The sequence below is a fragment of the Lottia gigantea genome, assembly GCF_000327385.1.
Source record: "Lottia gigantea unplaced genomic scaffold LOTGIsca_22, whole genome shotgun sequence".
Lineage (NCBI taxonomy): Eukaryota > Metazoa > Mollusca > Gastropoda > Lottiidae > Lottia > Lottia gigantea.
In genome coordinates this window covers 254,733-326,821 of record NW_008708555.1, presented here as the reverse complement: position 1 = coordinate 326,821, position 72,089 = coordinate 254,733, and the positions used below count along the sequence as shown (strand labels likewise).

Below are 72,089 nucleotides of genomic sequence, written 5' to 3'. Positions count from 1 at the left end.
TATTATTACATTTATACCATGAAAAAAAGCCGCCCCAAAATATCACCAAAAAGGTAATATTAAATTACTAACTTTTTGTGGTCTGAAGTAAGAAGTAATATAAAGTGTCTTTCTGGGGAAACCATGATAAAAAAAAAACGTAACAAGATTCTTAAAGAATTCAAAAATTTATTTCCTCATGGTAAATGACAGAATATCAAGTTTTCCATTCTCTTGATGACAGTGAAAAACTTTTATTATTATCTGTTATATTCACTGGTTTACAAAATATGAATAGATTGAAAATGGTGAAAATCGATGCTATCAATGTCCCTGATACACATAATACCTATTTACAAATTGGAGTAGTGAAAATCGATGCTATCAGTGTCCCTGATACACATAATACCTATTTACAAATTGGAGTAGTGAAAATCGATGCTATCAGTGTCCCTGATACACATAATACCTATTTACAAATTGGAGTAGTGAAAATCGATGCTATCAGTGTCCCTGATACACATAATACCTATTTACAAATTGGAGTAGTGAAAATCGATGCTATCAATGTCCCTGATACACATAATACCTATTTACAAATTGGAGTAGTGAAAATCGATGCTATCAATGTCCCTGATACACATAATACCTATTTACAAATTGGAGTAGTGAAAATCGATGCTATCAGTGTCCCTGATACACATAATACCTATTTACAAATTGGAGTAGTGAAAATCGATGCTATCAGTGTCCCTGATACACATAATACCTATTTACAATCTCTTTGTTTAAGAAAATCCTACCTTTTAGACTGAAAACAGATTTCATATTTAAAAAGCTAAATCTCATTCAGTGATTCATTCGACAGTAAATACAAACAATAGGTGAACACAGGTCATAAGACAATAGTCAAACATTTAACATGTTTTTAAATATTTTTCTTATGATTCAACTAAGGCCTTGGTCACATTTTTCTCCTTGGGAGAAGTAACGTAATTTTTTTGGGTAATTTAGTTAAAAATTGTAGTTTAACAAACACCAAAATAATATTCTTATAGCAAGCTACTGGTATACTGTGCAATATCATTTGTCAGTCGTAACATGGTATTGATCATTTTGAAAAATCAATGCCAAAAGTTTTTTCCAAGGACCAGCTGTTAGACAGGACCTTCATGGATAGTTGTTAGCTGATTCAGATGTATCTATAATATGCAAATCCTGTAGCACACAGGGCCTCTGTTTATTGTCCCATCCAAATAATCAATCAGACATTTTTCCATGTCAGCTCCTCCAACCTGCATCACTCACTGATAAAGGGGGGAAACAAGGTTGAAAAATCTGAAAGATATCATCTCATCCCATGCAAGGATGTTTCAAGTTTGTAAGCAAGTGTCGAACTCACTGCAGTTTCCAGAGTCAGTAAGTTTCAGACCAGTGTGAACAGTGCATTATACAGTAAATACCAAACAGTGAGCAATAAAGCTGAAGCCCAGCCAAATCAACAGGTTAAAACAATTATATCTACATGATATACATGGTTATAATATGACTCAAATTGTTTTCACTGTTTCTAGATTGTGATGACCTTTAAAATCTGGTTTATATAAACTGCTCACATAGTTAAAGGTATTGTACAGATTGTAAAATTGCACTATTCCAATTATTGACCTGACGTCCATGGTTCCTGCAATTCCATGAAAACTAAGTGTTTGATGATGTCACTAATCTCGAAAGGCCTTATGTGATAAAGCATATCTGTGATTAGTGAAGTCATCAAACACTTAAATTTGTGAAATTGCAGAAACCGCGGACATCTGATTGAAAATTTGGAAGATATAAGTTTACACGATACTAGAAAAACCTCTTCACAATCCCTTTAACAGAGGATTCATTTTAAAAAATTGGAAATGAAATATAAACTAAATAGCTGAAACTATAATAGTTTTGAAGTAAACTTATATTATCAGTTTATAGTTTCACTTTAGGGGAGACCACACAGCTGTTTATCCAAGCTTCTTTCTCTATAAGTTGACAACATTCAATGTAATATTCTATGAAATAAAATGGGAATTCATTTTTGATTACAAAAGAGGCTATTTCCTTTTCAGTGTTGATTACAAGCCAAAATTCAAGTTTGGAAAGATTTATGACAAAGGTAATCAATCATATACAAATACATTGTATATAAATATATTTCGTAGAAAGTGACGGCCTATTATGAAATATGAAAAATTGATTTCTAAAATAAATAGACTTATGTATCAGCTCAGTTAAATTCCAATAGGTAATTACCCTTAAAGATACGAATAATGAAAAGTGGCTAAGAACACAACTCACATCTCAGTTGCATGAGAGTACTGAGAGTAGCGTTAGAAAATTATGACTACTATCCGTATTTGCAACTAAGCTCAGGGTGATTGCTAAGGTATGAGTGCACCTTAAGTACTGTTTGTAAAATCAATTTGGGCATATTGAGTACTGCTTGAAAACTACCAGTGTGAAGGCTTTGATGGCTCAGTGAAATGGTGGAGATAAAACCTTCTGATTTTTCAATTTTTTTCGTTGTCAGTGATGTCGGTCAGAGGGGCTGACATTCACATGGGACATTACTCCTCTATGATACAGATTTAATCATGTATTTCTACATATAAATACCAACTGCTCCAATTTGTTTTGTGCTTAAAATCAAATATCAAAGAATCTTTAATTCATGGAGAAAAGGAAAAATACATCACACGATAACAACGTGCAAACAGTAGGTAAAAAGTCTATACAATTAGAGTAAATGTAGCATTGTTTCAGGACTAATCCCTTTTCATGGAGCAAGACTATTGCTACAGAGAATCTATCCAGGAGATACCAGTAGGTCAAGTTGACCTAAACTTTTCCCCTGTCAACTTGGTTTTCTCCTGTCAGTGATGGAGGTCAGAGGGAGTGGAAAAATGTTCGATTGGCAATAGATAAAAGCCTGGAGTCCTACAGGATGTACTATACATATTAAAGATCTCTCCATATCTCATCCAATTTGAACAAATCCAACTATTACAGCTACCAACAAGTAACAACCCAATCTATGATATCAACATCCACTTGAAGCAACGTTAACTTGTCATCTACCTACCAACAATCAGTTGGGAATGTATCACAGACTGCTGAATTCAACCTACTAATGGGACAACACGACTCATGTACTGATTAAAGCTTATTTCTGATCCCTGCACAGTAATATATTTTGAACGGTCATGACCAAAAAAAATTAAAAGTTTCAAAAACAAGCTGCTGAAGCTGTATCCAGTCACCAACTTCAACCCTAACAGATAAGAGCTGCATCTATTGCCCAATCAAGTACTGTAAGTCCTGACTATAATAAGAGTGACTTCAAAACGTGAAGTGAAGGTTACTATGTTCTTATCTTCTGTTATGATGTATCACATGTAGGCCAATGTAAACAGTAAATAGAAATAGGTATCAAAATTGCTTTATCATTCAAGATCTTCTGAGACTGAAGTTTGCATTTTGTTTATCTCTATCCCTAAGTAAATATATGCAAATCAGTGCACAACCATGGATACATTCAAATAAATCAACCAATCAACATGCAGGCCCATTCAAATCCTTGAAATTGTTTCTTAGAATTCCTTTAAAGCAACGAGGAGAAGCTAAATGAAAAAGCTCATTTATTACCAAATTGAAAGTTGGTTGTTGGGCATCTAGGTGCCATGGGATTTGACTTAATAATGGGGGTTGGGGGGCATCTAGGTGCCATGGGATTTGACTTAATAATGGGGGTTGGGGGGCATCTAGGTGCCATGGGATTTGACTTAATAATGGGGGGTTGGGGGGCATCTTGATACATATTTTAGGGCAAAAAAAAATTTCAAATTTGCTAGAATAGAAGTGGGAATGCAATTTGGGGCATAAATGCAATTGACCTTGCCCCCCTCCTCTCATAGGCCTACCCCCACTCTAGCAAAGACCCTGGCTTCAACTCCAACTTGGAGTCCAAGACTACCATTTTCTCAAAACAAAATTAAACCAAAGGTGATTTCAAATCAATGAAACACAATATAGACTTACTTTACTTACTTTCACAAGAAAATCCACGTAGAAATAAATCGAAATGGAAATTACATGACATTGATCATTCTAGCAGGAGTGCTTCTTTAAACATCAAACGTAAAATAAATCTATTTTTAGAACAAACAGCTATATATAGTAACACGCAAGCTGCTTGGAACAAACTAAAACACAATTTCTACTCACCGTAAGTGGAAAAACGGAAACTTTGTGTCACTGCAAGTCAGGAAATTATTTTGCACCAATTTAAGCCATTTTTGCAAAATATTTTGGACTGAATACGCTTGCAAGAGTGTTGTCCTTGTTCAGCTTTCAAAATTCTGGTTTTTCCAACTCCGCCTTACGGGTTATACAAGCGGCCGGAAGTTTTCTTATAGTCTCGTGCTGTCAAGACACAATCAAGTTTTACTTTCACTTTAGCTTTAGATCCGTACTACAAGTAGGTCTACAAGTCAAACAGGACCGGTTCGATCTTATAAAATTCACCGGTTTTAAATATCTTTGGTCATTTTAAACGATTCTTTTTAATTTTACCGGATTTAAACTCATCACGAACACGGCAGACCTATTGTGTTTGTGTCTATTGTCATGTTAGGCATACGCCTAAGTTTAGTCACAGGTGAACCAGTTTCTTTCTCAAATCTTTTCAGTTAGGACCACCCAACCATCAGAAACCCTTATAAGATATCCCCACCCTTTCTCACCGATTTCGCAATGTCGTTTTACTGCCTAGTTACATAATAGAGGCGTACAAATAGGATCTAAAGTGGGTTCATTGGCTCCAAAAATCAAATTTATTCATACCAAATAAATTTGACTTGATCATAACCTTTTTTCTGAATTGGGAAAGGGAGAGGGGCCTAGCCTTGGGCCCTAGATATCTTTGACCGAAAAACCAGTTGTCGAAGCTTTACCGACCACTGTTCTGTGCATTGAAGGAGCTACCTAAGCCTTTAAAATCTCCCAGTGTTCACGAGAAATAGAAAATAATTGTAGACATTTAACTGACATTTATATAATATATAATAAAATAATTCTCACGGAATTCAGGGGAAATCCCCGTAAAATTGTTCATACCCGGCAATGATATAGTAAAAATACCAATATAAAGTTAGCTATATGGACTCACTGTCCGAAAGGGGTAGATCTACCAAAAGACAAACCCAGTAGCAAAGTGGCATTAGGTGCTTCGGAAAGATAAGTACACCTGGTGTACACATATTTTAGTTGAGCTCAATTCAATACAGAATTTGGACCTGGGCTTTGAAGCTCAAAGCTAATACGTTGAAGAATGGTTTCAGGGACAATCTTGTCCACCAACAGAGTCATTGAAGCGTTCACAAAAGGGGGGAGAGATGTTCTCTAATGTTTCTGCAATGAAACTTGTTAAATTGATTGGATATAATTAAAAAGTGTTAAGAAACTTTGAGTAAAAAAAAAAACTTAGCCTATCTGTTCAAGACAGATTTGGTTATAAAATGGAAGACTATTTCCATTATCGTATACCAGTGGTCCGTGGGTGGAGCCAAAACATTCTGTATGGTGAGTGGTATGCCGTTGGTTTCCAGGTACTCTAGTAGTGGCTTACGAGCGGGTTTCAGTTCAGTGCATTGAATGAGGACATGCGACCTTGTGGCAACGTGGCCGCAGCGACATTTAATGGCGTTGAACTGATGGTCTCGTAGTACGTTGTTGGTCCGGAGTCTGGTTGCCACTTTGCAGATGGCTACACATGGATGGTTTGGTTTGGTTTGGTTTGGTATCTTCGGATCAATCTGGTATCTTGCGGTGTCGAGGTTCCGTAACATGTCAGACCATTTCTGGTTGATCCTAGAAGATACGATACTGCAGAACTCCGAGTAGGAGTATTCTACAGGCTCGATATCCTCCAGACTCAGACTTTCCTTGGCACAACGGCCTGCTTGATCATTGCCAGGAATGGAGACGTGCGATGGAACCCATACTAATTCAATCTTCTGGTTGTTGTTGGTTTGGTAGTTGTGGATCATTCTTCTTATTTCGGAAATAACTTCTGACCTGCAATTAGAAGGGGTGAGAAAAATAGATTGGAGGCTGCTTAGCAAGTCGGATAGAATCGCGGCATGCTCCGTGTGATTGACGGACAGCCATGTTACCGCGTCCCTGATGGCAAAAAGTTCTGCTGTGAACACTGAACAGTGCGGGGGGATCCTTTTACTGATGCGGATGCCTTTTGCTGGGATGCACAAACCGTAACCTGTTGCGGTACTACTCTTGGAACCATCGGTGTAGATCTTCAAATGGTCGGCGTACACGGAATCAATCAGATCAAGAGCGCGAGCTCTTGCTCCCACTGGGTTCTCGTGCTTGTTGGTACTCTGGATCAGCTGGGTGTTGACTGTCGGGTTGGTAACCTTCCAAAACGGAGTAGCCGATAGGCGTCGTTCAAGGATCGTTACTTGATCGAACTGATGCTCTCTCAATAGATCAGTGACCGCTTGCCCGTAAGAAATACTCCGATTCTTCTGGTTATTTCCGACACGAGTAAATCTTCTGATGCTGGAATACGTCGGACAGCTTTCGGACAAATACTGAAGTTTCCCCCAGAATTTGAGAGATAGCACCTCCCTCCGAAGAGAGAGGGGTTTCTCTCCCACCTCCTGAAGTAGCGCCTCATTCTTCGTACCTACAGCTGCCCTGGTGGCAATATGTATAGCTTTCATGTGTAGAACGTCGAGTTTCTTCAGTTGAGTATCACTTGCTTTACCATAGGCAATACAACCATAATCAATAACTGAACGAACCAGTGACCTGTACATCATCATTAGAGTTTCTCTGGCTGCTCCCCATGTGGTACCTGAAACATAACGCATAACATTTAAGATTTTTGTAGACCGGTTACAGATATAGTCAATGTGCGTACTCCAAGTCAGACACCTGTCAAAGTGTACTCCCAGGAACCTTACTGAATTCTCATGCTTAATCTTCACACCATTCAGTCTAAGGTCAATACTGTCGTGATCTTTCTTTCTGCTGCAGAACAAACCGACGGTTTTAGCTTCCGAAATAATGAAGCCCCAGTCGTTTGCCCATTTAGCAACTTGGTTCAGAGCAGTTTGCATACGCCATTTAACTTTATTGAGGTCATTGTGACCAGTCCATATCGAACTGTCATCTGCATATAGAGCCGTGCTAACCGAGAGCTCTATATGCTTTACATAATCCAGGGCCAGATCATTGATCATAATGCTGAAGAGGGTAGGGCTAATAACAGAGTCTTGTGGGGTGCCATTCTCCAACGAGTGCTTCTCGCTGAGAGAATTGGCGACGTTCACTTGTATCTGGCGATCCCTTAAGAAGTCTTGGATCCACCTGAACATGCGACCCCGAATGCCAAGTTTATTAAGTTTAAAAAGCAAACCATCAACCCAGACTAAGTCAAAGGCCTTGGACAGATCCAGGAATACTGCACTGAAGTAGTTCTTCTTTCCGAGTTGGGCGGCCATGTCGTGTTGAAGTCGAACGATTTGATCCATTGTTGACCGTTTCTCTCTGTAGCCGCTTTGGTTGGGATCGATAAGACCATTTAGTTCACAGTGGTATCTAAGTCTATTATTGACCATCGTCTCAAATGTTTTACATAGAGTCGAGGTCAGAGAAATAGGCCTGTATGAACTGCATAGACTTTTATCTTTCTGCGGTTTTGGTAGAGGAATGACCATTGCCGTTTTCCAACTTTCCGGAATTGTACCATTATACCATGATTTGTTGAATAATTCTAGTAGAACTGTAGACGCTTCCATTGGTAACTCCTTTAACATGCTATACTTGATATTATCTTCACCAGTAGCGCTGTCTTTCTTACTGTACAGTGCTTTCTTCAGCTCGTCGAGGGTGAAGGGAGCGTTAAGATCCCGTTCATCCTCTAAGGGCGAATGATGAATTGGAGTGTGGTTGGTGTAGAAGGTCTTCTTGTTCTTTAGAAATTCTTTGGTATGGTTGGTATCAGCACCGCCGTCAGCATAACACTTGGCTAACAAATTGGCTTTTCCTTCATTGCTGTATTCTGTGGAATCCCTGTAACAAAGAGTTGGAATGGAAGAATTAGATTTTTTACCAAGCATTGGGTCTATTTTACCCCAGACAGATCTTAGGTTGGTCTTCTCATTTAATGAGTTGCAGAACTCTTGCCAGTGCTTTGTTTGTGATTCACGCAACAGAGCAGCTGTAGAAGCCTTGACCGCTAAGTATTCTGCCTTGGTATAACGGTCCGATTTCCTCTGAAACCGTCGTAGACCCCGCTTGCGAGCATCCACGGCAGCCTGGAGTTCATCGGACCACCAGGACTTGGGTGACCTACGTGCAATGCCATCCTTAGTCCGGGGAATAGAGCCCATAGCAGCATCAGTAATAACCTGAGTCAACTTCCCAGAAAAACTAGAGACGTCCTCGTCCCTTGCCAGATCTAGCTTGGAACGAGTGAAATGACGCCTAAAGAAATCCCATTTAGCCTTCCCTAGTCTCCATTTGCCTTGACACATGACTTCCTCCTTCACAACATTGCGTGACAGCGTGATTTCAATGACAACATGGTCACTTCCAAGGGTCTCACTGGTTGCTTCCCACGTACAGTCTTTAGCTAACCGACTGCTTACTAATGTGAGATCGAGATGCGAACCAAGAGGAGCAATTGCACCAACATAAGTAATGCTACCATCAATTATGCTAACCAGGTCATTGGCCTCAATGAACTCAGCAACTTGTCTACCATTAGTGTCAGTTGTTGGCGAGCCCCACAATACGTGTTTGGCGTTAAAATCACCAAGCACAATATTGTCGGTCCCGGGCAACTGATCGTAAACATACTGATATTCACTGAATCGTTGAGGTTTGCCTTTGACTTCGGGTCGATAAATATTAACGATAGAAAAAACCTTTGACTTGTCGGTAAAGGATACCGCCTGTGCCTCCAGAGGAGCGATGGTTTTCAGAGGAACCTCACTATGGGATATACCATTTTTGATGTAGATGGCCAGACCCCCACCACTTCGATGGTTGAGAGCATTAGGTCTGTTTAATCTGATCAAAGTATAACCATTGATGATAGGGTCTTTATTCCTTGAACCGAGCTTGGACTCTTGGAGAAAAACGGCATCATACTGCTTCCTTTGTAGTAGCTGTACCAGTTGGGTCTTTCGTTCAGGTACGTTCAAACCATTGATGTTCAGCTGTATGAACCTGAAATTGAATGTAAAATAATTAATGACTTTATGGATCAGTATGGTTTTAGCATGGGGTTTGGGGTGCCGTAAAAACCTCTACGTCCATTTCCGTTACTGAGCCAGTGGGCAGTGGTCTAGCTAGCGAAGTGATTCTAGAGCGCTCAGTCACGGGTCTGGAGCCTGTACTTTTGCAAATGCTCCTTGACTGGCGAGGTTGGCCACTCGTGGATACCGCCTTAACTTTTCTTGGCGTTTCCACTGATTGACCCACTACGTCAGTCTTCGGAACATCCGTGCTGGATCTCTTCCTCTTTGGTTTGGTATCCTTATTTGGTGGTTGTAGATTCGTGACATTGTCGGCACATACTTTTGATACTGCGTCCATGGCGTCCTTTGGATTGATTTCACCAGCCTTGGATCTGGAACTAATTGCTACTGCAACCAACCTACAACAGAAATCAAAAAATTTAGACTCGTCCTTGAACTCCGGCGTGAATCCTTTCGGAGTTTTAGTCGGGGCAGGTTTGGGGCATTCGACCACGGGCTTGGGGGCAGCGGGCACCGTGTTGGCCGAGACGTGATGGCGAGCTTCTTGGGAGGATACCTTGTAGGTGTGTTGTATCCTTATTTCCGCTCTTCTCGACAGGAACGAAGGGCACAAAGAAATTGTCGGCCGCCCAAAGAAAAGATAAAAGAAAAGAATAAAAAGGAACGAACTCACAAATTAGTGGCAGGTGTCAAAAGTTAATTGAGTTATACTTAATTGATACTTGACAGTAATCCGCTAATCCAATTTCACCAATCCAGACTAGAGAGAGCTAATTAGTTGTTCACAGTACGAATGTCGCCCATAAACTCAGGCTTCCCTCTATTTATACGTCCAGTCCCGGGAGACTAGCGCCGCCATTGCACCTACATTTTAAAACAGTTCTGTTTCTTATATAACAAAAAGTAGTGCAGATAAGTTGGAATGTATAGTTGAAATATGATGAAATTTCCCATTTGTTTTTTTGATGCACTGCCCCTTTAATTGTTATTAGGAGTAAATTCAAATATTACCCTTGTTTTCTGTTTTATCTATTTATATATTTTATGTCGCTTTAAATTTGAATTCGAGAACTGGAAGAGTTCCCATTTGCGGGTGGTATAATATTTTGTTACCCAAGTGTGACATAAGCTAATTTTATTTAAAGAAAAAACATAATGTCACATACAAACGGATATTCGCGTGGGAACTCTATCTTTCGACCTATGCAGTGCCGATTAAGTATTTTTAGTGATATTGGAAGATCCACAGAAAATAGGAATGTAGAAAAATGATTCTATCAGTGTCCCAAATACACATGAAAAAATTTGAAAACCTTTTTACAATCCCTTTAAAAAAAAAAATAGTTTATACTTATATACATTTATATGCCACTTGTATATATTTCCTGGTTGGGAATGATATATTACCAAGAGAACCGACCCTTTTTAACTTAACGATCTGATGGTGTTTTGTCTTGATTTACAACATGTAGAGACCGGCTATATCTTGATCTTGTCGTTAATGGTTTTTAATTGTTTTGATCCTATTTCATGTGCTATATCCGAATATGTATAAGCACATTGTTTATATACTGGGTATATTTGTCGTTTTTTTAAGTTGTATAGAAATATATTATTAAATATATCTTGAATTTTATTTCGTATTTTATATTTTTTTGACGGTATACCAGTGGGGGTACAGTGGAAAAGGGGACACAGGGGAGAAGGGGGTGGGGATATTTGCCTCGTTTGAAAAAAATCATATCTTAAAAAAATCAAAAAAATGATCTGATACGTTTTATCCACTTAGTAAACATATGTCAGAATGCGCTGAATCAATTCATTTTTAAAAATTTTCAGACGGTCGGTGCGCTTCCTCTGAATTGTCGAATTTTGACTCTGAACAGCCAGTCACTCTGATATCCCCTCCCCCAATATCTGGTGACTGGCGCCGCCACTGCGTTATACCGTGTTTTTCCAAATTGGTCTATAGTAAAATTTCTGAACGATAGAGTAATATCCTTTTGGAAGATCGGATAAGCATACAGGATATAGATTTATCTCGACTCGTCGGTTTCTGGTACATTCTAGTAGGATAGGTTATATTAAGAGGTCGATTTGAAGTATTTGTTTACTGCATTATGTATGTTAAAAGGCCAGATGCGCATTTTTTTTTTTGGGGGGGGGGGGGGGGATTTGGGTTCGGAATACAGTCGAGTTTATACGATTGCCGATAATCCGTATATGTAAATAGCCTTCAGAAGTATTAGAAATGTACAAATATCGTATTATTCCTTCAAAGATATCTCAAACTTTTCTTTTCCTATTTCTATAGATGTCTTTTCTGTATATGGCAGTGTCTAAAACGCGGATACACCTACACATGGATTTGAAAGGTCAAATGTTGACAGTGAGCTGTGAACACTATTATTGATTAGCTTAGCTAAAAAATTCTCGTTTTTCAGACTAAAGTATAATTAGTCAAGAAAAAAAAAAAAATGCGCATCTGTCCCTTTAAGGAAAATTTTCCTGCTCCGTTTAAATATGCGCTTTTAAAACGGCATTATAAGAAATTTTAACTATTTCATTCAAAGTGCAACTTTCCTGTTTTGTTATGGTGATGTAACCACTTGACCAATCAAGATGAAATGTATTGAAAATACGGGTATCAAATTGAAGTACACTGTCAAAATCTCAAGTTGAGAGCCAAGGGGACATTTTATGTTCTCTTATCACCAGTGGGGCTATTTGCCCTCCTAGAAAAATACGTTCTAGACTGGAAATATGTGTCAGAATCACTAAATTAATTCTATTTTCACCAATTTTTTCCTCTCAGACACCCCTTGCACTTCCTCGGATTTGAATTTGAATCTGACCTCGACAGTTTTCTTTCGTGGTACAAGAAAAGTGCTTAATGATGTCAAGGTATTAGAGTTCAGACTAGCTAGACATTGTGGAGAAGTGGTAAGGGATGAGTACCTAATGAAAATATACAATATTTAGGTTAATGTTTATTTAATATGTTATTAGGAAGGAGAGAAAAAAACAATACATAATAAGATGGAGGTGGTATGAATCACTTTTCAAAACATAACATAATTACTGAATATTCTTACAAAATTTCTTTTTCTAACATCAATTTATAAAAAATTTGTGGAAATTTCTACCGTTAAGTATCTTATACATTATATTATCTTCATATAGAAACATTGATTTCACAACACTTTAAAAGACTTGCATGCAGAATACAGTGCCCTTGTTTAAAATTAACTTGTAACATTCCAATAACTTTGTAATCTTTGTAATGTTCATGAAAAGAAACTGACTACCTCGCATGGCTATTATTTCAGAGCTTCACAAAATTATTTCAACTTTCTTCACAAATGATTGTTGGAAATTTTCATTTAAGAGTTTCACAAACAAGCCTAGGTACAAAGCCACAGTGTAATTTGCTGTGATTTAGTTTGTTACTATTGAATGAACCCAAACATAACCTCATCATTGAATAAGTCACTTGCTAAAGTAACAGTAACATGCTTAGGTGCATTTTGTACCTTGCATTGTAAGCTGTAGCCAATCACTACATTCCTTACATTTCATTTCTTACAATTATAGAATATTACAAGTATTTTGATTGGTGGACACTTTCTGCACAATGATTTACAAAAGGAATAAATTGAAGATACAAAATAGCTGACTATAATAGTCCTTAGTTACCATTGATTACATCATTTAGATATCATTGTCACAATTTGAAATAAAAGAAGATGATATATAAACAAACCTCAGCCAGTGCTAAAAACACTCTTAAAACTAAAGCTGAGCTTGGTTCAAATAATCTGCATATTTCCATGCATTGCAAATTGCAACAATGTTCTAAATCTGTAACCAATAGAAACAGAAGAGATTATTGCATTGATAATTACCACAAGACGCCTTTCTATTTTCTTGACTTAATAGCAGCCAATCAGGACAGTGAAAACTTTAACCAGTTTGCAGTTCTTCCTTTTTGATTGGATTACTCACAAAAGGGCAACCAATCAGAAAACAAGAAATCTGAATTGGTCTCGAGTGTGTGAGATTTTTTGTGTGAAAAAATTCAGGTCAACAATTTCATTTAAAATGCCCAATAATCAACCCTAAGAAAATCCTACATAATTCAAGTGAATTCCAGTATTGGCCAAAAATCAGGGCCTATTTTTCCTTATCACGATATCCATTTTGATTTTTGAAAGTTTTGAAGTAAATCTGTAAAGTGGAATACTATTGGACATTTAAAGTTAAAAATATCCAATCAAATTGTCCGATATAAATGTACAAATATCTAAAGAAACCAACCAATCAGATCAGTTGTCTGTTGAAAAAGGAACCATTTAATACTTGTGTTACATTTACAGGTAGTCTAGTCTAATATTATTTGAAAAAATTGTGGAAAAATCTAGAAATGGATTTTTTTGAATTGATGAAACAACAAATATTGTCCAAAATCTTTAATGAAAATTCCTGAGAAAAGGAGAAAGTATAAAGTTGCATCAGAAAACAAATGAGAAAACAATTTCCTTGAAATAATTCCAGCTTCTTTGATGCAATACATCAGTTGTTACTATTATTATCAAAATTTCCAAAGTCAAATTCAATCAAAAATAAACGACAATATTTGTTGCCCTATCAATTCTGTCAAAGTACAAAGGTGTGAAAAACAAACAAATATTTTGACCCAATGGCTGATCTGATACCTAGAGAGATCAACACGGGTGCATAGCTGCGTAGATTATTATTAACCAATCAGTATCAAGTCTACCATCCAATCAGATTCCATTAAATGGCGGCCATTAATCTTCATCCTCCTCGTCAGATTCTGGAATTATAAAATCATGGAAATTTTTAATCTGATGAAGTTAATTTAACTCTTATACCAAACTTCAGAATAGACAGGAGGTGTCAAAGTATTCTTGTTAAAGGAAGACAAAGAAAGTACAGCAAGATAAATGAATCAAGTATAATGTTCTACCTTTATGCTTCTAATTGGGCAAATGAAAAAAGACAGTTTGCAGGGCAAGGTTGTTTGCCATTTTACTAGGGCTTATTATTTTACTATTTGAATATATCATAACCGAAATGATAGTGCTGCATCTTATACCTTGACAATAAGTTATGTCTGTAAATTAGCCTTATCTCTCATCTGAGCCTTTGTAGTATCTTCTCTGACCAACACAAAGGAAAATAAGCAAAAATATCACAAGCAGAAACATTCTTCTGAGCTCAACCAGAGACAAAAAGACAGAAATGTTTTAGCATGTGACAATACATATGGTAGTGATAAAAATGGAAACAGACACTCTCCCTATAAATATTGTCCCTACCTTCTTCTGCATTCTCCAACCATTCAATAAACTTCTTCATTTGATCCAGGAATACACTCTTTCCCTTGTTAGAATGATGTGTTTTATACCAACGTACAATGTTCTCCTCATTTAATACATCAGCTGTTATGATTACAAAAATATACTGTAAAAATCTAAACAATATCTTATATTCAAAAACTTCCATGAAGTTAATAAATCAATATTAGTTTGGGCAAAGTCTTTAGGGTTAGTCCATGTCCTTTCATCCTAAAGTGCAGTGATTCATATTAATAATAAAATATAATTAAAAGGAACAATCTTATAAATCTTTTTTTTAAATATTTGTGGAATCGTACCCAAATTCGAATGTATCCAAGACCTAACAGATATAATCCTCATCACAAGATTTCATAAAAATCTATGACCTCTATCTCAATCAAGAGCCAATATATTGACAGCAATATATGAAAATAAATAATAGTTATAAACTTACTCTTGTACAGTAGTACTATAATCTTCATAAAAACCTTCATGAAATGGATATTTTCATAGCAATACTCCTGAATACGTAGAATCAATAACTGTTCAGCTTTATCAGACTGAGTCATGGTTTTCAACAACAAAACATAATTACGAAGATGTTTCAAGGCCTGTTCTGCCACGAGATCTTCTTTCTTATTCCATTCAATACCAGACATCAGAGTATTCCAGATCTATTATACATAGACAGGTACAATTAATAAAGATAGCTTTACAGAAAAAGAAATTAGAAAGAAATTAATTAACAATCACAGGCTTTATTCTGGAAAACTTAACTTTAGATAATCTAAAGGGATTATAAAGAGATTTTTTAAACTCTATAATCCGAAGGTATTATCTCGACGTGTGCCAGGATTGAACCCTTGACCTTCAGCGAAAATAAACTGAGCCAGTTAACATCACCAATGTTCGTGGTAATAAAATATCTGAGTAGTCTATAACTCACCAAGACAATAATGTCACTGTCCTGAAATCCATTCTTTTCCATTTCTTCTTTAACATACAACACCATCTATAATAGAGTGCAACATATAGTACCATCTATAATAGAGTGTAACATATAGTACCATCTATAATAGAGTGTAACATATAGTACCATCTATAATAGAGTGTAACATCTATAATAGAGTGTAACATATAGTACCATCTATAATAGAGTGTAACATATAGTACCATCTATAATAGAGTGTAACATATAGTACCATCTATAATAGAGTGTAACATATAGTACCATCTATAATAGAGTGTAACATATAGTACCATCTATAATAGAGTGTAACATATAGTACCATCTATAATAGAGTGTAACATATAGTACCATCTATAATAGAGTGTAACATATAGTACCATCTATAATAGAGTGTAACATATAGTACCATCTATAATAGAGTGTAACATATAGTACCATCTATAATAGAGTGTAACATATAGTACCATCTATAATAGAGTGTAACATATAGTACCATCTATAATAGAGTGTAACATATAGTACCATCTATAATAGAGTGTAACATATAGTACCATCTATAATAGAGTGTAACATATAGTACCATCTATAAAAGAGTGTAACATATAGTACCATCTATAAAAGAGTGTAACATATAGTACCATCTATAATAGAGTGTAACATATAGTACCATCTATAATAGATCATAACATATAGTACCATCTATAATAGATCATAACATAAGGCGATAAAATTTATCAATAATGCACTTTGACTAAAACCATAGCCAGATTTTCAATGACAGCAAATCTTTTGCTGCTGGTTCACACATTTGCGATAAAAAAATCAATTAATACGGTAACATTTCATGGATGGGTGTTGATTAATTTTTTTTTTTTTTTACCACATCAACAACTCTCACTTTTTTCTAAAAGATTTGCTTAGAGGTTTTCTGAACTCTTATTGATGTATATAGACTATATTACATATTACATCAATATTTGTGGTTCTTGTCTGATTATTCCCTTTCATAAATTAAGATATGTAAATCACAGTAAAAATCCTCAAATTAAATGAAATATTTCAAATCACCAACCTCTGCTGCAGATTCTTCATCTTTTAACATATTAGCTAATTCTTTTTTAACTTCCTGTTTCACTTCAGTATCCAACTGTTTATTCTATAAAAAGAAACACACTATAAAATATAGACATTTTAATTATGAGAGAATTGAAGGCTCAGATATGATGGGGGAGGAAAAATGAAATCTGTCGTCTGCCCCTTAGCTTTGAAAGACATTTATTTTGTCCAATCTTACCTGAAATTCTGCAATAGCTCCTAATCCCTGCTCACGGAAATAAGCCGTGAATTTTTCTTGACTTCTTTTGTTTATTGGAAACAATTCCTGTAAAATAAAAACAAATGAAGATGTTTAGAATTCAGTACCAACAACCACATCATTTCAACAAATAGCCATCTTGGTTCATTAAAATCAAGTCACAAGTGTCCTCTTTTGCTAATTATTAGATAAATTTACAACCTCCAAGTTCAGAAATATTCTCATCCCTCTATCAAAACTATTTCTAGATGTTTAAATGTGATTTGAAACTTAGTAGAGATATCACATCCATTCGAAGAGATTCAAATTGGCTGTGAACTACGTTCGTGGTTATTTCAATGTAAGAACCATACATAGTTTCATGTCCATGCATGGATCATAATCTATGATCTCAAAGGCAAGTGTCCACTGGCCTCCTTTCTGTCAGGACACTAGAAATGGAAGATTCACGCATAAAAAGTGAAAAGATAAAGTGAAAGTAAACTGACCATTAATCGTGTATCAATTTGACATCTTCTCAATGTACTGGTCAGATGAGCAATGTCCTTTTCGGCTATCCATGTCTTAAACATCAGGGTGGTAAATTCCAATGATAACCCTGAAATCCAGAAAATCAATAAATCATCATATTATGAAATACTTACTACTTTATGATTGATATACTTCCTAAGGTGAATAGCGCAGTCGTTGCTACCAATAATTCGCCAATATGTTGTTAGGATTTTGTTATGGATCGTTAGTACTTGGAATTAAAATACAATAAAACCAAAATGGACAATATCTATGTAGACATGAAAAAATATGCATTTAAATGATTATAGAAGGAAATCAATGACACATTTTATGGTATTTTCGATATAAGTCAACACATACCTTCTTTAGCCAAATGTTCCTCATACAGTCCGTCCAATATTTTAGCTGAACAGAGTGAGTTGGCCAGGATAAGGCCAGTAGTGATGGCCAGCTTTCGCCTCTCATCTTCCTTAAAACTCTTTAAAAATACCAATAACTGAAACAATAAATAAACATTATAGACTAGATAGACACTCGACAACAGATTCTGAGCTGACAAACACTATACTGACAAATAAAAATTAAATTGGGTGGAAGGGAAAGGATGCTCAGCTTATGAAACTGATAAAACACCAAATTCACAGCATTGGTATACTTTGAAAAAGATGCTGAGCTAATAATTTCAAAATACCCAAAAAACTGAAATGAAAAACGCAGTACTAGGTGGACTCTTGACAAACTTATGCTTGATGTAGGCATCTTCATGGCCTTGTTTAGTTAAGATGTAAAACTATATATAATAGGGGTTGTAATGGAGTCACTTACTTTTCTGAGATCTTCTTCAAATGCCCTCTCCAAAAATTTATATCTTCTTAGAAGTTTATACAAAACCTAGAGAGGATCAGAAGAAATTATAAAGAACATGGAAAACCATAGTAAATATATAATAAGATCACAATTAGGATTTCTAGTCTTTCTAGACCCATACCCATTGCAATCACCAGTTACATATGGTTGCAAATAAGAACAGCAGTCACAAGTTTCGAACACAACTCTCATGACCACTTTCATTATTCTCAACCATATGCAACTAGTGATCGCTATGGTGAGAGAGAGGTCATAATCCAGTCTTGAATGTCAAGAATTACAGACACCAGACTGAATATCTGATTAATTTCACTAGGAGATATAAGGTTCTAGATACACATACAAATACTACAAAATCGCAACTGTGCAAATAGAAGCTATAATTGTTCCTGATACACATACATTAGTTAAAAAAATTGAGATTTATTAAATTATAAAACATGTATAATGAACACTTGGCCACGTATTCTCAAAATGATCTTAGCGCAAGGATGTCCTAGAATCAATATTAGAAGATAAGAACATAGGGCATCCTAGCGTTAAGATCATTCCGAAAATACGTGGCCAGGATTTTTACAAATATCAAACTTGAGGCAAAGATTAAACACCAAATGTTGATAACTGACAAGTCCTCTCCTTATCTAGCATTTAATCAAATCCTACCTCATAAAATTCTCTTAGTTTGTCAACTGTTTCTTCAGCTTTAAAAACACAAACATCAGTTTGGTATGTTTTTTTATCTCCATCCGTTTCTTGAATTAATGATCCCCCTGGAGCTATAAATAAACAAAAATATCAAATTTACATGTCTACACAACAATTACCCTTGTGATTTTATTTTTCTAAATGGGGCTTTTTACATTAACCTCTGGTTTTTCAAGTTGTTGTCCTCAATTTGGCTTTATTACAAACACTAAGAGGATTTGTAGAACTTTCACTGTGGATCGGTCGATTTATCTAATCTAATAATTGCTGAAAGTCAAAGATTACTACTCACCCAAGTGTCCACCAGCAAAGAGGACATTAAAAAGAACATCCGCATAACGTCTATAGTCCAATCGTGCTCCTGCCGAGTCCAGGAATTTGGACACCTGAAAATAAAAAAAATTGTAAAGTTCCTGGTAATTTTTTATCTGCATCAAGACAAATCATGGGTCAAGTTACGTAGAAACTCAAACTAAAGATAAAAACGACAGAACTGATATACTTGGTTATTGTTATTTCAAATTAATAATTTCTATATGGTACTATTTTTATGTACCTGAAGTTTTTCTGGAACAATTGGCATATAGCTGAAAACTTCTCATTGAATATTTATGAAAAAAGAGAAAAAGAAAATTAAATTTTGAGCTCAGTGTGGTCAGAGACTGGAATTATGTATCGCAATCTTACTTGTTCTAAATCCGAGCCAGATTCTGTGAGTCCTTCAATAAGTGAATCTCGAAAACCAATAGGATCGTATTTTTCTTTCTCATCTGCAAAAAATATAAGAATTTGATAAAAAAAAAATTCTCATTGAAATGTAAAAAAGGCTCAAAATAACTGCAAGATAATGTTTTGTTTCCATTGAACACAAAACTATAGGTTTTATTTGACACCATTTAATTTAATCCGTCTGTGAGCTGTGAATAATTTTCATAAGTAACTTTAACACATCAAGGTTAAAGACATATTTTAACATGACACATAATGGATTTATAATTTAATCTACAGCTAAAAAATTGAAAAATGTAATTCAGACATCACAGTAAACGTGGAAACTGTATGCAGTCGGTCAAACCCTATAAAAACTCAAACATGTAAAAAATATAAATGAACTTTACCCCTCTTCCTGGTCTTGAGTCGCTGGCCAGATAGCGATGGTTTTTCTGCCTTCTGACTCATACAAATTTCTGAAATAAAAATCAAGTTTAAGATTAAGTCTATCTTACCTAAGTTTTTTAAATGCGCCCTCATAGGCATAAATTCAAAGTATTTGAGCTACGAATACATTATGTAATACTCAAAGTTTTAAAAAAAATAAAAAATATTTCCAACAGCTGCGAGAGCGTGTATGTTACCTTGTTTGGCAAGCCATCTTTGTTCTTATATATTGTAAGCGATAATGATGTCTATAAACGATTTTGTGGAATTGCAAAAACCATAGACATCTGAGTGAAAATTAGAAAATTAGTGTCTCCAATACTCTTGAGAAATTAAGAACACTTCTTAACAATTTTTCGGCAAACAAGAAGTAAATAAAATATTAAAGGTCTATGTGGAAAAGGAAAGAAGTTTTTAAAGTACAATATTTAATGTAATTGCCCAATGCATCACCATGATGAATGGCCTCTCATTCGATTGAAGCAATGTTGGTGAATCATGCTTTCTTGAAAAAACAAACCACACAAACACGTGATAATAAAAGTATTCAGTCTTAGTTTTCTAACTCAAACTTAAGTCAAAAAGTTTCAGAAACTCAACAGGGATATATAACACTAAAAATTTGGACATTTACCGTGTTTTTACTTGGGATTTGTCGTCGCAAAATCCTTCACAGAAATAAAATGCTTTCCTTTCTTTTCAACAGGAAATTGATTTATCTCGTATTTTCTCGCAGGTGTTCGTGAAGGGACGAGACTTCAACCAACATGGCGCTGTCCATGTTACGCTTCACGAGAGTCAAACTTGTGACTCAAGTTACACAAGTAAGAAATTAAGAGCGCATCTTAATGTCAGAATATTTGCTTTTGAAAATTTCATAATTAAGCATACAGAGTTTGACTTATTAACCATGATTTGGACTTTTGCAGTAATATCATCTCAAGTGTTTTACCAAGATTTAATAAAGTTGACGTTGGCTAATCATAGACACCTTTATTTTTGTAACTTGGATTACATTTCCCCTAACCAAATGTCCCAAAGTCAAAATGGCCCTAAAAGTCAATATATCCCTAAACATTTGTCTAAATAGTCCCGATGTTTCAGTCGCATTGCCTCACAGAATGCCATCATATTTGTATTTCATTTTCTAGAAAGGCGAGTTACCATGGGTTTTACCATTATTAAAAAATGTTCCCAAAATCAACGAGAACCAACAAGCTGGTTATCCGACGGGAAAACATTACAATCCCTTATATAGAAGGGAGAGAAGAGAAAAAATGTTTACAGTAAGTGAAATGACTCGCAATTTTTCTGTTGTGAGCAGTTTTACTACTTGATAACTTTGACAGTGCATTCAAACTAACCCCACTTACATCTAGGTCCATTAAAACTGCCTCTGAAAGCCCACTAACTGGTACACTTGAAACTACAACACAGCGTTTCTTTCGGTCATGGTTACTCTCCTGAAATACCTGTAGGACAGATGTCAATCTCTCCTTTCCAGTGAAATGTTTGACAAATTGGCCATGAGACTCATGGATTTCTCAACCCAGTTTCCCCTGTTGTAGGGCATATGGGGCTGACATGGAAAAAGCGTCCAGTTGTTTGGATGGGACAGGCTGTGAATGTTGAATATCCCTCGACAGCCAGAAATCGAAAAAGAGCAGGCTAATGCCGCTACCCTGGCATTGCCCATCTTCATTTCCCCTTAAGGTGCACGAAAGTAGGATGTAAAACTCATTCATTTAATTTTGATAAAAAATTAGGAGATCAATGATTCGGGTATGCCATCAGAGAAAGAAATGAAAAATATGCCGTATGATGAGCTGAGAAAGATCCAGAAAAAATTTGGAATCAAAAAGGTCAATCCGTATGATAAAAACATTAGTATGACATGCACTCGTAAGTTACTGGTTCTTTCTTTTCTTTAATGTAATGTGGATATATAATGCTCAGCTGTTGCCCCTATCTACAATCTGTCTGTCCACATTAGACCTTAATCGCGCGTCTGCCATATGGAATCCAGAACGAGGCTCATAACGTACGCTTAAGTAACATTGTGTTACTGCAGTAAAATGGCCACCTTGACATATTTAAAGCCTCTTTCTCCAATCCCACTAGCACGAAACTATTTATATTTTAAATCATTAAAAGAGTTGATTAAGCTATTTAATGATGCATTCAGATGAACTTTACCTTCATGCATTTGTGAGAAAGGGCAATCTTAAACCCATTATTTGATGTCACATAGGCTATTTCTTCATATAACATCGCAAAGAGAATTACAAATGCATGTAGATTCTGAAAAGACTGCAATAGTACAATACTTACAAATGATACAAAATATATATAACACATAATGTAATTGTATCAGAGAGTTAATGGAATGGGTTATGTATGAGGAAAGTTTAAATTTAATAGAAAATCGGTTGATAACCATGTAATTTGATATTTTTTAGTTGAGGTGGTGGAAAAATATAAACCACCGGAAGGAGATGGAAAATCCTCTCTCTTATCTGCTCAGGTAGGTCGAAATATAAATATAAAAAGTAAGAAAATAACTACAAGATTGTAGCCATGTTGGTCAGATGTTTGTCCCCAATTGCTACCTTGACCAGCTGCAAAATCTTATTTTCAAGATGTGGCATTGATTTGCAGATTTTGATTTTGGCTAATCATATGAAATAGTGGATCCCAAAAGGTGTCATTTTGAGTCCTTTACTGCGATGCAATACCGTTTATATTAAACCCTGCCCCACCTCACACTTTATGTCATGTGTTTTTTACAGAGAGCTAAAGATGAGTTAAATGATGTCAAAGGAAAAAGTCAATCTTTGTTAGCTGTTAGAAAAATCAAGAAATATGAAGAATTTGATTCTAAATCTTTTGCTTCATTTGCCCAGGAAATTTACATTCAAGCTTACAGTCTGTTACAAGAGTATGTATAATATACTTCATTATTTAAGAATTTAGCGGTGAATCCATATGTGTCAATGGTCAATACAGCATATTATCCCAAACATCTGCCTCTATTCCAGCCTCATTATTGTGAAAGTTGTTGGCTGGAGTAGGGTCAGAAAAAATAGGTCCTTGTTTATGGGTATTTTCTGCACTTCCGAAAGTGCTGGTTCTCTTAGGTTAATCTATTTACCTTGAATTCACCAAACCTGGATGATACTTGGGCATCATCTCTACTTTCGTTTTGTTAGTATCACATGACCACGTGACCTTTGATCCTTGGATGCATAGTTTAGTTATAAAAAAAACTCTAATATTACTACAGGTATGACATAAATGGTGTAGGGATAATGATGATATTGAATCGATTGAATTAAAAAAATATATCCATCATTCCGAATATGTACGAATATTTTTTGGAAGTGCAGAAAGCTGACAACTGTCAAAATATCTATCAGAGTCTGGAATAGAGGCAGATGTTTAGGATAAAAGAACATTCTGAAGAGATGTATTGCCAAAACTATTCACAAAGTAAAAGTTGAAAACAAGACGTTAACGTCATTTTTCCACCCTACATGTTAACAAAATACGGCTCTTAAAATTATAAAGTTAACCTTCTTATAACAAAGTAGAGAAATTAATATTTTATTTGTCAAACTTTATTTTATAACAATGTAAACATTTGTCTATTCCAGTGTAAAACATAACAAAAAACGGCTGCTAGAACTTGTGACAGAAAAGGCATATCCAGTAAGTAATTTTAACACTCGTACATGGCTGGCTGAAATTAAGTGCCGATAAGAATCTTTAAATCTACATCTGATTTGACGAATAATACCAGCAACACCCTGCTTTGTGCAAAATTGAAAAAGGACAGCTAATTTATTCTTACTCTTTTGTTTAAAAATTTGTAGTAAAAAGGAGTTGTTTTTTCTTTAAAACAGTATTGTTTAAGAGTTTTTACATAAAAATTGTTTGAAATTAGGATCTGCAAACAACCATGTGTTTAATTATTTTACTTTATTTGTTTTTTTTATCAGTATATAAGTTAGAAGTTTTATGTATTAATTGTTCTAAAGCTAGTATCTGAAAGTGTCTCTCTGTAATTTATGTGGCTTCTGTTTATTTATTTCTAGGAAATTACCACAGGTTTACTATATAAAACGTTACATTGGGAGTTTATGGAAACAGTACAACCACCGAAAGTAGTTTTAGTTCGTGTCATGGAAATTCCACAGTTTGGTGAATTCGCCCAAATTACTGTCAGATTCCATACTAAACAGGTAGATCTTATTATCTCCCTTTATTTACGTGTATCTAGTATAGTAATAAAGATAAGCCTCTCTATCACCTGCACGATTTCTGCCAAATTTGGCTCGCATGAATGTTTAAAACATAGGCTGCTAACAATGCATAACCTATGCATTGTGTATAGTCAGTTGCATATGTGATTTCAATTCGTGAACAGGCCCCAAATGCTCTGATATGCAGGCTTTGCCACGACCAATTGTGTGGCATTGTGGGGACGAATATTGTGCATATCAGGAGTGGCTATAGTGAGGCACATTGTTGGCATTTATGATAACTTAAACAGAAACAGTGTACTCTATATTGAGGTAGTGTAGGTGAGGTGGCTAAGAATGTAACATTGACCTGTGACCTTTCTTTCATTTTGAAAGTGTCAAGTTAGTAAGATGTTTTGTGGTATTTTTAGTGAACTTAATTTCCATTTCGCTAGTACATGTAATTAATAACTTTATTTTGCGTTTTTAATTCAGAAACTAGCGTTATATGATAGATTTGGTACACTTTTATTTAAAATGTTATTTTGTGTTTTATTACAGAAACTAGCGTTATATGATAGATTTGGTACACTTTTATTTAAAATGTTATTTTGTGTTTTATTACAGAAACTAGCGTTATATGATAGATTTGGTACACTTTTATTTAAAATGTTATTTTGTGTTTTATTACAGAAACTAGCGTTATATGATAGATTTGGTACACTTTTATTTAAAATGTTATTTTGTGTTTTATTACAGAAACTAGCGTTATATGATAGATTTGGTAGATTAATGTTCGGAAGTGATGAATTGACTAAAGATGTATTAGAATATATCGTGTTTGAGAAACATATTGTGAATTTATATGGACTGTGGAGAATTCATGGAAAGATTCCTCTAGAAATGGAAGACAGTAACTTCCCTATTGTGAACACGGGGAAGAAACCTGCTGAGGATGTGTTAGAAGAGGAATCAGAGCTTGAAGAATCAACAACTTGAAATTAGTCTGAATATTATAGCTCGCTGTTTTGGTTATTGTTTGAGGTGAAAACTTGAATTTTGAACCCAATTTCTGATAAATGTGGAGCCTCTGACAAAACTGTGAAAGAATCAAAGTAAAATATGTGTGTGAAAAATGAATGTTATATCTTATAGATGACTATTCATGTGCTGATATGTGAATTTTTTAAGAGTACCCTAAACTATTGTGAACAGTGGCGGCGCCCTTAAAGAGAAAGGGGACAGACTGACTTAATGGGGGGACAACCGCCAATGATGAGATACGAACTGTGGCAGCAAGCAGCAGTCTCCAACTGAGAATTTGAAGAATTGAATTGACTAGGTGCCCTCTTACACATATTTTGGGGTCATGTTACATGTATTGTATATGATATATATAAAGAAGTAATTATAATAGAAGAAATAAAAGATACAAACTACAAACTGTCTTATTACTTTTGTTGGTAAACTGAGTTTTAACAATGATTTTCATAAGAATACATATCAACTTCAAAATAGTGGTTTGTGCGGGGGCAGACGGGAGTATTTCATCGGCAAATCGCGGCAAATTTTAAAATCGCTCATATGGCTGCTCATGTCGACGAGTATTAGAAATTGAATGCACCTTTTGTTCGGGTCAAATCCCAGCGCTGGAAAGGGTAGGAATTTGATTGGCTAGCTGTGTTATCAAGCTGACGAATGTTCAAGAAGGCCGTCGTTAGACACTAAATGAAGTAGCTATATGAACAAAAAAACTAATTAAAAATTGGAACAAAAGTGTGGTCTAGACTGCAGAATTCTCATATAAAACCGAATACCCTTATAAACAGGATTGCCCTTTAAAACATTACTTTTACAATGACATAAAAACAAAACAATCTCTAATAATGTCAACAAAAATATTACATCTGTGTGAAATACAATTCTTCTTTTTTTTAAGCTGCCAGATAGCTAAATCCTTCTACTTTCGTAGGCGAACCAGCAATTTGAATTAAAACCATAGCCTATTTAGAAAGGTCAATGCAATTATAGACTAGAGGTTAGTTTATAGTCGACCATTATCTTATTATTTACAGGCCATATTTTCGTAAGCAATTGACCAGTGGGACAACTCAGTCGGAAACTAGTTGGACTTTCACCAGGTTGGGACGTAGTGTCCGGGGTTACTAATCAGCATCAAGGTAAGGGACATTTCTGATGCCACTATCAGTGTATTTGGGAGCAGATCCATTTTGATTAATAAATCCACCCCTCATCCAGGCAAATATATGCGTGTGAAAGGTATGGTTTTAAATATTTACTTGATTGCAGAACGGGCGAATGAAAACGGGTAACATTACACAATTAAATAACTAATTGGAGGATCTGGACTGAAAACAAAAACACAAGGGCAATAACCCGAAACTGAAATCTTTGACAGTCGGCTTTTCTATGTAATTGTATTTAATTGTGGAAGAACTGTACGGCATATTTGTATTTTGAACAGTGACACTGATAGATATAATCGATAGCTTAAACAATTATTTCGGCTTCACTACATGCCTGTATTATTCACGGGGACCCATCTTTAAACAGTTCATAGTTTCACTTCTGTATAGGCTTACTGTAGTACGAATATTCTATTATTATTATTATTACTGTTCATTGAGGCAGATCGTATATATATATATACTCCTACTCTTACTGGCTATATACTTCGTTTACTACTTGTATATCAACTCATAGGCTATCTACTGTTATTATACTGTTATGATCACCAAACTTTTATTATCGTTATGCACCCTTTCTGGTAAGTTATAATTTTGTTTTGATGGTGTTCAGGGGCTATTTTTTGTAAGGGAGGGTGGGGATTGTATGTCGACTTTTAGTGTTAATTTTTGGAACACTTGGTTTAACACTTTATATATAGGCCAATAGATGTAATATCAAAGAATATCCAATCCACTATTATTAGATTGTTACTATCGCCAAACATTTCTTATCGTTATGGACCCTTTCTGGTGACTTTTAATTTTTCGAATGGTGGCCAGGGGCTATTTTTGGGTATTAGTTGGGTATAGGAGGGTGGGGATTTTGTATCCTTATATCTACAAGGCTACACTTTTAACACTAACTTTTGTAGCGTTATATTTATTTTAATATACTAATAACATGTTTGGTGTAAATGTTCCCATATTTGTATGAAATGTAATCAAAACTATGTGTCTTTTTGTATCAAATAGTTAGGTGAGGTGCCTTCACATCATAGTGATTTTAAATTGTATATGGTTGAGAATTATAAAACTGATCATGAGTTCCGAACGCAACTCACAACTCAGTTGGTGATTGCTATAGTGTGAGAGCCACTTTAACTTAAATATTGAAATAAGACTCCTGTTTCATGTTATACTTAATGTACAGAATATAATATATTATCACAGTTTTTGTTTATGGTAATTTCTGTTTAATCTTTCTTAAAACTTATATAAATATATAAATATACTGATAAACTGGTTTTGATAAGACTTAAAAATCTACCCAGGCAGAAAATATTATATAAAGAGTAGAAAGAGTATAAAGATTTATGAACATATGTTACATGTTTCCCACAATTGAAATTAATATTACATGTATATATTCATACTATTTGTATATTAAATAGTATATATTATATATCACTTATATATGATTCGATATTTTATAGCAGTACTGTGTTATAAATAAGTTATAAATATTTATAGGCCAATTTAACTCTTAGAAAATTAAACGAGTTTTATGTCTTACTTTTCTACATTTGATTGAGTCAATAAAAACGGAAACGTCTTGCAGTGTGCAGTGAGGGGAATTTTGCCAGTACGGTGGCATTGGTCTACACTTATTCGATTTCCATGTGTCAAGGGATCTTTAACGTGAGCAGTAAAAAGGGTTTCCGACACCGTTCTTATAAAACAAAATTATTGCTTCATTATACGAGATATCATTTCTAACATTTTAGTTGCGAAATGCTGAAGTGAAAATACTAAACTCAAGTACTCATTGTCTAGATCTCAAGGGGAAAATTTCAACCAGGAAGGGTAGAAATTGAAGATCTGAGGCACCGGTCTAGATCCTTACCGACATTTTATGTAATGATTCGCATAGGACCCACTATACACCAATTCCGAAGGGCCGGAGATACTGACTTAATCAACAAGCAAAATGTCTAAATGACTGCGTGGTTGTCAAGAAAAGAAGAAATCATGCATCATGCGTGAATGTCAACTTCTAATAAGTTCTGTTGAAAACCGAAATTATATTCCGGGTAATTTTCCGTATCCATACCCCTGAATATAAGGTTTTACCAGTGGTACCAATTCGATAATCTCATACCAGACTATGAACAGATAGTCATATTATATGACTACCGTATATATTTTAATATTTAGGTTTCAGGTATCCACTCTATGATAATTTCTTTAGAAAATCCCCTCTTTGCTCAATGAATTGTTAATCAATGACAATAAGACTTGAGTTGACATTTCGTTGTGGGATTTTAATATTACTTATTAGTTTAGATTATGTGATTTGATATTTACATAATATGATTAATATTTCAGAGAAAAATATCTCAGCGTTTTTAATATCTAATTGCTCGAGTTGTATATTATATGTAGGAGTTAATTAACTATCTTCATAATACAATAATTACCTAATTAATTTAATGAGATAAACAATGCTTAGTTGAGTCCACAACAATAATAAAACTAATGTTCATTTGTGTTTTCCATGCGATGTAGAAGCTAAAAATCAGTGGACCTAAAGTGAGGGCATGCACCAAGTAAGCAGGGGCGTATCTAGAAAAGGTCAAAAGTGAAGGGTGTCTGAGGTTTGCCAGAGCCACACGCTACTGCAAATAACTCATACATTTTGTGTGTAAAAATGCAATGATGAAAAATCTGCATGTTTCTGAGAAAGGTATTACAAAAAGAAAGTGGTGAAACAGGTATTACTACCTCTTTTGACATTAATAAAACCAAATTAGCGGTTTCATTTCGGTAAAAGAATATTGAATTATTTCCCTTTAAAAGTCTGTAATATAATTACGACTTCCCTTTAAATGCTGTAAAATAATTAAGGGAATATAGACCTTTAACATTTTTCATATAATTACGGGATGATGTCCCTTAACAACTTGTGTGTTGCACTGATCACGTTTTTGAAGGAATGTTTTTACCATCCTCTAATAAGTCTATACAGTGTTTATTAATTAACTAGCACGAGTTCGTGTATCTAACACACTGAATAATCTCTCAGTGGTTGCAACTCATTAATTCTAAAAGGATTAAATTCTTCCAAGATGTGTTGGCCTATTGCGTGTCTGAACCTAGGACAATGTGATTAAAATGCAGGATGGCTTGTTCTGTTGTTTTATTGTTTTGTTCTAAGGGTGAATTTGACATCCACGATCTTACAACTTTTTATCCGCAGTAACTACAAGTTAAAGCAGTAAGATTTAGTTGAATTGTACGCGAAATGAGCTTAGGATTTAGATTCTGAAGTGATACGGGTTGAAGAAATTAAGCTTAATCAGCTATAGTATCAATTTCGAGGACCTTTCAATCCTATATTTGGACATGTTTCAAAACCATCATTACCATCTGACGCGTGCTTACTGTTTTTATTGATGCTGAATTGTATGCAAACTAGACGTCGTATTTAATTATGAAAAGTGACAGAGGCTTCTGTCTATCAGCTGGTAAAACATAGTTTTAGGTAGCCGTATTCCTTTAACATCTGACACTAACAATTCTTTTGAAAACCACATACCATCTGGTGAGTGCAGATTGTTTTTATTGATGTTGAATCGTACACGATAGAGGTTTCTTAAATTGAGATCAATTGACTCTACATTGAAATTGAGCTCTATCAGCTGGTAAAGTAAATATTTAGATGTCTATACAGATAGCTGAAATTGAGCTCTATCAGCTGGTAAAGTAAATATTTAGATGACTGTACAGATAGCTGAAATTGAGCTCTATCAGCTGGTAAAATAAATATTTAGATGACTGTACAGATAGCTGAAAGTGAGCTCTATCAGCTGGTAAAGTAAATATTTAGATGACTGTACAGATAGCTGAAATTGAGCTCTATCAGCTGGTAAAGTAAATATTTAGATGACTGTACAGATAGCTGAAATTGAGCTCTATCAGCTGGTAAAGTAAATATTTAGATGACTGTACAGATAGCTGAAATTGAGCTCTATCAGCTGGTAAAGTAAATATTTAGATGACTGTACAGATAGCTGAAATTGAGCTCTATCAGCTGGTAAAGTAAATATTTAGATGACTGTACAGATAGCTGGAGTTGAGCTCTATCAGCTGGTAAAGTAAATAGATGACTGTACAAATAGCTGAAATTGAGCTGGTACAGCGAATATAATTATAGACAACCTTACCCTTTGTAATAATATAAGACATGAAAATTTGTTTGTTAACCATGTAACATCTGTTGGATGTAAATCAGTAAATATAAAGTAATATTTGAATAGAATCATAAACTCTGTCAATACAATAAAATAGGCTAAACTACTGATCTTAATCTCTGTCGCACACCTGACACCACTTTGGCGTGAAATTGGGATATCAACTTTCATTAATATGATACGTAACATGGTTGGGCTTGTTAAAGCATCCTGTTAAATACGGTTGGAATAAATCTGTTAAGACTAGATATCAGAAACCACTTTAATGATAAAACTGGAATCTCAGCTTCCAAGGTAGGCATTATCATTATGAAGTTTAAAGGGACAGGTTGGTCATTTTTGACCAATCATACTTAAGTTTCAGAAACTGGAATTTTTAGCCGAACTAATCAGTAAAAGTGTTAACAGTTCACCGTCGAAATTTTAGCCTTCAAATCCATGTGTGTCCAGAATTATCTGCGTTTGAATGTAAAAATGACGACTCGCCAATTTAAGATACTTTGTGATATATAGCAAAAACATATATAGAGGTAGTGAGTAAAATTCCTAGTTTGAAGTATTTTTAAAGGAATTAAGTGATTTTCGTACATTTCTAGTACTTCTGAATACTATTTTCATATATTCAAGACTAAAATCAACCACCGAATATGACATACCTGTCCTCGTATCAGTGACACACTGTGACAACAAGCAACCTATTCGTTTGTGGCTCACTTGATTTTTGTTTGTTAATGTCTTCAGTTACTCCTCAGTCCCCCTTCCTCCTCGCACACACTGGAAACCCATTGGGTGGAACTTTAGACTGTCGCCAAGTCACGAAAGCCACGATTTCTGTATGGTCGTTCACGCAACAGGACATCGACAGGCCCGGAGCTAGGGTCCCATGGGGACCAAAGTTTTTAAGAGGGGCTCAACTATAGCGACTAAACAAGTTATTTAGGTCGTCTAAATTTTTTTGGGACGTGGACATCAATCATCGACAACTCTCAATGAAAATCTGTTGACGATAACGATAGCCTCCCATTCTGTGATCGTACAAAATATGTTTGATATAAAACAAAATTCGAAATGTCACGAGATGAAAATCAAAATTCATACAACAATTGAGATAATCCAGTAACATCTGCATCTAACTCGATTTCAGAATGGATTGAGCTCACGTTTTGGAACAAAAGAAAAGAAACGTCGTAGAAAAAAATGTCATTCTAACAAACACGTGCCCAGGAATTTAACCACAACTGTAGTGAACACATGTACTTAACCTCTGGATCAAACAACAGTTACTAATCTATTTGAAATTAAAATCGTGTGAAATTTTAGATGAAAACTTAAACCTACTGACTCATTGAACGTGCTCCATACAAAACACATAGTTTATTCCACATAAACAAAAACAGATTTAATTTCTAAACTTTTAAAATGTACAGAAATCAATTATCACGATTCTGAATGGAATATTAAAAAAATGAGTTATCATGCTTTATTCTGTCCCGCACCTTAAACGAAAATGAATATCAACTCGTTTGGTTTCGACCATGACAATCTGATCAATTTTCCTGTAACCAATTTCCTTTGTGACCAATTTACCACGTAACCAAGTTTTCCTGTAACTATTTTTAATGTAACCAATTTCCTTTGTGACCAATTTACCACGCAACCAATTTTCCTGTTACCATTCTTACTGTAATCAATTTTCTGTAACTATTTTTACTGTAACCAATTTCCTTTGTGACCAATTCACCTACCTTGTGACCAATTTTCCTGTGACCAATTTACCTTATATATATATATTATATATTATATTATGTGCCGCATGGAGGTATTATTGTGACCAATTTAACCTGTTACCATATTGCTGTGACCAAAGTACTGCTACCAATTTGCCTCAAATTATATTTGCGTCACATTAAGATGGGAGTATGCCACAACTTAAAAAAAAAAAAAATTTTGTTTAATAATTCTTTATCCTATTGTTCTGTTTATCTTTTAATAAGTGTTAAGGGAGTTATCCTTGTTTGTGAATTTCATTTGTAGATTTAATGGAAACGGTCTGATTTTCACCATATTTTTTGAATTTGTTTCATCATAATATTCAGTATTCAATATTAGACTATATTAAAGAAGGGACAATAATTATCATTCTATCGATCCATTTTTAGAGTATCGAGTTGTTTTTCTTACTAGAGTGATTAAGATCTTTAAAAACACCATAATTAGGTTCTAAACAAAATCAAATCAACCTTAATCCTAACAAGATATAGAACTTCTACTAGACTTTTAGATTCTATTTTGATATTTTTATTCGTGGTTTTAGAAAAGTATTATTTTCATCAACATGACTGTCGGATCATCCTCACTAGGCTTTATTTAGGTCTATTCTATGGTCTTCTTTTGCTAATCTTATCAACAATGATGATGGTTGATGATGGATATTGCTTGATGAAGATTACATGATGACGATGATGACGGATTGGTGATAATTGTTATTGCTAAAAGATGAATATAATGTCGACAGAATTCTGAAGATGATGATGATGATAGATTCTTGATTATTTGTGATGTTGATAATTGTTTGGTGTTGATAATGATGCTGGTTGTTTGAAGCTGCTGCTGATGTTTATGATGATGATGGTGGTGATGATGATGATGAAGATGTTTATGCTGCTTCTGTTTTCTTGATGGTTATGATGATGATGGTGGTGGTGGTTCTTGGTGATGATGGTTGCTTGATGAAGTTGATGATGATGGTTGCTTGATGACGATGAAGTTGATGATGATGGTTGCTTGATGATGATGATGAAGTTGAGGATTATGGTTGATTGATGATGATGATGGTTGATTGGTGATGATGATGATGATGATGATGATGATGGTTGCTTGATGACAATGAAGTTGATGATGATGGTTGCTTGATGATGATGATGATGAAGTTGAGGATTATGGTTGATTGATGATGATGATGATGATGATGAAGTTGAGGATTATGGTTGCTTGATGACGATGATTATGATGATGATGATGATGAAGTTGAGGATTATGGTTGCTTGATGACGATGATTATGATGATGATGATGATGATGGTTGCTTGATGATGATTATCATCATTTTTATTATTATTATTATTATTATTATTATTATTATTGTTATTATTATTATTATTATTATTATTATTGTTATTGTTATTATTATTAATATGATTGCTTGATTGAAAAAAAGTCCAACTCAACGACGGTGAAGACACAAGACATGACATATGTTATTCAGATATGTAATGCATGATTCTGTAAATAGAACTGTGGGCAAACAACTGAATAATACGAGCTATATCAATAGACCCAAATGCAGATCAGAGACATCGTGAAGTCGCATAGATAATGGCACATTGAACTAAATTAATGCACTTCACAAAAATCGATCACGCCTAGCTACTTCCTACATGCATTATCGGATATTTAGAATTATTACAATCCATTCTTTTTAAATTCATCCTTCACGATATTTTTTTCAAGGGAGATAATTATATATTCTATATCGAATTAATCAAATTAAATATTTTTAATCCCTCGTGTCATTATTCTATCCGGCACGATTGCTTTATAAGGCGAGAAAAAACAACTATCAAGTCATTTCATATCGGACTCGGTACGAGAAACGTTGAGGTATAGTTTTATTAATTATTTTTATTGGCCTGTAAAATGTTTTTAATTTTTAAACGCTTAATCTTTGAATAACAGAACTTTAGATAAAAACACTATAAACACTATAAAACCATGATATTGTTTTGTGCTTGATAAAGATTCCTGTGTGTGCTTTAAAACATTGCTGAAATTAAGATCAATATTATTGAACTTAGTATAGCGCTCATTACTGTTCTAACGTAAGCATTCAATGGCGAATTACAAAAATTATTATAATTAGGAATAATCATTTGTATATAACTATAATAGTGATTTTATTTATCTAATGTAATGTAAATTTTTTCTATTTAAAATTTGATATGCTTTTTGGCATGAAAATATTGTTTAACAATGTTGTGCAATTTGCATCTATCTAAATTGTTATCAATTCGATTTTGATATTATTCGATGTATTAATGGATCTTTGAAAGAATATAAATGAAACGACAGTTCAATCAGTTTCTGAGCATACTTGGTTCTCGTTCTGTTGTCAGTTGTTGGATTTCGAATTTATATTTGGACTGTAGTAGAACCCTAGGTGATTAGTCTAGCTCAGGTTTTGTCTCTTGTCGGATTTTTTCGTTTGCTTACGATTTCGGATTGATGCTTTATATAGTTTAAAATATCGAATTTCTTCCTTCTGGAGATATATAAAGAAACTGGTTTATAGGAATTGTAGAAAGGTTTTCTAGCATCGATTTGTACCATTTCAATTTTCAGTCATTCAGACGTCTGTAATTCCAATAATACGTTTTATGAGCTCACTATCGCCATTGCTGTTTATGGTATCTAAGGATCTTTGCGTCATGAAAAGCTAGGCTTAGTGGTAGTGGAATTGCAAGAACCACAGATGTCTGAGTGAAATTTTGAATGGTGCAAATCGATGCTATTCTTTTTACGGATAGACATAAACAGATCTTTTTAAAAATTGAGGTTGGCATGCCATAGTTCCAGAGACTAAGATATTGTGAACTATGTGACGGTTGCAATTCAGAAAGGGGTTCAATATTGGTATTCTTACTGCTATGGCTTTAAATTGTAGTTGTGGTAGGCATGATAGTGTCAGTTCTTGTGGTTAGACTAAACTAAACTTATTAGTTGGCTGCAAATTAATGGGTTCTTTAATATGAATTATGCCCCTTGAACCGTTTTCTGATAGTTTTGGCTGCTCCGCCTTAAAACAAAACGACTTCTGAATATGAGCTCCCAGCCACAGGCACCAGATTCTGGTAAAAAAAAATATCATGACTCTTATGCTATATGATTTATTTTTTTTACCAGAATCTGGTGCCTGTGGTCCAGTCGTAGATCCCACTTACACCCGAATTGTGCTCGTGATTAGAGACGAAGGGGTCAAATGAATTGAATCAAAATAAGATTGTTATTTTATCTCCATTGCAATCTAACAAGTTTTCTACCACAGTCCCGTTCTGATGATGTTATGTTTAGCAAATCGAAGCGTGTCATGTAGAACCTGTTTCTCTGGGATTTGGGTCAGCAGATCAACTTTTCAATGAAGATGAACAGAATCTGTGATCCCACTCTAATTTCACCGACTGCGGGCAACTGGGGCCAGCTGGGATAATCTGATCAATGGCATACGATCAACTAAATATAGCTTTTTCAAAAAGCTTTCATGAACTTAATTTATCTTTCAGACTAAGGTATCATCTGTGACGTAATGAAGCTGGTATCGTGTCTAGTAATTTCTTGGTTGCTGGTTGTGACGTCATCCAGGTATTTAGATGAAAGAAGCCGACACACAAAACGAGAAAATGACGCCATTTTGAAGGAAATCGAGGGACTTTTGGTGGAAATACTAAAAGAAGGTATAGATTACAAATTCATTTTTGTCTTTATAATGAGGTTGAATCCTTAGTTCAGGTCAAAAGGTTAATTTGACGAACTTTCAAGAGAGTTGTCGTTAAATCTTAACTGAAGTGGCTATATTAAAGATGAAACCTAATAAAAAAACGAAATGAAAGATTGGTCCAATTTGAATTAGACTGAAGGAGTAGTTGTATTGATCTGTTGTGTTAACTTTCTAATTGTTTCATTTCAGAACTTGGTAATGTGGAAGCAGTGACGTCATGGGTAGAAACAGCAAATAAATTAACTCTGGACCTGGAGAGTAAACTGGCCGTCTCGGAGTGGAATCTAGCTACTAATATCACCACAGAAAACGAGGAGAAGGTACGTTCTGTTTTATTCTCAAACGACCTTTACTTGAGATTATGCTTGTTATATTTTTCATCTGCAAAGCAACTGGCACCAGCATTTTCTTGGTAATAAGCAAATGAAAAACTCTTTTTGTAGTACTATGGTCAGCTCTGAAACACCAAACATACTCAGTAGTACTGTGTTGTCAGTGTTATCTGAACCGGAAGTATGATCCAATAGTTCATAAATCAGGTTTTCACATCTGAACCTAAAGTTTGACACAAAAGATTAGCTTTTGATGTAGTGGCGGTGCCAATGGGGTCACAAGGAGAGGGGGGGGGGGGTGCATCTGTCCGACATTGTCCCTCCATTATTCAGTCTACTCCATATTTGTAACCCCAGTTCAAGTAGGCTGTCACAGCTACTGTATTATATAAACTTTCATTTCTTAATCGGAATTTTTAAAGATTGTTCCCAGTACAACCAGATTGCCCACGAGGCATTGTGATTATTTAATTAATAATACAATTAGAGTTTTAATTAAATCTGAAATCGGTTTATCCATCGTGTTTTTCTTCCTAATTCTTTAAAATTCATCAAATTTAATCAAGCCTACATATTTATGTTCCAACGGTTTTAATAATAATTATCTCTGGATTTAGATTTCTTGATTCAAAATCCGATTTTTAACTTCAAATTTGATTAATCCCGATTTTCTACAAAGCTTTTTTGATAATTATTAATTATCTATTGAATTTTAAGATTTATGGATTTTGTTTCTCAAAAGTTGTTGAACTACGAGACGTTAGAAAATTTCAGTCAGATTCGGTCATTAGTCCCCTGATGTCGGAAGGTCATATTGTTAAGACAACCTTAAAGATATCTACACCATTCTATGAATCAGAAGGTAGAGGGGCCGAGGAGTTGCAACACTATGTCAGAATGGAAGGGGATTGGGGGCACCCGCATTTAAGACGTCAATGACAACACATTTGGAATATGGGGGTGGGGGTGGGGGGAGTATACAAGGACTGGCCGCCTCATTTTTTTGGGAGCGTGGCATGGTCTCTGCTGACCCCCCATAGAAACAGATCAAAACAAAAACATTCTCTGGCAATTCTTTTAAAATGATCTGAATTTACTCAAAATTTTATATGAGTTTTCTTGCAACAAACATTTTTGCATCCGCTCATCAAGCTCCCCTGGGAATCGAAGCATCACTCAAAGGTCATCTATTTAAACTTATCCTGTAATTCGACCTTGCTATATAATTTCAAGTTTAGGGATTATTTCGTTATATATTTGACCGGTCTAGTAGGATTAGGGCATTTGTAGTAAAACTACTAACGTCATAACATGGTTTTAGTATTTTATTTTAATTTAGATTACTATATATGGTTTTAATTCTCTTTTAAATGGCATTTTAAATCATGAATCGAAAAAACACCAATAAAAGAGAATAACTGATAAGCGGATTTAAAGATATTGTAATAGTATAAGGGGATTTGAATATAGGAGATGGACAATACCGTTTATACTTTGTTTAAATGTCAAGGAAAGTCTTTTAAGAAGTTAAAGAATGCTTATATTTTATATCGCCTACATCGCCTATAAAAAGACTGTTTATTTATTATTCGGTGTTTTTATTCAAAAGTATATTAATCTTGCGGTTTGTCAACATATTATTGTGAACATAGAATTCAAAATTAGTTTGTTTGTAAATACTCTGAAAGCTGCGTGGAAATTCTGAAAATGATGTTGAGTTGACAAACACAAATAAAAATATATTTTTATCTTATATAAAGCTCCGTTAATGATGTCGAGTTGAAATTGCAAAGGCCTTATTAACATTATTAACTATTTGAGTTCTCTAAGAGGGATGATAAACCCAAAATCCGAACATATTCTACCTCATTGGGTGATTGTAGTCGAAAGCAGATTAAAGTTTGGGTTGTTCAAAGCTATTCTTGAACCAGCCTATAACAAAATAACATCAATATCTATGTCCACGGCTTCCGACTTTCAAACACTCTGTATTTCTCTTGTGATTTGACTTTGATGGTATTCCCTCAGCCCTCGCCTACAAAACCATGATGAAAGTTATTAATATTCCAAACTTAATTAATGAATTGTTTTCTGGACCATACAAAAGGAATTCTATGACGTCATAGGTGCTCCAAGGTACCACCAGGGGAATACTCTCACTCCAGGCTTGGAAACAAGGACAATGTAGGAGACAAGATGAAAGACCCAATAAAAAAGTGATATCCGAACTATTGTACTTGATCCTTTTTTATCTTGCAGATGTAGTCGATGCAGCACTCAATCTAATTAAAATTTGATTACAATTTCGTATTTTAATATATTTTCAGATACACACTTGTCATCTAATTTTACTTAGATCATGAGGTGATAAACCCAATCGCAAAGTGCTATCCGATCTATTGTACATATGATACAATCTTATCTTACAGGAAACAGAGGCATCGGTAGAGTCGTCGAAGCTGGGAAGAAGATTGAAAACTGAAGCGGATAATTTAAACCTGAAACATGTCAATGAAGATGTCAGACGACAAGTTGGTGTATTCCGGAAGTCGTCTGTTTCAAAAAGACCAGATATAGCCAGGTTAGCATATATTTTGCAACTTTCGGCAGTTTTGCATGTCGGACTTTCACAGTAGATCCTTCACGTCCTTAAGTCACGGATAAATTTACAGAGTCACTGTCACAGAGTAATTCTTTTCTGTTTTTTCCCCGAAATAAACGGCCTCTGTGAAAATTACTCTAGCGCCCTGCAACATATTCAGCTTAATGGAAACTGTCGAAGATTGTCGAATGCCCCCGAATTTGAATTTCTAAAGGGAAGTAACTCAATCACTAATCTAATTGGCTCTCTTACTGACGTCTCGTTTCTCCCCCAAATTTTTAAATGGAATAACTCAATCGCTCAATTTGATTGGCCCTTAATTTGACCTTTTTGTTTTATTTTAGGAACCTTGCACATACAACCAATAAAATGACGTCAATTTACAATAAAGGAAGAGTGTGCACTGTCTCTGGACGACCTTGTCTACCTCTCGAACCGGATCTGACGGATCTGATGAGCAACAGTCGTGATCCAAAACAGTTGTTAGAGGCGTGGGTAGGATGGCGTGACGTCACTAGACCAATCAAGCCGTTATATACTAATTTTGTTAATTTGAAGAATATAGGTGCTGTTGAAAATGGTAAGTCTATCACGAGAGAATGTCGTTAATAATATGTTAACGTTATCGTTATTTCAGCTGTCCACGACATTTCAGAATTTAAATTATACCCACAGTTGTAATTTAACAATGACGTCTATTATCGCTTCCATAATGAACATTTGCTGTTTCTTAACGTTTTTTATCGAAAATTAAAACAGTTAGAACTGCAGAACATATTACAATGCAATTCACTACCAACACCAGAGTCCAGTTAAACAAACAATTTGTCGATCAATTTGTGTAATAGGCATGGTATTTCTCAATGTAGAATTCCACATTTACCATAAATTCGTATAGTCAGAGTTTTTGAGGTACTGGTCTAGGAATATAATATACGACCCATTCGGCAAAATTCGGCAGTTTCCGTAAAGATGAACTGGCATAACTTTCATTGTATTCCGTTTGCATACGAACATTCAATGCACTAACGAAACTGGTACGCTTTTGCACAGTATTTTTATATCCATTTATCAATTTTAGGTTATTCGGACTACGGAGCGTATTGGAGGGATGAGTTGTTCGGGGATACTCCAGATCTGGAAGAAATGGCGGCTAAATTGTGGGTAGAAGTAGAGCCTCTTTATACACATCTCCATGCCTACGTCAGATCGAAACTACGAGATTTCTATGGCGACAATGTTGATATTGAAGAGGATGGTGGGATACCAGCTCATATACTTGGTAAGTCTTTATTCGGAGCATCTTCAGGGAATTTGAGGAAGGGCAAGGAACAAAGAACAGCACGTTTGACTATGCGTTTTCAATATTTCACTCTTGGCTTAGCTTGCTGATATCACTCGTGTTGTATTTTGTGCAATATTGAAAACCATAGATACATGAGTGAGATTCGACCATTACATACGGACGCATAGCCCCATTTTGGTTAGCCGAGGACGTCTTTGTAAAATTATTGCCCAAAGATTGAAATAGAACGAACTGATAAAGCAAAAGCCATTGGTAGCCTAAATGATTTTTCTGAAAACCTTGATTTTTTAATTGTAGGAAATATGTGGGGCCAGAACTGGGCCGGTATTTATGAAATAGTTAAACCTTATAATACCGTAGACACCAACAGGCAGGTGGAGGACAGACTGAAAGAGGAATACGATGTAAATGGCATGTTCCGTCTTGCAGAAGAATTCTACAGTTCCATTGGTCTATATAATATGACTGACAAGTTCTGGAATAATTCCATGCTCTCTAAGCCTGCAGATAGAGAAGTCCAGTGCCATGCTTCAGCCTTTGATCTTTACCAACCAGGTGACTTTAGGTAAGAACTTTCACTGTCTGTGAAATCATAACTAAATCAGTTTGGAAGCGCTCTATCTTATTTAGCATTTGAAAATTCACCATTTCACTATCTTCCAGGATGTTGAGGTGTCTTGTTTAAAAACTGTGGTATGTGCCTTTGGTAAGGCAAACCATGGCCCTTTAGCGACTACGTTTATCAATTCTTTCTCCTTTTTTGGCAAGTTTCAAAGACCAAAAAAAAAAAAATTGGCGTCGTTAGACTTTGAAACAAACGTTTATAACATGTCTGTTCTTCTCTTTGCAGAATTAAAATGTGTTCAGAAGTAAACTTGGACTACTTTCAAACAATTCATCATGAAATGGGTCACGTGGAGTACTACATGGCGTATGAATCTCAACCATTAGTGTACAGAAACGGAGCAAATAGTGCGTTTCATGAGGCGGTAGGAGACACTATAGCGTTGTCAGTACGTAGCCGGAAACATTTAGAGACCATTGGATTGTTGGATGAAGACACCCTTGATGACGATGGTAAATATACTTTACAGTTTGCACTATCTATGGCTTTCGTTGGAACTCGTCTCAGTACGAGTTACACAGTGACCAGTGATAGAAAGCTCAATTATGAATTAAAGAATTTAGTCATAGAAAATTGTTATTTTGATAGTGTTCGGGTTCCTCTGCTTTGTTAAGCAGTACCAGTCCTGGAGAAGGACCAAAGGATGTGAAATAAGGTAGAGAAAATACACGACACACTCGATACTTATTAACCATGCTTCGTCCACGGGATGTACCAATCGTACCTACCACGGCCATTCTCACAACGCCTGACAATAACCTCATATGCAGATGGAAGAAAATCTTCTTTAATTGTTAGGCGGAAGTTACATCCGCGTTACAAAGTGTAGTTCTTCAGAGTTAAATAAATAAAATAAATTTATTGTCACATGACCTAAATTTTGAAAGTAGTGATTTATCCTCCAGTTGCATATGAAGTTATTGTCAGGCGTAGATAGAATATCCACCGTAGATACGATTGGGGATGTAACTCCCAAAGATACGAAACGTCTAAGCATTAAGATAATTCACTCTAAAGTATTTGTTATTTTGTGTGTTTCAGAAAGCGATATCAACACTCTATTGCTCCATGCCTTAAATAAAATCTCCTTTCTACCGTTTGGTTATTTAGTGGACAAATGGCGCTATGATGTGTTTAGAGGGGAGATAACTCACCACGATTACAATGAAAAATGGTGGGATTTAAGGTAAGACTTGTATTCTTCATAAAACAAGAACTATTAAACTGAATTTACGTCTACAAGAGAGTTTTGTTTCGAGGTTGCCGTAGGTCATTGTATCATGTTACTGTGCAGAATCCTACTCCTCTTTAGCGTGGGCTGATATTTTGTCCAATGGATCATTTTCTTCTTTCAGGCTTCGTCTGTTTATCCATAAATGGATATTCCTTGTTTCTATTTATAGATATGATTATATTTACTAATCTCCCTTGTTTCTATTTATAGATATGAATACCAAGGTATAAGTCCACCAGTTGAAAGAAAGGCGTATGGATTTGATCCTGGAGCAAAGTTCCATATTCCTTCCAATTCACCATATATCAGGTTAGGACCAATTTTCAAATCTTGGGATAGTGATAAATCCTAAGTTTTAGTCGGATTGCAAGAATTTTGTATTTCATAAACAATATATGCTACCGGTGCTTAAGGTGTATGAAGAACCACAGACGTTGGACTGAAAATTGGAATGGTACAAATCCATGCTATCAGTACACTTGAAACCTATAGAACACATCTTCACAATCCCTTTAAGGTGATATCATCCGTCATGTCTGGAGGGGGTAGAAGAAGGTAAATCTCTATTTCCACAAAATAGCCCAGAACCATGCCTCATTGCTAATATCTCATGTTTTTTTTCTCTTATTTCAGTTATTTCTTCAGTTTTATTCTTCAATTCCAATTTTACCAGAGAATGTGTGAATTATCTGGTCACCAGGGGGCGCTTCATACCTGTGATTTTTATGGGTCAGAAGAGGCCGGTTCAAAATTTAGGTAAGTTGTTTGTCTTTACTCAAATCCGTTAAACTATGAGAAAATTTTCCGTGTTTCCAAGGCAGTGTACTAAACCTATCATCTGGGATTCTTCTAGTATATGATGACGACCAGTTTTAATCAGATACCTTGGACCATCGCTGTCTAGTATTAATGCCCTTTCACTTGGAAATGATATCACAACCGTCTCGATAGATAAAAGTACTAATGTTGAAATGGACGAGGTATGGTGTAGGATGTGCGATTGTCGATACAGTACAAAATAGTAGAATTGATACTTCTGCCTCTTAATCCCGTCCAGCAGTGAACGATATAATATGGAAATTCCTTTTTTTTTTCAGAGAGATGTTGGCATTAGGCTCTAGTATACCATGGCCGGAAGCTTTAGAAAGATTTACAGGCAGTAGAGAAGTGTCCGCTAAACCCTTACTGGAATATTTTCAACCTTTGATGAACTGGTTAGAGGAAGTTAACGAGGAAAATGAGTCGATTGTTGGTTGGAAATAATCAACATCCCGAAATGTTACTATGCGATCTCGATATGTACCTTGTCCTATGAACTATTAACTGGGATAATGAGCTTTTACATGACAATATGACTATATGACCTCCATATTAAGCTGATACTACTGACTAGAAGATATCAACGAAGGAAAAGGGTCGATCGTTGGTTGGAAATAATCCCCATCCCGATATAATATTATGCGATTGCGATCTCGATAATTTATGCTGCTGAATTCTTGTATGTATAATAATTTTTTGCAGGTATGATCTTCGTTGTTTAATAGGCGATACAATTCCACACTGATAAATATTTAACTGAAACGATACTCAATATTTACAGTGCGATTCAATTTGATTCAATCTCTATACACAACTTTGTTGTTTTGTGATGAAAAGTTGTGAAGTTGAAGCGATTCTCGATGTGTATACTATATGGCGATAGCATACGATCTTCTTATATAGTTGCAATAACGACGTATCATTGGTACGATAACGATGTATCGCTGGTACGATAACGACGTATAGCTGGTACGATAACGACGTATAGCTGGTACAATAACAACGTATCGCTGATACTTGAAAATTACGTGACGATGTAATTATACTTAATATTGATATTACGATATGCTGCGATAGACAGCTTGTACGATTTACGATTTGTATATATGGCTCTATCCCTATTTTCAACTATCGTTACGTCAACTTGAAACAACACGAATTAAATGTTAAATAACTTTTGCACACAGATTTATTTATTTCTCTTTTTTATGTAACAAAACTAGGCATTGTTTTATGTAGAAGGTTCTGTATTTAGAATTTCATTGAAATATTGTTTTGTTAATTTTTAATCAATTTTAAGAATATTGTATATAAACTTCACTTGTTAAATCTCCACTGTTTCTATTATTATTTATTATTTATAGAACTATTATACAATAAATTATTATTAAATATTAAGTTCATATCTTTCTTTATATTGGTTTAGAGTGTACATCGCTTCCCTTTTGAGAACATCGTTCACCACACAATTATGCAAATCCAATATCAGTCCTAGAAACAGTCGGACGCCACTGACAAAAACCGGAATATATAACAGCAGTAAACGATATCTGTGTCTTCAATCTTCAACACTTGCAATACACATCATGTGTTCACACCTTGAAAGAAGTAGCACTATTATCATAGAGAATATTGACTGTTAGCTGAATAATTTAGGTAATTGCCATTGGAATCAAAATATTCTAGATCCTGACACATGTTCCGGTAACGTAGTTCTTCCACCAATATGACAGCTATGTCACGAAAGTCGAGATGACAAATTAGTGTCCCAATCAAAACATGTTAAGCCTAGTTATAGTCATGTTATTGTCTCCCAAAACAAAAACCAATTTACCACATTCCGATAATAAGCCAACATGACAAACCAACGTCACAACTTCAGGGTTCAGGTAGGATGCGTGACACTTGATGGATGGAACACAGTCGAGATCGATTGAAAAAGTTTCCGTCTTCACACGGAACAGTTATTTAAATGCGTTAAAATAAGCCCTGTCAAGGCTGAGAGGATGGGAAAAGTTTGTGGGGTAGGGGTTAAAATTGTAAGATATTGGGGATGCACCCCACATCGCCCCTGGGAACAGCCCCTCTCTTTTTAATTTGAAAGACATCTGCTTCTTCCACTTAGTTCTGAAAAGGAAATTTGAAGGAATTAAACTAGATCAGTACTGCTCAAAAATGTTTTGCACCGAATTGAATGGACGGTTATTGTCATGCAAGGTACTGAAATCACATGCGCTCATCAGCGTTTAATTTTGGCTGATGGTACTGTCATTTTACGGACACGATTGCAAATGTACATTGGACGCAATGGGAGGTATGTTATTGCGCTAATCAGCGTTTCATTTGCGCCATCGTTTTTAATACTATAACTATACACAGGCCTATATCCAGACTTGATTGTTAGGAGGGACAAGAAGTATATCCGGTGTATGCTGTTTAGTTGCAGTAATGGAATTGGTAGGTTATCAGAATTGTTTCTGGTGGATATTCCACCCCTCCCTTGACCACCTGTTTCTATGGGACTGGCTTACAAACGAATACGAAAAAGTATAAATTCCTACCTTCTGTTTTGAAACCAAGTTTTAATCTGTGTTTCTGATAATTCTAAACTTTTTGACAATTCAATTCTTTTACTCACGCTCAGATACCGATCAGCCTACAAGAAGTTATTTTATGTGGTTTCATTATGAACAAATACAACACTCGTCAACACGTTGCTCAGAAGGCGGAGTGCTGATGTTCTAGCACCCCGCACAACGTTTCTTTTTTCCGGCAAATATATATAGAGCATCTGAAATAAAACTGGGCTTACAGCTACATACAATGGGTTACGCGTTAACTCAGTGGGACGGCGCTTGCTTGCTAACCCTAATGCTTCGATCCCAGAGATGACAGAGATTGGGTATATGGTGTTTTCAGAATACAGAACAACTCTGAATGATTTGAAAGACGTAAGGATGAGATAGGGTATAATAACTGTACTGAAACAAAATGAATGGCGGTTGTGAGAGACAATCAGTGGTATCAACTCAAATGATAACTTTCCATCTTACCTTGAATTCTGCCTCGAGATTTTCTAACTGTTTACTGGAATAGGCTTGACGTGGTTTCCGATCTATATTTACTCGTCGCTGACGGCGGCTAGTTGTATTTCTCTGTGCTGAAAGGATTGTTTGATACAAATTTCAAAAGAATATGATAAGATATGAGACTCTCGGGTAACATCTGATGTTCCGGAGAGCCTCGATGGCAACATCCATCACAGTTATTATCATAGCACACACTTATCATGTATTTTGAATAAAATCATTCTCTACAAATACAAATTTAACTGAACAAAGTCGGAAGTGGTGAGTTTCAATTAAAAAAGAACTGACCACTTCGCCTGTGACACACAAACACATTGAAAACAGACTATAAAAGGCCCATTGCATAATAGATGTGGTTTTTTTTTAGGCAGTTATTTCTCAGAACACCCCCTAATTCTTTTGGACTGTCGTCTCTTGTATTGAAATTAGAAATGGTACAACAATTACCTTCTAGCACTAACTGTCTGTGATACATGGACTGGTAAATCCAGCCTGGACTCTCTGATGTCCAGTGTGGTAGTGTGTAGCACAATCTAGGTACAGGACGGATGACCATTGGAGATCTGATAACATCACAGATAGGTTGAGGCGAGCTGATTTTCTCAACCTATAAGCAAAAGCATATAAATGCAATAAACACTCAGGACTGACTTGGATTATTTTTTTCGTTGCGATTCGTTTTTTTTATTCAATTGTTTCAACTGTTAACGATTAAAATTGTAGAATATTTAAGAACACGAAACAAAACTAAAAAGTAATGAGAGAGAACCAGCGCCGCAGATGTCTCTTCCAAGACAAGATTTGTCAACATTACGGACTTGCACGATGTATTTCTCAGCATCAGAAGATTTTGGCAGCCCCAAGACACCTGCATTACTTCCTCTTTAATAATTAAAACCTATTTTCAGCCATGACAACTTGAGAGCCTCGCAGAATTTCAAGAAAATGATCTTTCACTGGTACGAAATGACTGACTCATTTCCTCACCCCTAACACATAATTTATTTGTTGTGAATGCCATATTCTGCGCAATTGTTCCCTATGTATCGAGGATTTTCTTGATTTTTCAGTTAGTTGGTTCAAAAATTTGTCCTTCAGGTTAAAAGAGAATAAAATTTCACACATTTTAATCTCTTTCTTGATTATTGGAATACAATCGCTTTCCATGCCTTGAGCAAGAAATTAAAATAATGCGTCCGTGAATTCATTTACTTAAACACCTACCTGTGTAGTTGGTACTTCAGCACTTGTTGAAGATGATCCTTGCACGTGATCAGATTCATCACGTTTTAAAATATCCTCAATTGATAGAAAATTTGTTTTAGAATTTCCCGAATGTTCCTGCGATTCTGCAGACTCCGCAGACGAAGCAATTTGCGCTAAACTGGACGACATTGTCACGTTGTTCCAAAAATGGCCTTCAGCGCACCTGCAAATTCTTTACGGTTTTGAGATAAAAAATCAAAAACGTTCATATTTATACTGTGATTATGTTTTTATTCAATTAAAGTAAATCGTTTAAGAGCCATTTTTACAAAATGGCCACATTAAACATCTTTTTCTATTATTTTAATCAATTTATGTCGCTTTTAAGTGATTTGAAGAGTTGTTATGGCTTTGAGAGTAATTTGAAGGGTTGGAGAGTATAGACACCAGACGACGTGATTCCCAGTATTTCCCGCCAGTAGAAAAGCGCGGGAATCGATGCGCTAAAAGGTATAGTTTGATAGTAACGTTAGATCTCGGCTACTTAGGGGCCCGTAGCCAAACTTGATTGGGGCAAGTTATCCTATCTATACCATGTGAACACTCTGAATATAATATAAGTGATTTAAATAATATTAAAAACTCAAACCACAGGATAATGCAAGTATGTAATCTAGAGATTTCTCAATAAGGAGCAGAGAACTAGGCCTAAAACTCCTTCCAACCTATTTCAGTTCAAATAACAAAATAATGTAATGTTTGTGATCTTGTAGTAGTCTTCCTCCGAAAAGTATGATTCCATTTCTCCATTTCTTAATACGGATCCGAGAAGTGGGAAGTAAAACGCCTTTCATATTTTTCATTTCAAACAACCCGATAATGTGAAGTCTATGATCCAAGAGTAATCGATATCGGTAAATAAATCTAATTAAAATATACCTGATTTTAACAACAATAAACCACCCTAAATACTGTTATTTCATTGGTTTATTAATGGGAAATATAGCTACTTATTGACCAATCAAAACGTATCGTCCATTATCGTCTGCCCTTGCATCTGTCTCGTTCTCAAACTTTGATTGAATTCAAGTTGTTTTAATCGTCTGCTTTCTACATGAAACAAAATGGCTGCCAAATAATATTAATTGTTTAAAAACATTCAGTCTATTATTGTAAGTGTTGTAATAATTTTCGATATGGATTTTTTCTCTTTTTAAGTGTCATTATTATCAATTAGAGTCCCTATAACAAAACACACCAGGCATTACTGTATTATGTTATATGCTTAGCTTAGTTATTGAAGGGACATAGTCGTCTAAAAATAAAGTTCTCACAGGAAGTGCTTCAATTGACACAATTCCGATTTCTAATCCCCGATATCAGTGATACAACTACCATAGGGACTGGTTGAACCACGTCCAAGGGCCGCCACCCCTAAGGGGTAAATGGTTAAAATGGCTACGAAATATTTTGATGAATAATTTCACAAATCATTCAAAATAAACAAGAATTGTTTGAAGTTATCGGATCGTGCTTTTGCAGTTTTTACCAAATTAGGAATGTCGTGCTTTCTTGAAAATATGTAATGATTGCTTAAGGCTATTCAACCTGTGGTCTGTTAAGAATGCAGCTCTAATTAGTTGAAGTTCTATTTGATATTTAAGTTTATTTCAATATGGTATTTTCTCCTTAGACTGGTCACTGGTTAAAGAACAAATACAAGCCGAGAGAATGTTGTTGACAGGGCCAATATTAGAGATAAATATTGAATATAAACTGGTCTTGTGTAACGATAGGTGTTAAACAAAATAGTCAACAACATTACATTGATATTTCAACATTCGGATTGTAGAGTCATAAATAGTTGCTGAAATAGGTTTCGAATAATTTAGACTTTTGAATATTTCTGCGACTGGGTTTGACACCTCTCATACTCTCCCTTTTGAGAGTTCACAGAGCTATTTATGTTTAGTTAGTGGTAGTAATTCATAACCTAGACATCACTTGTGAGAGTCCACATAGATTATATAGTCAGTAAGTGGTTGGAATTCATAATCTCGGCAGTAGATCAATAACACAGTGATTTGAAGAACCAAATAACTCTTTCGGAGAGTTCACAGAGTTAATAAAGACACTCGCATGAATAAGCAATTTTTACATGTAAGATTTACACCATTCCATTTCATATCGATTTGTAATTCACAGCACGCAGTTTCGATTGTAGTTAGTTTTATTGATTATCTAAACAATTTGGTTGGAGAGTATAAGCAAACATCCGGCAGTGACTAGCGCTGGATGTAACAAACGTCTTTTCTCTGCGTCGATGTTAAATGGTAAATTGTTTCTGGCCATCGAAAATTCCCGGACTTGTCAGTTGACCGAAACATTCAAAGTATTCGCTAATCCGAATTTTCACCCCATACCTAAAATACGATAAATTTCAAACAATGAACAATGATAGTGTCCTAGCCCACTTAGACTTAAATTTTAATACCGATTCATAGATTAATTGAGCATTTTGAATATTCAGTAAATTTTTAACTTCGTTAGCCTAATTTCGTCATTGTCGAAAAAATTTAGTTTTTTTCTTTGAAGTCTGTTAAAATCAAGGAATTGAGTTTGCTATTATATCAGAGATTTTTCAAATGTTGATATTCTCATTGATATTTCCTTTTCGTTTAAATTTGAATTGTCCGAATTTCGGGTATATTAAAAAAAATATCAAAACGTTCATTAGGAAACGAAGTTATATTTTTTTGCGAATTTCTGACGAATATTTTGATATGTATTGCGACTATATTTTACCCAAAATGCTCTTGTATTGTAACTAGTGCTTCTAGTAAATCAAATTTAATTTTTCGACCAGTGTCATGTCTGCTCTAGCCTACTGTTACATTTTACATATTATATTTCGCTGGATTATGAATTTGGTTTTCGCCAAACATATATATAGGCTACATTGGGGGAGAGAAACACCATTTCGTACCTTCACATCGATAAGGTAGGTTCATTGTGGATTCACCAAGTGCAAAAAATCTTTTAGTGTTACAGAATGTTGAAAAAACAAAGAAATTGTAACTCCTTTGTCTTCGAAACATTGTACACCGAGCAGAATTCGTGGATTTATTTTGACATGGATTATCGTCGGCACGTTCTTGGGTAATCCCCCTAACCCCCTCGTTAATCCTTCGCGTTGTTTTGGTTTTTTATTTCTAACAAAATCTGACACCGTTTCATCCGGTAAAGATTTGAAACTTTGAATTTCTGTGATTGAGAATGTGTTATTTTTTTTATCGATAAAAATCTGTTTATCTGCGACGATAGTCATATTGACTGCTTTTTCTCGTAGATTTTTTCTCGTTCATTATAAGTTTTACTGATCATGATGTATGGACGAAGTTTTGTGGCAGATCAACCAGATCCTTGATCACGGACCAAACCCAAAGTATATGCTAATCTGTCACAAGACAGTACAATGTCATAATGATTAGTACTATATATTATACACAATCTGATTACAATGGTAGCCTTTACGCCGATTGATTTATTATATTTGAGAATATCTATAATATAGCCTTAAAGCAGGATATTATGGTGAAAATATTTTTGGAAATCGAACTGTTTTTGAAGCTAGTATTAAAATATATTCTCTTATTTAGCTCTATATACTATGTTATATAGCTCTGATATGTTGTAGTTGATGTTGATCACATAGAAAGGGTTAAGTTCTCCTGCACTAACCAAACAAAAACATTCTTAGAGTTCCCTCCCTTTATTTTCCAACCACTGGAATTTCCCATGCAAACACTGTTTTAAATTAAGTTACCAACAAAATCCTTGAGTTCCCTCCCTTTATTATAATAACACCGGAAGTGCCAAATGAAACATTGTTTTTCTAAATTAAGGTACCAACAAAATCGCCGTGACACCAACACACATTCCTTGAGTTCCCTCCCTTTATTATACTACCACCGGAAGTGCCAAATGAAACATTGTTTTTGTAAATTAAGTTACCAACAAAGTCTCTGATATATTAACTCACACACACATTCCTTGAGTTCCCTCCCTTTATTTTCTTTACACCGGAAGTGCCAATATAAACACTCTTTTTCTAAATTAAGGTACCAACAAGACCTTCAATATATTTGACTTAACAGAATGTGCCAAGAATGTCGCTATATAAGTCTACAAACTTCACTTCAGTTATCGTATACTGGTCCAATACTATTAAAAAGGTGCCAAACAATGTCACCGCCATCTAAATTTACTAACTAAATATTAACTGAACTATCCGTATAAAAACTAATTCAAGGCAAAATTCTTGGCAGTCAGCGTAAACGGATTAACACATTAAATCTCGATTTAGAACTAAATCCTTCCTACCTCCAAATACCTCTGATTTTAATACATAGCTGAATATTTCCTCTGTGTTTTTTTCCACTGGTTATTACACCTACCATGATCTGACAACCTTTTTGTATAAATTTGTATCTTATGATATTTTGACTTAATGCCATATGATAGTTAATGATAACCAATCAAAAACACCGTTAGAAGTGGTTAGTCAATACAAGTTAATGGATATCATAAAAAATTTCACATTTTGGAAATCTTTTAATTTACAAAGCATTTGATTGGTTGATTATTAAATGACCAAAACCGGAAGATGCATAAAAATCTCGTCAGATCATGGATGGCATATAGAGTTACCCTTAGAAAGATATACAACACGAAATATCCAGATCTTCCTTTTAATCAGATGTATCCAATGTATCATGCGTGGACGAATTACTTGATCTCTATGTAGGCTACAACTAAAACCTCTTCCACACCATACATGACTTAACAATTACCATATTTGGAACTGGAAGTTTTAAGAAGGATTTCGAAATTTCAGTTTGAGTTTGTACTATTAAATCCCTTCTCAATAATAAGACTAAAATTGTTCGTTATTCTCTATGCTCTAAATAAAATCTACCACAATTAGGCATTCTTTAAATAAATCATAAAGTACATGTACTGATAATGCTTGCCTTATACAAACAAACCCTAATGTGATACTAATGAATTCCAAATATTGCTTGAATGGCCTGTTAGTATATTGTTAACTACTTAGCTCTCCTTATATGGAATCGGAGTAAGCCACTAAGATTAATACTTTAAAGGGATTGTAATGAGGTTTTCTAAACTTTTTATGTGTATTGGGGACACATATATTATCAATTTGCATCATTACAATTTTCAGTCAGACGTCTGTAGTTCTTGCAATTCCAGAAATTGTAAGCGTGTTATGACGTCATTACCACAAAAGCTGTTACTGATATTCATAAAACCCTTCACCAACAGTGACGTCATAAAACGCATAGTTTAAATCGAAATGCAAGAGTCACAGACGTCTGATAGAGAATTGGATTAGTATAAATTGATGATGTCAGTGTCCCCGATACATATAAGAAATTTATAAAACCTCTTTACAATCCCTTTAAGGAATTAAGGATTTAACGAAAGCGTGTAATTCCGATTAACCGATTAATATAAATTTAATTGCTTGAAGTATATGGGAGATATTGAAATGGAATTAGGTCAAAATAAAGGCTTCTTATAAATTGAGACAACGGATTCCAAGATTGTCTTCTTTTAAAGATGAACAATAGAAGGAACTGATAGGCTTATATTGTAACTTTGTTGTATGTATATAAACCTTATAAGGCCTATTGTTATCATTGTACTCTTATTCGCCATGATTCGTTTTATTTTTCAATGCCTATTATTTTATAATCGGTTTTAAAAAGGTTGACCAATGACGTTAAACACGTCCATTTATAATTGCTGACACAGACTATGTGATATGGTTTGGTCTTTATTGAACTGTTGAGTAAAATAGTTGACCCCATAGTTGACTCCCCAAGACCCCCTTGGCTTGCGACGCCCCTTTCCTTGCAGCTCATGAACGAAACGCGACAAACCATACCAATGGGGATTGTAAGAAGTATAAATATAGTAGACAATAAACTATATTAATAACAATCAATATTACCTATGGTCAATATCAACCAAAACATCTCTATTAGCTCGTGTATTAACATCAAGGCCCCCGGATTAACAAAACTGCCAAAACTTCACGACTACAAATTTATTTTTATTTACTCCAAATATTGTTTTCCTTTCTTGTTTATCGATTTGTTTTATCAATATTGTTATGAATTATATTATTGGTAATTTTAGACAGCCCATTATATCAAACTTACTTTGTTTTTATTGGCCAAGAGTACTTTATTTCGAAAGTATTCGTTTCATAAGATGGATGTGAAGCGGGGTTCTGGACTGCAAAAACGTCGCAAATAGGAAACAAATCAACTCCGCACAATTTGCTGTAAAGCTGCAGTGATTAGATTCCTCGTACTAGAAATATATACTAATACGGAGAATATCATATAGATAACTTGCAAAAAATCTGATAAAATTAAGCTAGAAATGATTCAACATTAATTATATAGGTGTCCAATAAACGAACATTTACACGTGCACTTTGTGAAAGCTTTCTACATTGCATTGTACAAAACTAAACTCAGCTTTTATTTTAACCATAAAACGAAACAAAACCACAAACTTTCTCTCATATTTCAAACCAAAATGTCAAAATCTAAAAACAGAAAGCAGCGATTGTTTCACATTACTGTCAACATAAAACAAGTGCCCGTCATTTTCTATTTCCAAGTGTTTCAAATGAAGAATTTCAGCCTCTTTTAGCGAAGATTTTTCTTTAAACTTGTTCAATTCCGCGTCAAAGAGGCCTTTGTTCCAAATTTAGACTCATAACGTTTTTGTAACCGAAGTTATTTCTATTTTTTGAAATTTAGAAATTTTGGAATATCTCTTCACACTACAAGCAATTTCCGTCATTTTGTTTTTTTTTTACAAGTTGGGATGACTTTGCAAGAGAATTGAAAAGGTGACTTTGTTTTCGCATTTTAAAGATGCTGTCCCTTTGAAAATTTAACTAGATTTATCATACGTTTTTTTCTTGCTCTGTAAAAAACGAGGCCTTGTGTGCCAAAGACTGTGTATGTTAATGTTAAGAAGAATATTCCACAATATCAAGATAGAGGTTCTACATGACACGCCTTGATTGAATAAATCTTTAGGGGGATTATCTTCTACACCTGAAAGACTAGCTGATAAATAGTATTAATACTCATTGATATTGATGTCCAAATCGTCAAGAATATAATTAACTAAATACTAAAATACCACAAAAGCAAAAAGCCCATGACGTTATTTTATTTGCAAGAAGGATTAACTAATAAACAGGCTCCTCGGAACCTTATTGATATTCTTATCCAAATCGTCCAAAATATGAATAACTAAGGTCAGCCAGATACAAAAACATACCTAAACAACTAGTGATAGTATATTACAAGTCAAGTGATGGTATATTATAGTCCAGATGGAGTTATTTGATCGACCTGATGGACTAGAGACAGTGTTCTATTGTTCTGTGATATTGACTCTTGTACTAACTCCTTACTTTACATTGTACTGGTTTTAATACCAACTTGTTACATTAAACCAACACCCTGTTCCATCTTAACCTTTCATTCTTCTGTTAATATCATTAAATATAAAAAAAATAATACTTCGGTATGTTGTGAAACGATGAATTTAATGCAGAAAATATAGAAGGATTTAGAAGAGGTTTTCCCAGCTCTATAGAGCTATAAATAATTTAATTTTTTTTAAAACCTCATTTAATTTGGACATCATAAATGACTAATAAAGACTATTTTCTGTTTTCTGGAAATACGAGAATCATGGACGTCAGAAGAGAAATAGGGACTCTGTTTCACAAAATATTAATTGACATAAAACCAAGACTTTAAGTAATACAGCTATATACTGGATTGGTTTAAAAAGTTGAATTTATAATCGATTTTAGTGATTGATCTATTAGTTGAAGATTCTTTTGAATTAAGTATTATCCAAATGGTGCAAATAGAAAATCAAAAACTAACTTTAAACGTTTTGATCATCTCAAGATTATTTCGCTGAATTATTGATTTTTAAACGAAAAGCCAGAGGATTGATGGCAGAGAGATTTGTGGGCTGATTAAAAGATTTAAAAGTGATCTGTTAAAAGTATACGTTGTTCTGAAAAATCTTTAAAACAAAACAATTTGGGTGGTAAAATATTTTGAACATTTTTCTTATTATGTCTTTTGAAATGCACCGACATTTGGCACTGATCACGGGTTAATATGCTGTTTTTATCGACCTGTTTTTGTCTCGCTGTAACCAATGTAACTTACTTATCAGAGATCGTTCAGGGGATTTAAAGTGCAGTATTGGGTGGGCCTCATGATCGCTTTTGTCCTTTATGAGAAACACTCTATATACATGTATTTGATATCAATACTTTTGAAAAAGGTCATTGGCGAAAAAAAGAAATAGAAGGCTAGATAAGAATTCCAAATAATTTTGATATCGTTACCCATACGTTAGTTTAACTCTTTGGATCCAAGGTACAGCAAGGGGTACCGCAGTGACTTCGACTTCGCTCTCAAGTCCACACCCTCCCCCACTTATATAGTTGAGCAACTGTAACAGAGAGCTGTAAGTACGGAAATGTTAAGGACTCTAACTATTATCTATGCACTCCTATTTCAAGGTTATAACAAGGTCATTTATTGAGCAGAAATTTCCGTCTATTTACTTTAAAATCAATTTCTTCCGCCATTTTATTTACCATAACGATTTGTGTTGTCTCAATTCCTCGTCTGGACCGGTAGAGAGATGTGGGTCAACCTCGAACTTTCTCGAACAATTGGTAGGGGCTTGTACTGATCAGGTTGTTAGTAAGTCGATTGATAGGTACTCTTTGATCGAATCCCCCTCAGTGTTTTCATATGGGCCACGATCACTGGTTTCAGGTTCTGTTTGTGAAATTTATCATTTAAAATGTCAATATATTCTGTTCGGACTACCATGGCTACAAGGCACACCCTCTGATCAGTCCATCGACAATTCTGAGGTTAAACACCGGGGCAATATAGCGCAGGTGGCATTCACGTGTCGTTTCATTTCCAATTGCATATTGACTGGTGTCTTATTTTATATGATTTTCCAGTAACACCCGAATTTGATATAAGTTTAGAAATCATGTTATAGGTTTTTTTTTCACTATCGAAGTTTTCTGATATTAATTGTTTAGATTTTGCCCATTGAGCGACGGTGCCGTATTGGTATTGTCATTATTTATTATTTAATGTACTAAATGAAACTGGTCTCAGAAGGTAACCCTGTCTCAATCCCTTTTGTTTCAATTGTACAATAGGCATCCAACGATTCTTACATGATGAGTACAGCGTGTCGCTAGTGGGGCAGACCTACTTACTCTCCTGGATTATCTGATGTGATGTGAGGCGGAAGCGGAATTCAAAGGCTTCTCTGTTGTGGTGTCCTAGTTGCAAGCCTCTCATGGAGAAAATTTTAGAAAAAATGAATTACATGTAGTTTAGATTTGTTGAAAATAAAGTGGGGCACGATTTAGAGTACCCCCCCCCCCCCCCCCCCTTCCCCTTTAGCGCCGCCACTGCAGGGTTGTTAATTCAGAATTCCTTTTATAATAACGCTTTACCATATATCGGACACTAGTTCGCCACAATACCAAAAAAAGACAACAAACAATTGGAGTCTACGATGAATTGGAATTTGATTCGTTTCAAGCACAATAGAGCTTTGATTATTATTGTCTTTTCATAACTAGATGACGAATATTGCTACAATCTGAACAAATCAAATACTACCGCTTTTTTATCCGCCTAGCAAAGGAATTTGAAATGTGTGAGTGGCCATTAATTGACTTTAGACATTCTGCATGGCAACTCGAAAAAATAAAAACCTCCGTCTTGTGTTGAATGTGTACCATATTGTTTGTCCATTGACAAATGAAAAGGCCGAACCCTTCCTTTTTGAAATTGACTCACGTAACTAGGCATGTCGTGGCATGTTTTCTTCATTCTCCCATGAACCTTTATAACGATATGTGCAGTTTTCTAATGCTTTCATAATCAGGGGTTGGTTTGTTGTTCGCCTTGTAAACCGACCAAAAGGCTTTAGATGTTCTTGGAGGTCAAACACGTTCTGCATCTTTCCAGTGGTGTTTTGATGAATCTTTGGGTGAGGGGGTCGATGAGGGACGACAGACACATCTATCATTCTGTTTTACAATGATAAGACATTTAAAAGTGAGATTAGGGGGGGGGGGGGGGTGCATAGCCGACATTTTTTCTGAATGACGATAGGTTATATTTTTCAATGTCAATCAAGCACCACAGCGACCCAAAATAATAAACACACGAGCAGTCCTCTTGATTAAACCTCGATTCATTAGGCAAATACAACAAATAACAAATGTTAGCGAAAACATTGATCACAAATTAGAGGACACTTTCTCCTCTAGAAAGCTAAACAATTCTTTTATTTGAATATTGATTTAAAAACTGGTTAAACACGACTAAACATATCCGCCATCTTGAAACGTCATGCTTGTCAACAAGGCAAATAGTCTCGATCAACACAATCGTTTAGTCACGAATACAATATAAAATGACTAGATAACTGGGACTTCAAGGCTTGCGTCCTTCACATCTTTGCCGTGACGTAGAAATCCAAACAAGAAACGAAATTTTGGAATTTCGCAGAATCAACAGAACGATGTTTCCCCCTTTCCAATCGACAGTTCGATTCATTAGATACTCAGACGTGAAACGAGGTGGTCGACTTGAAAAAGCTGTGCAACAAGAATTTCCTGCATCTTTGAAGACAAATCAAACTTTGAATTTCTGTTTTCAAAAGCGAAAAACTTAAAGACGTTACCCTACCTTCTTTCATCTGAAAAGATTCAAAGTTTATCTATTTCAAGATTTTAAGATGTTTATGTATAAATTTAGAAAAATGACTGATAAATATCGATAAGTTGTGCGTTTGAAAACCGTGGAATAAAAACTTGACTTCGAAACAATTTCCGGATTTTAAAGCAACCTAAAATTTGTGTGAATCGAAGAAAACAAGGGATCTAAGTTTTACCAAGAAAATTCACCCAAGATGAGGGTAAGTACATTAGATTCGGCATTTTCGAAAAATCTTATTGATCAGCAGAGCTGGTAGCACCTGGTCTAAAAGGTTCCGCTTATAATAGAGTTCCTGGCAATTCAAGGCTCCTTTGGGATACTGTCATGGCAAAATTGTGTTGTTCGTCTTCAATAGCCAAATAAAATACATGAAACGATGTACATCTCCATGTTATAAAATGAGGTATTAAATATTTCATTTGATGTGTTACATTTCCGTGCGAAATCAATGAATGATGCCAATGAAGTTTTTAGTTTTATTGTACAGTCAACATCAAAGTACCTACATACAAAAATCTGAATGGAAGGTTATTTTGTAATTTGCAGCTCTTCATGTGTCAGTTATATCAATGACGACAATAAACAATATTTTCAAAAAGATAAAACAATTTAGTTTTGTTAAGATAATTTCCAAATTATAGTCTACAAGATCTGACTCGAAAATATATATATAGTATATCTAGCTTATAAAATAACACGCTAGATTTGAAACCAATTCGTGGTTTTTAATTAAGTATATAGTACAATATTTAGAACACAAAATATTGAGCAGAGTTGTTTTTTTCGATCGAACAAATTTATTTGATCGAAATTAACGTGTCGTTGGGTGTAAGTCAACTGAAAGATGTCAGCGAATGGCAGAAATATCACAATGTTTGTAAAAGAGTGAAATCTTTAAAAAACGTGACAAAGCTTACGTTAGTTTTGATTATGTCACAGAAAGACAAGTATGAATTGTTGTTCAATATATAGAGTTGTCTGCTCCTTAAACCTCGTAATTCAGAAGGTAGTAGTAAGGCGGTCGTATATTGAAGAATTACGTTCAGAGTCGTTTTTCATTAATCATTAGGTAGGGACCGAGTTTGGGTCATTGAATCAATGAAGTTTCAGAACAACACACATGAAGTTTGCTAGTGAGAGAGGTTAGCAAACCCGGGTCAGTCTCATTTCTGACCCCAGGCAGAAACGCCACTGTATGCGTGTCTTTGATGTTAAATTATCGGAGAAAAGCAAGACCTCCAATCCGTTCGATCCTTTTTTTCGTATATTAGGTGCAATTTATCTATTCTCTGCCCCAAAACATACACTGATTACAATTTGTGAATCAAATCACGAAACAAAACATCTTTCTTTTTACAAATAATATTACTGCATCAAGCTCCGAATAGCATTAATTTGATGATCAAAGTTTGCTGGCACCATAGATACATGAAGACGTTTTCTGCTGCAAACACGTTTTTAGTGGTTTTTGCAACACACATTAGATTTTGATTTTTGATTATAATCTCATTGCACAGTGCATCTTTAGCTCAAACAGGAGAAGTTGGACGTTCACTTCTATTTCATTTCCTTTTTCTTTTATATATGTATATTTAGACAACTTGAGCTGCTACAAAGGGTAACTGAACACTTGATCCATATTTAAACAAACATCTGATCCACTTTTTCATCGAAGTCTGAAATCAGCCGGTTAATTTACCAATTTTCTCTCGGTAGTTTTCAAAATTATTAGCTTTAAGATCTAAAAGGAGATTTTAGCCAGTCCTAAGTCTATAGACAATGTACATACAGTAAGACTAGAGTCTACACAGTTCAGATTGTCACAAGAAGTTGTGTGGCCTAAAAACACCAACTCTTTGTTTTCAAGACAAACTTTCAGCCTCTGTGTTGACTCGAGTTTTTCTCTGTGTTTAAAAAGTATATTTATTGCGATTACAAGCCGCGAGATTAACCCAACAAGTTGCCGACTTAACGACATATTTTTATTTGGCATTGTGTCAATGAATGTTCAGGTGTGTAGAGACAAATGAAGTATATTTCATATGTTTCATTGCCATTTACATCAAGATCAAGTGAATGAAACAGACTGAAGTTTTAAAGGAAAGGTAAAGGGTTTGCAATAGCATGCATTAATATAAATAAATGATCCCGATACGAATAAACAAATAAGTCAGAAATCCTCTTTACAGCCCCTTGAAGATTTTCTGTCACACCCCCTACTGGGCTGAAGACGACAAAACCGTGAATTCTGCCAAAAGGAAATGTAGTTGAGACGCTTGCACCAATATGCCCATTCTACTGTCTTTGGGTGGTGTTGTCTGATATGCTTATCAAATTCATAGCGAAGGAAATTTAGAGCTGTCAGAATCCTATTAAGGTTGATATCATGGTTTTAAGATGAGGTATGCCGTAGGAGATTATCGACAAGTAGAAAATATAAGAAAAGAATACACAAGGTTCCGGCCACGATTAGTTCCTATATAAATGATATGGTACCATGCGCCGCATCTGATAGATTAACCCATGGTATTTCACATGTAACACCCCTTTTTTCGCTAGCAATACCTGCCACGAAAAGGCGTTAAATATTGAGACGATGGGCCAAAGAGTTACGTGCACCTGTTTCTCGTATTGTTATAACATGGCAGTGCAAAATGTAAATCTTATACTTGTATTTACTCGCTCTTCTAATCCCGTATTTATTCAACTTCAAAATCGATTTTAAAAATCGATCAGCACATTCTCGCGTATCATCGCCATTGACACTCCTCTGTCTCTCTGAAATGATTTAAATAATACAAACTTGTATTAACCTTGAAATAGAGGTCAATAAGTTTTCTCCGTCGTTCTTTTCTCACAATCCCATATTTCTGAAGAATATTCACTGTTGAACATCGTAATGCTTATTTGACCTCTTTCATCTTCGAGAGTAAATTGCAATATATTTTCGTATTTTCGCTGTTATTTATCGTTCGATTAAGACCCCTTGGAACCCCAATCCCAATGCCTCTCTGAGCCTCAGACACCACAAAATTTAACTCTGATCCGAATAATTCGATAATATTTTGAACAGATGCACTCCTGAGGAAAAAATTTGTTGAAGTCTCAATTGTACTAGTATTATACATGAAGGAAACACTAAACAGATCTTCATACCAGATCTTTCGTCTTTCAACAGTTTCATTAAGAATTCAAACGATTTGAAAATCTAACTGTAATGTTTTTTATTTTAGGTGATGAAAGAAAGACTAGTATCTATAATAACAGTATTAACTGTATATATCACTGTAACCACTGGTGCCAGTATATCAAAACTCTCGTCCGAGAAATCTAAACCCATAATACCAGGTAAGTACTCTTAGATATTCGGGAGTCTCCGGATGCTGACGATAACATCTATCCTAACCACTAATTGTGATTTGTATTTCGCCAGCACGTGAAACTGAGACCAAAATCGTTAAATTTACTGACTAGTGACTACAGATATTGACCTGAGGGGTTGGTGGAGGAGGGAATTTGGAGCTTCCACTTTCTGCGATACAATTTAATTGCGCTCGTACTCGATATTTTCTCGTCCTAGAAATATAAGCAAATAAAAAGCATTCTCTTTCTAAATGCTGGGTATCTCGGTCTGAAGCTTTCCAGTTATCGGCATATTTTCATGCATTCTAAGTCACAATTTTGCCCATTTTAAGAAGAAAAGGTCTTGAGAAAGTAAAAATCTGATATGGTTTTCTTCATTCTTTCAAAAGAGTAAAAGATGGACTGATTTTCATTTTAGCACATTTAAAACAAAGAGGGACATAATACACACCCTTGCTTAATACCATGTCAGTTTACAATAAATTTGGTCTGGAAAGGTTACGCCAACCCAAGGTTATCAGCTCATAATAGAAAGAAGAATAGACTGAATAGACAACCTTGCATGACGCCAATTTCAGCATATCTTAACTTCTCTGCATAAACTTTCGTCTTGGCATTTCATAGGCATTCTAGTATTAATAATACTGTTAAACAATGACGTCAAAGGTTTGGGAATCGAGGTCAAATTTATAAATTGACTTTATAAGGCATTGAATAAATGTAGAAAACGTATACAGCATATTTTTATCGCTAACATAACGAATAGCAATGCACACCAAAAATTTAAGGATAATAAAAAAATTTCCAGGAAAGGAATGCAGTAAATAGCAAAAATGCCGACAGCAATGCAATGTCATGAACAAAATAAAGATGCGAGTATGCATATAAAATATCGTCTGGGAAAGTCGTGTTACAAATAACAAAATGTGGTTCACAAATATTGAAAGGATTGAAATTCAAAATTGAAATTACATAGATTTTAAAGACGCAAAATATTTGTAATAAAAATGTGATTTGGGTCTAAATGTGGACAGCAAATATTGAAGAACAGAAGAACAGAAAGCAGAGAGTAAAAATGTGAAATTATTTAACGTTAACATAACACAAATATAAAGAATAGTTCCTAAATGCGGATTGTAAATTTAGAGAGGCTGAAAGAAATGAATTTAAAACTTAAAAGTGCAATTTACAAAGCCGTTCGCGATAGAGGACGGCAAATAACTGAAAAAAGAGAGAAAACAAAGGGAATAGATTCGGTTACAAGATAGAAAATGTACCATGGGGATGATAAGGTAGTGCTGATTATTTTAAAAATGCAGTGTTTGGACACATATGTGCCATTAATCTAAATACAAGTCATTTTTTCCGACAGTTTAAATTTTAAAAGTGCAATTACATAACTTCGTCTGATAACGACAAATAAAGAAAAAGTCCACACAAAATATATTTATATATCAGGTAAAGATCACGTCAGCAAGTGGTCATTTTTTATATCAACAAGCCTTACGTTTGTCTACAGAACATATACAATAGTTTGGACAGGACAAGTTTGATAAAACAAACCAACGTGTTGTCTTGATATCGACATCCACGTACAGCACAACAAAACAATTTAATCAATGGCGACTTTAAACAGACGATAGAATCCAGCCGAACCTCTAGTTGCGATTGGTATTTCACCAGCATGTGAAGCCCAGACTAAAATCGTTAGATTCACTGACTATAAATATTGACGTGGGAGATTCTCTGTTAAAACTCCGTTGAGTTGATCAACAGGTCCAATCTCAATTCGTCTCTGAAAACAATCCCTTTTTTAAAGTCGCAATTATGTGTAATTATGTCAAAAACAACAACCAAAATTTGTCCTTTCTCCAAACATACCTGACTTTTTCAAGACTAACTCTGAAATATTTGATCATGCCGACGAATTTGATTGGTATCATTTCAAGAACGACTTCCAAAATTGCCCGTCAAACAATTATTTTAATATAATTTCTATTTCATTCTAATCATTAATAAAGAATTTACTACTCATTTTGAACTTTCTTAAAAATATTTTCGAAATTGTATGGTGTGAGTATTCATTGTCGTGATTGACATTTTAGGCAGAAAGAACAGTAGATCAAAGGTCGGCTACGTTGTGGTATCATTTGTTAAAGAAAAGCGAAGCTCCAATTCAATAAAGGATTAAAAAAGCTTAATCGCTTAATGCTATAGGTTGACGAAAGACGTGTACAAAATCCAGACTTGGTCAACACTGTACTAAAAATAATAGTATTATAAACCATCCAACTTCTATTTCAGATTCTAAATATTTACGAGTATGTTACTACACGAATTGGTCCCAGTACCGAAAACAACCAGGACGATTTCTACCCTTCAACATCGACCCGTTCCTGTGTACCCATCTTATCTTCTCCTTTAGTAAAATAGACTATAATGGCCATCTCGCACCTTATGAATGGAATGATATCCAATATCCACGTAAGTTTCTCAAATTTGTTTTTTAAAAAAGGGATATTTTGATAAAACTGTACTTGTTAACAGATTCGTAAGCGAAAATTGCATTTCTAAAAACCGGAAAAGTTGTAATATGGTTTCCAATAAATCCATGTTCAATCAACGTTTTTTATCCCGAGACGGAAGAAGAGAATTAGCGTGCAATATTAAGTCATATGTACTATTGGCATCATCGAAAAACATCCTCAGAAACCTGTTTACCAGTTGACCTAATCTATCCCTCTCAGGTTAACCTTCTGATGACCAATAATCATTTACAGCTCGGTCAACTGAATAGTCTTCTACAACTATTTTCAGATATGTACCGACAATTCAACGCTTTGAAGAAGAAGAATCCCAAATTACGGACATTGTTAGCGGTCGGAGGCTGGACTCATGGATCGAAACCTTTCACCGAGATGGTCACTACCGACGATGGCAGACAATCTTTCATTGATCATGCTGTTCAATATCTGAGGACTCATAATTTTGATGGTTTGGATCTGGATTGGGAATACCCAGCAAATCGTGGAAGCCCGAAATCAGATAAACACAAATTCTCAGTTTTATGTCAGGTAAGGAACATGCACTCATCTACCTCTTAACGCCAGGTCGTAAACATGGGCTATCAGCTCGTATTGCCGTAGTTGTTTGTCTAAGAACAGCTCCGGAAGTTGGTGACACCAAATTAACTTCTCAGGCCTCTGCCACCCTCTAATAACTAGGCATTTTCGTTCATACGGAATTATACAACAGGACAAGAGACTCGATTGCCAACCATGATGTTAGGTATGATATCCATTTTACATGTAAAAACAACAAATAGTTCGGTTGGAATGAATGATTACCCAGACTGAAATGGGTTCATTAACCAGCATTCAACCATAGTGTCACAGATTTCCTGCTATTGCTGAATTGCAGAAGCACTATATATATGCGCAACTTCTACAAATATATGATCTGTTGTTTCAGGAATTGGAATCTGCGTTTAAACATGAATCAGAAATGACTGGAAAAGAGAAGCTACTATTGACGGCTGCTGTCGGAGGCGGGAAGAAAATTGTCCTATCAGCTTATGAAGTACCACAGATTTCAAAGTAAGTTTCGTATTCCATTGATACTCTTTAAACGAATATGTTTGCTTGACAAATCGACACAGTAATTCGTTTTATGTTCAAGATCTGGAAGTAGGTCAGACTACCATTTTCCAATATGACCTCCATAGAGAAGTGTGGTATGGTTGTTGTCTAGATAGTTCGTTTTCCAATTTCTGGTACCGTTGAATCGGTATGCGTATTGTCACAAAAGTGTGTCTTCGGTATACACTTGCTTCTTTAAATGTTCTGTTGCTACTGCGTAGTTACTTCGAAAAGAGTTCCCCTTATAATCAATTTCCAATATGTTTCTATTGCAGACATCTTGACTTTATCAACCTGATGAGCTATGATTTATTTGGTGGCTGGAGTAAAACTCTGGGTACTAACGCTGGTCTGTATCCTCCACAGGATCTGGACGAGAAAGAACATCCTTCGGATAGTGTGGTAAGTCTTGTTGTTTTATTCAGGACGAGCATTTAAACGGTCACTATTATTGATAGTGGTAAATTAAACATTTGGAAGATAACAAAATATTTTTCAAAGTACGAAATAGAATAGTTGATAGACCGCGGCATCAGGTTAGACCAGAATTCAAACCAACGGCAATTTATCGCCCAGCGTCTACGACAATCAAACTCGCTACCAATTTCATCGTAAAACCTTTAGATGTTCGTCTAAATGTCCAAATCGCGATGCATTGCAAAAATCTGAGCTGCAAAAGAGTTGAAAGAACGGGCTATTGCCTTTGCGGTTGTTTTTTTTTTTTTTTTATATATTTTACTGTTTGAATCAACAATGATTTATCTACAGGATGGTGTGGTACAACTATGGTTAGATCTAGGAGCTGATCCATCTAAACTCGTCATGGGAATACCTCTGTATGGTCGATCCTTCACAATCTGTGGTGCTGATAAGATCAACATCGGCGATAAGAATTGTGGAGTTGGCAAACCTGGTCCTTATACCAGAGAGAAGGGCTTCATGGCGTATTATGAGGTATGGTATCATGTGTTCAGAGGTCAACAATTTGTTAGGCGAGGGGTGTCCTGTAATATAGGAGTGATGTCATATTGCGAGTTACGGCACCATGTGACAGTTTTCAAATGGTCATTAGGGGTCAGGAATGATGATAGGGAAGGGTGGCTTTCAGTATTATACCAATTTACGGTGGTTTTTAGGGTTCAACAGAGAAATGGAAATAAGGATAAGAAGGGCTTTCCAGTTTCAATCGAAATATCCCAAATGAGTTATCTTGTAGCAAACTGTAGATGACGAATTCCTCATTATTGGGATTTATTATCGAGTATACAAATTTTTATCTTTTCTCAGATAATGGGCAAGTTGAAATCTGGATATACAAGAAAATGGCTGGATGATCAACAAGTTCCAGTTGCCTTTAATGTCCAGGAGAAACAATGGATTGGTTATGATGATGAGCGAAGTGTAGGGTTAAAGGTGAGGCAAAAAGTGCTTGAAATTACTAAGTATGAAATTGCAAATTATTGTCATGGTCCGTATTCCAAATCAGCCGTTAACTCAAATGCATCTTAAAATTAATGAACTAATAATTTAACTCTCTAAAAGGCACTCAAAGTTAACAGACTTGGTAGCATATTATCCTAATATGTTTCTGAAGAATCGGTATAACTCATCTCACTAGCGTGAAACGCCAGTCATATAAAAATCTTCAACTGGACAGCAAGTTTAGAACAGATGATAGGGTGTGGTAGTCGACACCGTATCAACTTGCAGAAGTTACCGAGATATTCCACTACCATTTGTTCGGATTTCAATATTTGATCTTATTAGACTAAATAGCTAAGACTAAGAACATCAACTTTTACCCAAACGTTTCATATTCTTCTCCAGGCCGAGTACATCAAGACTAATAAACTAGCAGGTGCTATGATGTGGGCTGTCGATTTAGATGATTTCGGTGCCATGGAAGGTGACGTGTATCCATTAAGCAGAAAAATCAGGTCCACTTTAGAAGGCGACATGGAATTCCCCGAATTTGTGGCTCCTCCAAACCCTGAGACGGTAAGTTGAAATAAGCACCAATATTGAGGTGTTCATATCAGTTCCGGTAAATTTGCTGATCGCCTGAAAACCACTAGGCAGGTTAATTATGGGACACAACTCACTGTCTTTAAACCATTTGAAAAGGCGCATTTACTCTGCTGTTCTTTATCTACTATTTTTTCTAGCTACTGCTAAATAGATATATTTCTTGTTGCCCCACCATTTATGTAATAAAGATGAGATTAATTCATTCTTCCAGAGGCGACCAAAACAACGACAGAGACCACGAATTCTGAGAAAGAAACCAACTAGAAAACCACAGAAGACGAAACCTTACAAACATGAAGACAAGGTCAAGGGCAAAGACGTGTCATCTGCCACCTTCAAAGGTCCATCACGAGGTGCCATAGTAACACATCCGTCCATATTGGTTCATACGGTTCACGACAGGAAGAGACCTGTCCTCAGAACGACGCCAATGATTCCACAAACGGAAACCACAACGGCTAATCTATTCTTAGCCAAATCTTCCGAGCCGACTATCTTTAAGATTAAGGCAGTTCGAAAACCCACTCGAGGCGATTCAATGGTCAAGGATTCTCGTAGGAGGACGACATCAACCAGGTCTCCAGTCAAGTCAACAAAGTCCACTACTCCAAAGCCCACAACAATACCAATCACGACCACTACTAGAAAAGTGCGTCCGACAACTCGTCCAAAAACAACGACAAAAACCACAAAACCACCACAGATTAAACGAACGACGACAAAATCCAAAATAACAATAGAACCAGCCAGTATTTCCTTGTGGGACACCAGAAAAACGACTCTGTCTTTCAAGACTACTAAAGCACATAAGAAGTCCAAGACATATAAGGGAGAAAGTACAACTGAAAAGGCAACAAAGTCATATAAGGATATTCATTTCGGAGCACGAACAGAATCTTCCACTGAGCCAACAACCATTACCACTGTAGCTTATCCTTGGCCAAAGGTCGAAGGATCGCTACCTCCGACAAGATCTTCTACTCCTCCAACAACAGCTTCAAGGACTACTACCACGACTAGAAAAACAGATGCACCAGCCACAATCGACAAAGAACTACTAGCTTATATTGAATCGTCAACTCCGTCCAAAGACCTCACTCCCAATCCTACCAGTCTTCCTACTACTATACCAACAACCAAGAAAACTAAACCGCTGAAAAAGATCTTTAAGAAATACAGAAACAAATTCCGATTCCAAACACGTAAACCACGAATTCTTAAGTCTGATGTTAAGTTCCCGTTTATTCATACAAAAAATATTATATGGACGCTGAAGAAGCAAGATCAACTTCCGACCAGCCCTGGACCAAAGACGACTGAGAGAGCCCCGACAACCACTAAATCTCCACGTCCACTATTGAAAACAACAAAGAAACCTGATACTACACCGCGACAAAGAACCACCAACGGACAGATTAAGATAACGCAATCTGTGATTACCAAATCTAACAAGAGGAAGGGCACACATAAACCAAGAATGCATATGTCGACGAGAATAGTCAAGCCAAAACCGTTTGAAGTGAGCCTATACAATATAGACGTTACGACTGAAGAACCCAAGGAAACAACCACTGAGAAACTTGTCTCATCTAGATATGACAAAACGCTGAAACAGTCGCCATTTTCACGAAGGGAATACCAGAACCGTCAAGAAGCTGAAAGAGCCAGATTAGCAAAGGCGAAGAACAATATCAATATCACAAGCCATGACATGGCTAACATCGGCGAATTGGAATCTGATTATTGGAAGGTGGGCGATGATCAAGAGGGAACATCCGGAGCAACTGGTGCGACAATGTTACCTCCTTGGTGGAACGTCGACAGCACACCAACTTCCCGATCGACTAGGAAGAACGCCACATTACGTAAGACTTCCACTAGCATGCAAGCAACACCCTCGGAGGAACCCAATGCAGAGACAATGAAGGATCACAATGTGTCTAAAGAAACTCAAGTCACAAACAGGCCAGTCTCGGGCATATTTACCAACCTCCAAAACAAATTTAAAATGAACAAGAAAAAATGGTCGACGAGAAAGACACACATCTTTAAGACAACAACTCCCGTTTATTCGGAAGTAGTATTGAAGAAAACAACCGAGAAAAGAAATAACTATATAACCTTACGTCGACATAAGGCCACCACCAACAAAATAAAGAAACTAACATCGAGAAAACCTTACGAGGTAACCACTGGAAGATCAACTTCACCTTTCAAAAACCCAAGACAAACACTACCAAACTGGCGTCTTGCAGAGCGCCCCACTGCTAGCATCACATCCTCAACCAAACTGACCACAGTCAATGGTACAACGACCATAACCATACCTATAGAGATATTGCAAAGGACACAGAACGCCACAGCGGGTACTTCGACATTTATCACCAATTCAACATTGACACCAAAGACAACAGCCAACACTACGTTCGGTTATACCTATTTCAACAATGCTACATTCCTAAAATATAACTACACAGACTGGTACTTGTTAGAGTCTATGAGCCGGGCACCGACCACACCGCTTCCAACCAAACCGGCACCTCAATTCCGAGACATTCCCGGCCTGGAATTAACCAATGAACTACTCCCTGGGCTTAAAGATTTCGATTTGGGAAAGATCTCCAAAGAGACTCAACCCAAGAAGCAGGAGTACCATCCTTTTACAAATCCATTAAACAAATTCGCTTACACTGAAATTAGGCATCCGATCAACCATGATCCAAGATATGGTCTTTTGAAGATTCCCCGTGAAAATGCGATCTCCAAAACTAAACCACCACAAGTAATATACGGATTGATGACCAGGAGTCCGAAGACGACCACACCAACGTCGACCAAGACGATTGACGAAGGCGACATTATTATCAAGAAAGGCAAAGAAAAGGTCTACCAGTACGTCTTCCACACGACAGAAAGTCCTTTCACTATGCCTTGGGACACACCAAACTCTATCTTCAAGAAGAAGCTTCCAAAGCGACTCAGAAACATATTTTCTAGGCCATCCAAATATAAGAAAAAGACTCAACAACCTAAAAATAAATGGGATCTTATTAAGAATTTAGCTACGAGTCAGAAGTTCAACACACCGACTTTAGTCCCGGAAGCCCAATTTGTGCCCATGGCACCTGTTGCCCCCATGATCCCGAATACCAGGAGCATGCCCTTCGACGAAGCATTGTACAGTTTAGATGAAAAGTTCAAGTATAATCATAATATAGATGATATCGGATTCCGACCGGATCTGAAGTATGAGGTGGGGACTCCACAAGTGATTATCAGGAAACCGTCTGAGCAGGAAGTCTTCTTAGATGGTATGTTCACATTCTTATTACTACTTCCGGTGTTTCTTTCCACTGGCATATTGCAAATAACCACTTTCTGAAATATCCTGCGCGTTCATTTGCTGATTTTCATGGGTTGAATGAATGTTAGATAGGACCATGTCACTTGGCGTGATGCGGAACCATGTCCTACACCATGTTTGGTTGCCTCCTGGTAAGACGCGACGCGGATCCTATCACTACGATAGTGCGGTTCGTTTCTTGAAAAAAAAATTGAAATTCCAATAAGGACTGCTTAAAGAGAAATAAGTCGGTTTTCTTCTTTTGATCTCAAATGTTTTTTTTGAAATATGCCTGGAAGAAATGTCGGAAAATTATATTTAAAAAGCAGAACAATTAATTTTGATACATGTAAAGATTTATCAGCATTAACAAAAACATTTTAAATTGCTACAGAAATGTTCATCAGAAATATTTGGTCATAATTGTATAACATTGAACTAATGAAACTTCTCCTTGCAGCTAATTCTTTCACTAATATATAATTTCTCATCTCATTTGATTTTTGCTTTGTTGGGTTTGGTCTGAGTTTTTGATTAGATAGTAGTTTTTCGAACTTTGAGTTTCATCTCGCGATTTTGAGTTTCTTTTGGCGTTTTCCAAGATTGGTTCTTGAATTGGGTAGGTCTATATTCAACCCTCAGGCGTGATAGTTTGCACATATAGTTTGAAAACGAGGTTCTTGGGTCACATTTTAACTATTTATAGTAACGTTTTATTTCAGATTCACAAGGTATTTATAACTAATGCGCATGCCATATATTTACTTTCGATTTGCATGCGATTTTGACGCGTTTTGCTGGTATAAATTGGAAAACCATTCTTTCATTTACTCATTTGGCAAACTTCTTCTAAAATTAGATTTCTTTAATGCCATTGTCCTCTTGGATCATTTGACTTTCCACCTTATGGAGCATCTGGTACATCTAAAACAGCTGACAGGATTCATCTGAATCGCCCGCCGACTTGATACTGACTTTGTTCTGCGATTGTTCTGAGGTACTATTGACAGTAAACGCATATAGCACAATACCTTAGTAGGCAACTTAGACAGCTGCGCTGTTGAATTTTTATTCGGCCGCCTGTGAAATGACCCCAATTCATCTTTTCATGACACAAACGTAGAGCAATTAGAATGAATGAGCTTAGAGATTTACTGACTATTTACTG

At 35.5% G+C, this 72,089-nt stretch overlaps 7 protein-coding genes across 7 annotated transcripts in view; 4 read left to right on the top strand and 3 right to left on the bottom strand.

The window, feature by feature from the left end:
* The window catches only part of LOTGIDRAFT_159813 (hypothetical protein), a gene marked incomplete at both ends in the record, with an annotated part of 891 nt that extends 97 nt beyond the window's left edge, over window positions 1-794 (top strand). Inside the window, one exon of the mRNA XM_009054523.1 lies at window positions 193-794. Coding sequence (XP_009052771.1) covers window positions 193-794 — 602 coding nt within the window. The remainder of the gene's footprint in view (window positions 1-192) is intronic.
* A 4,710-nt stretch (window positions 795-5,504) lies between these two features.
* Window positions 5,505-9,642, bottom strand: LOTGIDRAFT_159812 (hypothetical protein; the record flags this gene model as incomplete). Its single annotated transcript, XM_009054522.1, has 3 exons — window positions 5,505-6,093; window positions 8,575-9,273; window positions 9,464-9,642. The coding sequence occupies 3 exons, from the start codon at window positions 9,640-9,642 to the stop codon at window positions 5,505-5,507; spliced, it is 1,467 nt and encodes a 488-aa protein (XP_009052770.1).
* A 4,904-nt stretch (window positions 9,643-14,546) lies between these two features.
* Window positions 14,547-20,217, bottom strand: LOTGIDRAFT_115834 (hypothetical protein; the record flags this gene model as incomplete). Its single annotated transcript, XM_009054521.1, has 12 exons — window positions 14,547-14,770; window positions 15,123-15,342; window positions 15,615-15,680; window positions 16,711-16,794; window positions 16,933-17,019; window positions 17,442-17,551; window positions 17,827-17,962; window positions 18,292-18,357; window positions 18,997-19,109; window positions 19,331-19,424; window positions 19,726-19,808; window positions 20,157-20,217. 12 exons carry the CDS (start codon window positions 20,215-20,217, stop codon window positions 14,547-14,549), a joined length of 1,344 nt encoding a protein of 447 aa, XP_009052769.1.
* A 733-nt stretch (window positions 20,218-20,950) lies between these two features.
* Window positions 20,951-25,854, top strand: LOTGIDRAFT_159809 (hypothetical protein). Its single transcript, XM_009054520.1, has 8 exons — window positions 20,951-21,020; window positions 21,348-21,482; window positions 21,963-22,098; window positions 22,656-22,720; window positions 22,986-23,134; window positions 23,850-23,904; window positions 24,291-24,437; window positions 25,197-25,854. Exons 1-8 carry the CDS (start codon window positions 20,964-20,966, stop codon window positions 25,434-25,436), a joined length of 984 nt encoding a protein of 327 aa, XP_009052768.1. The 5' UTR covers window positions 20,951-20,963; the 3' UTR covers window positions 25,437-25,854.
* Window positions 25,855-39,729: 13,875 nt separating this feature from the next.
* LOTGIDRAFT_115941 (hypothetical protein) lies at window positions 39,730-43,788 on the top strand (the record flags this gene model as incomplete). Its single annotated transcript, XM_009054519.1, has 8 exons — window positions 39,730-39,940; window positions 40,442-40,642; window positions 40,964-41,231; window positions 41,517-41,743; window positions 42,333-42,477; window positions 42,736-42,834; window positions 43,159-43,281; window positions 43,623-43,788. The coding sequence occupies 8 exons, from the start codon at window positions 39,730-39,732 to the stop codon at window positions 43,786-43,788; spliced, it is 1,440 nt and encodes a 479-aa protein (XP_009052767.1).
* A 2,113-nt stretch (window positions 43,789-45,901) lies between these two features.
* Window positions 45,902-46,484, bottom strand: LOTGIDRAFT_115738 (hypothetical protein; the record flags this gene model as incomplete). Its single annotated transcript, XM_009054518.1, has 2 exons — window positions 45,902-46,000; window positions 46,398-46,484. Coding segments are annotated over 2 exons (186 nt in total), but the record flags the coding sequence as incomplete, so codon positions are not given.
* Window positions 46,485-64,233: 17,749 nt separating this feature from the next.
* On the top strand, window positions 64,234-67,557 carry LOTGIDRAFT_115882 (hypothetical protein; the record flags this gene model as incomplete). The annotated part of the gene is made up of 7 exons (XM_009054517.1): window positions 64,234-64,396; window positions 64,730-64,986; window positions 65,384-65,508; window positions 65,826-65,952; window positions 66,319-66,516; window positions 66,850-66,963; window positions 67,378-67,557. Coding segments are annotated over 7 exons (1,164 nt in total), but the record flags the coding sequence as incomplete, so codon positions are not given.
* Window positions 67,558-72,089: the final 4,532 nt, after the last annotated feature.

Bases quoted from the DNA above. Each gene is read 5' to 3' on its own strand.
- LOTGIDRAFT_159809 (XM_009054520.1), top strand. From the start codon at position 20,964: ATGGCGCTGTCCATGTTACGCTTCACGAGAGTCAAACTTGTGACTCAA. The intron at 22,721-22,985 runs GTAGGTCGAAAT...TGTTTTTTACAG, and splicing joins CCTCTCTCTTATCTGCTCAG to AGAGCTAAAGATGAGTTAAA. The intron at 23,905-24,290 runs GTAAGTAATTTT...ATTTATTTCTAG, and splicing joins TGACAGAAAAGGCATATCCA to GAAATTACCACAGGTTTACT.